Here is a 72,089-nt window from a genome sequence, read left to right as displayed (position 1 = left end):
ATTGATGTTTTAGGAAGACTGAAAGCCATGTTCTCCTCTGGGTAATTCAGATAGGCCATGGGTTGGTAAACTTTCTGTTAGAGGGCCAGATAGTAAATATTTTAGGCTTTGAAGACCACATGGCCTCTGTTGCAACTACTTATTTCTGCCATTATAGCGTGAAGGCATCCATAGGCAATACTTAAATGAGCACGGCGGGGCTCCATAAAACTTTATTTACAAAGCAGGCTGAGAGTTTACCCATCCCCGACTTAGATTATTAGTTTGGCCCCTTTTCAGACATTGCTTTTACTGAGGCTTTATTCTTATGCCATAAGCCATCTGCTTATGCTTTAAATGCTTCCTCTCCAGCTCTTGTTGATATTCTGAGCCAATATCAAAAGGTCCTCCAGATGCCAGTCGCTTAGATTTGTATTCTCTAATCTTGTCCAGGAAGAGTTTCTGCACAAGAACGAGATCCTTGTTAAATTCAACTGCTGTTAACACCAACCTTCCTCCGCAAATGGACTGAAATTGCGGATGCTAAGGGCAGAAGAAAACCTGAAGACCCATAGTAGGGGCCAGAGAGGCCACAGTTCTACTTCCGGCCCTTGCTCCACCCCGGCCACCTGCCCGTCTTTGCAATGCATTGTGGGTCATCCTGCCCTCGATGGAGTCCCACTAGACAGGAAGCGTCCTCGAGGAGTTGTGCGACTGCACCTGAATGTGCTTTGAAGACATTCTCTCCTTAAATTGAAATTGGGGAATGCATAGGAGTTTTTGTGCTCATCACCTTGTGTGATCTCAAAGATTTGTGAATAAAAGTTATGCCATTTCATGGGAAGGGGGTCATTGCATTTACTCTTCTTTCTACTAACAGTGGAAATTCAGGACTTAAATGCCCAGTGTCAGCCATGCCCTTTCAGTCTTGCAGTCCGTTTCTCCTGGAAGCCCTTAGCAACGGGCACGAGTTAGCAAAGGGGTTAGTGCTCTGTGCTGAGTGGCAGAGGGTAGACCTTCTGGCTCCATGGGAAGTCTGCCAGCCCACAGCTCTTGGCCATATTTGCAGTGTCTCCTAGAGTTGTGAGCAGAAGCAGAGAAGACGCCGTTCACCAAACGCTTGTAGATCAGGCTTGTCTGGAGCGGTCAGGCCATGACTTACACGTTCAGGTGGTGGAGGGCAGCCCTCCCTGCTGTTGGAGCCAGGCTAAGCAAGTATGTTAATCTTTGTCACTAGGTGGCACAATATAATTAAGATGTCAGAATTTCTTCCGTAACATTGGGAGGCATTTCTAGTTCCTTCTTAATGACCTCTTTCATTATGTTGCAGTATTTGCTAATGCCATTTAGGCCTGAGGCAATGAAATAAAATTTTCTTCTGCAAACACTTCCTGTGTTTATCCAGGATTTTACTTTTTTCATTTAACCAGCTTGCCTTTTGGGGGAAGCATCCTTAATGTGAAACACATTCTCTCCCTAATGGCTACTGTTTGGACAATCCAAGCTTTTTATTTTTACATATTATTTTGTTACTGTTTGTGGGATAGAAATAAATACTCTCCTGTCAACTATAAAATTTTAAATAATTTTATTATAATGCATACTGCGATACTCCATTTTATAAAATAAAAATCCATGAGTCCGCATTGATAAATAATAAATAGCTTTATTGATTTTCCTAATTATAAATAAAATAGATATTCAAAAAATTCTGAAAATGCAGAAAAGTATAAAAAAGAAAAAAAAAATAACCATTAATCCCACTAATTCAAAGAGACCAATTAAAAGGAGGATATGGTGCCCCAGAATAATTGATCTTATCAAGTTGATGATGCAAAATTCTAAAATAATCACATGGATAAATATGCACCCCATAAAATATAATCTTTGGCTATTGGAAGCCCTGGGTCAGCACTTCAAACAATGTATGCTTTTTAAATTAATATTCTATTATGGAAAATTCAAGCATATACAAAAAAGTAGAACTTCATAACAAACTTGACATATCTACACCTAGCTTCAAAAATGATCAATACATGACCAAACTTTTTTCATCAATACATGCTGACCTTTGTCCCCTCTGGTCTAGATTATTTTGAAGCACATCCCAGACATTGTTTCCCTTAATTTGTACCTATTCTAGTGTGTAGCTCTAAAATAAGGTCTGTGGAATCTGTGCAGCTTTGATGATTAACACATCAGATAATGAAATATATTCCTGTAAATACTAGTAACGATATGCACAGTTACCCACAGAAATGCAGCTTTGTAGGGGGTGGGGGTGATCTGCTTGGAGTGGGCAAGATCCTTTGCCTATTGAATCTGGGATTTATTCTGCTGGGGAAAATGCATCTCTGACCCAGTGTGGATCTCCCTTCAGCTGTCAGATGAACATAGGCAAAGAGTTTCAATGAACATAAAGCAAGAGCCCATGTGTGGACGGCATAAACCACCTGAGAGTCTCCCCCAATGCCACTTTTTCACATGCTCTCTGCCCTGTTTTCAGTCATCAGAGGAGTGGAAAGTCTTTAGCTGAATCTCCTGTGCTGAGAGCCCTCTCTTCTGGGGTCTTAGTTTCTCATGCTCCGTTTCTTGTCCTTCCAGGGCCAGGCTCTCTCTGACCATTTCCTCAGCTGGGCGTTTGCCTTCTCATTTCCCCCTGCTTAGCCCTGGCCCACAGTACCCCTTTTTACCCTTTTGCCTGAGCTGGGTTGGGTACACCTTTTCTGCAAGGGTTGCTGTATTTTCCTCCCTCCTCACTTCCTCTCCAAACTCCTGCTGTTACATGAAGGTCTCAATCAATTCTCCTTTCCAGAGTGCTAATACCACAAAACTTGGCCAGTTGGTCCTACTTCTCTTCTTTGCTCACTTCCACTTCCCCATGTCCTGGATGTTTGCCACATGTCAGAGACTGCACTAGATGACAAGGATATAAGAAAGAAAGAAGCAGACACCTGCCTTTGAAGAGCAGACAGACTGCTGGGGGCCTAGGTAAGCAGGGGAAGGAACATACACGAGGGCAGCGCAACATGATATGTCCAGAAAAAATGTAGGCACAGGTCATACAGGAAATAGTAATATAAAAGGGGTGAGCTTATTCTGCTTGGGGGAGTCAGAAGGCTTACCTTGGACAATCATTTTCTTTCTGTTTTTGTATTTATTTTAATTGTGGACCAGGTTATATGTTTATGAGTTCAAATATAAGTATATTAAACAAATATGTGTGTGTGTGTGTATATATATATATATATATATATATATATATATCCCTCAACCCCCATTACCCTTTTATTTATCTCCACGTTCTCCAAAGGTAACTATTGCTATTAGTTTCTTATGTGTCCTTCTAGAATTTCTGTATGTGTACACAAGAAAACATAAATAAGTTTTTTTCTTTCTCTCCAAAGGAAGCATATTATACTTAATGGTGTTCACTTTGCCTTTTTTTTTAATTTTTTTAATTTTTTTTCAATTTAATTTTACAGAATCAAAGAGTCTAACAGTATATCTTGTTAGATACAGTATGTCCTCATAATGTATACATTATTTCTTGTACAATGATATGAAATAATATGGGAAATATTCATGATAAATTATTAAGTGAACAGTGCAAGTTAAAAACAATAGTTTCATATTTTTTTCCCACCCCCCCTTTCCCGAGTCAGCACCTTCAAGTGTTGCCTTTTTAAAACTTATTATCACTTAGTGGTTAATAAAATGGACTCTGGAATCAGAATGCCCACATTTAAATCCCAGTTGTGTAAATTACTAGCTATGTGAACTTGGCAAGTTACTTAAACTCTTTGTGCCTTAATTTCTACATCTATATCTGAAGCTTTCAAAATCTTGCAACTTTATTATATGCTAAACTTTATCATATACTTTATGTATATACATGTGCAACTTTATCATGTACTAAAATCTCTTCTATTCTGTTCCGTTGGTCTGTCTAGTCATGTACCTATACCACACTGTTTCTATTTTTGAGGTTTTATTAATACATTATGTTTGCTATCTGATATGGCCAGTCCCCACATGGGTTCTTGAAAGATGAATGCAATTCCCCAGGCAGAGATGACAACAGCAACAATGACGACTAATGTTATTAGTAAAAACTATTACCACCACCCTCAAACGTTTTATTGTGTGGCTACCATGTACAAGATACTGTAACCTACTCCTAGTTTACTCTGTTTTTTAATATCTTTGTTTTGAAAATTTTACCTGTTTAAATTTATTTACTTCATTGTAGGTAACTTTGTTTTTTTTTTTTTGAGACAGAGTCTCACTCTGTTGCCCCAGCTAGAGTACAGTGGTATCATCATAGCTCACTGCAACCTCCAACTCCTTGGCTCAAGTGATCTTCCTGCCTCAGCCTCCTGAGTAGCTGGGACTACAGGTATGTGCCACTATGCCCAGCTAAGGCTAATTTTTCTTTTTTTTGTAGAGACAGGGTCTCTTTCTTGCTCAGGCTAGTCTTGAACTCCTGACCTCAAGCAATCCTCCCCCTTGGCTTCCCAAAGTGCTAAGATTACAGGCGTGAGGCACACCTGGCCTGTAGGTAATTTTTTAAGCCACTTTAAATCCTTTTAGAAATGAGAAGAGGCATAAATATTAATAGAAAAAGTACCAGGAACTACATCAGATGCTTTGCATAATAAATCCTAATCCTTATAATAACCTTATATATATAATAATCTTAGTCTGTTTTGGCCGCTATACCAAAATGCCTTAGAGTGGGTAATATATAAACTATGGAAATTTATTGCTCACAGGTCTGAAGGCTGGGAAGTCTAAGATCTAGGCACCAGCTGATTCAATGTCTGGTGAGCGCCTGTTCCTTATAGATAGCACCTGCTATCATGTCCTCACATGGTGGAAAGGGTAACAAGCTCTCTCTGGCTGCTGCTTCTTTTCTTTTTTTTTTTTTCTGAGACAGAGTCTCAACTCTGTTGCCTGGGCTGGAGTGCTGTGGTATCAGCCTAGGTCACAGCAACCTCAAACTCCTGGGCTCAAGCAATCCTGCCTCAGCTTCCCGAGTAGCTGGGACTACAGGCATGCGCCACCATGCCCAGCTAATTTTTTCTATATATATTTTTAGTTGTCCAGCCGATTTCTTTCTATTTTTAGTAGAGATGGGGTCTCGCTCTTGCTCAGGCTGGTCTTGAACTCCTGAGCTCAAATGATCCTCCTGCCTCGGCCTCCCAGAGTGCTAGGATTACAGGCGTGAGCCACCGTGCCTGGCCTGGCTTCTTTTACAAAGGCACTAATTCATTCATGAGGGCTCTGTCTTCATGACCTAATCACCTCCAAAGGCCCCACCTCTTACTACCACACTGGGCATTAAGTTTTAACATATGAATTTTGGGGACACACAAACATTCAGACTATAGCAGGACCCTACCAAGTACACATTATCTTCTTTTTACAAATGAAGACACTGAAGTTCAGAGAGGTCAAGTAATTTTCTTAAGGCTATACAGCAAATAGTATAGAGTCAAGATTCAAACCAAGTCCATTGGTGTTATACTCTCTCTGGTTCCTGGTGCTTTTTAAAACAATACTGGTTGTGGTTCTTCATTTGAGTCCTTATAAAGATAGTTGAAGAAATAGCTGAAAAAGAAACTGAATCTTTTTCTTTAATAAGGAATAATGATATACAGTTTTCCTAATAGCTAATATACATATATAGTAATTATGGACTGTGTAAAAGGATCACTGCTATGTGATTTGGGTGTTAACTCATTAGTTCACTGAACGTGTGCAGAGCCTATCACATGTCAGGCACTGTGCTAGGTGTTGAGGATACAGTGATAAACGGGATCTGGTTCCTAGCCCTTAACACCTCCTCCAGGGGTTAGCTAGCACATCTTTTCTGTCTGGACTCTCTTCATCTGTTGCACCCTGAGGATAATCTAGTCTATTTCTTCATCCCATGCTGGTTTTTGCCAGCCTTTTTTTGTTTCTAACCTGATAATGCATTTATGACTAACCAGTAGAGTGGCTTCCTGAAGTGCTGTTTTAAAGATTATGAGGTTATATCTGGAGTCAGTGGCAAAAGGTGCAGTGATCTGTCATGCCTTCCACAGGGACAGGAGGGATACAGGAAGGCAAACATGCCATGTATTTATCATACCTGAACTAGTTGTCCAGAATGATCAGTTTCTCTCTGCAGCTGTTGCAAACGACATCAACTGTGTTTTATTGGTCTAACTCACCATTTCTTAAATTGCTGCACAAGCTGTTACCCTCTTGGGAAGTCCTAGGGTAAAGAAATCCATTGAACTTGGCTGACTCACAGTTGCTCAAACATACTTTTTGTCCAAGGAACCTTGTCTCTTCTTCATTGCTAATTGCACAACCCATGTCAGTGCTGGAGGTATCACTTTGCTCCAGTTCTGTAAATACATCTGCCATCGCTGCACAGGCATGCCCTTGATTTCCCAATGTTGTCATAGTGACTTTTTTTGGGGTGGGAAACCCCTGGGCTGAATGCTACTCTGTTCTATGGAGGCCTTCATTTGATCATTTCTTCCTCTATCTTCCATCTAAAAGTCCTCTTGTTGTCACAGCTGGAGTTAAAAATGGCTACTGATGCCTATGTAGAGTTTTACTTTTTCAAGGCTACACACAAATGAGTTGTTGCATTTCTGGGGTGTATTAGAGGTAGTTTTGTTTATTCTATTTGTTGGCTGAAAGCCATGCTCATTAATAAAATACTTCCTCTTAGAAGTTAATCCTCAAATGGCTGTTACTTTATGGGAAATGCATTTGAACTGCTGAGCAGATTTCTCTCTGTTCACTCATGGTTACCTGTCTGGCCATAGAAGGTAGGGGGGTGGTGGAGGTTGTGCTATAGCTTGGTATAGTCTCAGAGAGAGAGAGAGAGTATTGCATTTGAAGTCACTAGCGGTGGGTGCAAGTCCTGATATCGTTGCTTAGTTGCTGTGTAAACTTGAGCCAATCACTTAAACTCCAAACATCAGTTGACCCACTATAAAGTGAAGATTATAATAATTCTGTCCTCCCTATGTTAGGGAGTTGTTGAGAGGAATAAATAGGATGATATTTGGAAAGCACCTTTACAAAGGCATTGTTAAGTGTCTGCATTTGCATTTTCTCCTGCTGGCTTCCCTATTTCTCTTGTCTTAACCTGACGTGGTATGTGAAATATAGACTTTCCTGCAGCATCCAGATATGCTTTTTGTGAAAAGCTAGTAGACCAAACACTGGATACTAAATCCAACTTGCTTTAGTGGTAGAATGCCTCTTGTTTTTTCCTTCACTGCTCTTCTTGTTCATCATATAAGTCTTAAGCATAGTATTGACACTAATTTATAAATTACAACTTAATATTAATTTCTTTTAATATGTTTGTGAAGAGAAGGATAAAAGAGGTGCTTTCCTCCCCCACAAAACTTTAAAAAAAATTAAAATTTTTTTTAGGGTCTCCCTATGTTGCCCATGCTGGCCTCAAACTCCTGGGATCAAGCAATCCTCCTGCCTCAGCCCCCTGAGTTGCTAGAACTACAGACCTGCACCGCAAAACTTAAAAAAAGTTTAGTAGAGTGAATGTCACAGCCAGCTGAGGCTCTGGGAGAAATGAGACCCTGCAAGGAAAATGATAGAGTGTGAGAATAGAATTACTTATTCGACAAAATATTGAGGGTCTAGACCCCGTGCCTTAACTTAGGTGAAGATGAGGAGGTATGAGGTAGGAGGATCCCATTGCATAACACACAGCTTTCTGGCATCTCTCTGGTTCTATCTCATGCCTTTTTCTTCTGTCAACGTCTCTTACATTTCTGGAACAGCTGTCTCATTCCTTCCCTAGGGGCCTGCAGACCCCCTTCTAAGAAGGACTTGCTGCCCATGTCCTGGGAGTGGGTCAGCAGACAGCCTCCAGCTGTCAGCTCCTTCAGGGTCTGTTCCAGCAGCAGCAGAGAGCCACCTTGCCCGAGGCCACACCCTTCCCGGGCAGCCCACATGTAGTGACTGAGCAGGGACGAGGCTAAAGTCTATTTCGCCCAATGGGAGACACGCCACTGGGTGGTACTTGTTCCAGAGCTCCCGGCCTGGGTAGTTGCGGCTTTGTCAGGCCTGCATCACAGGCCAAATTCTTCTGCCCAGTGCTGCTTCTCCCTCCTTCCTTTCACAGATATTGATCCCTAACAAACACCTTAAAAATATCCCCCCATCCCATCTTTATTGAGATATAATTTATGTACCATAAAATTTGCTCTTTTAGAATGTACAACTCAATGGTTTTAGTATATTTACAAAGTTGTACAACCATCACCACTGTCTAATTCCAAAATATTTTCATGACTCCCCAAAGGAAGCTCCATACCTATTAGCAGTCATTCCCCATTCCCCCTTTCCTTGGCCCCTGGCAACCACTAATCTAGTTTTTGTCTCTACAGATTTACCTGTTCTGGATGATTCCATTTATATGGAATCATATAATATGTGGCCTTTTGTAACTGGTTTCTTTCACTTAACATAATGATTTCAAGATTTATCCATATTGTAGCATGTATCAGTACTTTATTCCTTTTTATGATGAAATAATATTCCAAAATGTGGTATATATTCAGATGTAACTTTTGTTTATCCATTCATCACTTGATGTATATTTGGGTTAATAATAAACACCCTGCACTCCTGACCTGCAAACTGCCCATACTTGGGACCCTTAGGGTCTCCCCTTCTGCAACTACGGGAGTTATCAAGAAATTTTCCCAATAAAGGTGGTTCTGCCCAAAGAGAAATCCTAGCATCAGAAGCCAAGATAATAAAAAGCTCTCCACATTATTTCAATAAGAACTATAGGCCAGCTACTTGGTCTTAGAGTAGGCTTGTTCAGGGAGGAGATTTTGTGTGGTTGACATCTGGTTAAAAAAAAAAAAAAAAAAAAAAGGAGAAGAAAGAAGGACCAGGTGAGAGGTGAGCCTAGAGGGACCAGTGGGCTGTGAATGGCATTTATGCCACGCTGAGCTCTTTGGACCCTTTCCTGAGGCAGTGGGGACTCACAGAAGGCTGGTGAGGTGTGAGCAGGGGTGCGCTCTCTTCATTTGTGGATGACAAGTGGCGGGCAGCTCTCCTGTCTTGGAAGACATTGTGAGTTGGTCAGCATCTGGGAGGAGGAAAGTTGATGGAGGTAAAGAAATGCACTGTAGGTTGAAGAGAGAGTCAGAATGAATATCAGGGGTGTGGGATACACACATGAGACTCAGGGAAGGGGAAAGGAAGCACAAAAAGACAAGTTGTGTGGCATGCCGGAAAGAGCTCGGGCTTCGGAGTCTGATGCACCTGGGTTTGATTCTTCTTTCATTCTTTAATGTTTTTGTTTTGTTTTGGTTTTCTTTTCTTTTTTTTTTCTTTTTTGAGATAGAGTCTTGCTTTGTTGCCCAGGCTAGAGTGCCGTGGCGTCAGCCTAGCTCACAGCAACCTCAAACTCCTGGGCTCAAGCAACCCTTCTGCCTCAGCCTCCCCAGTAGCTAGAAGTACAGCTCTGTGGCTTTAGGCAGACTACCTAACTTTTCTGATTTGCCACTCCCTCATCTTTAAAAGGAGGATGATAATCCTTACATCACAGCGCTTTGCTGTGAGGCTGAAGGGAGGTAGCCTATATACGGCACTCAGCTCCTCTTAGCTCATTTTCCCCATCCCCACCCTCAGGGCAGGCCCAAGGCGGGACCCAGGGTGAGGCCTACAGTTGGATCATCACGTAACCAAGGGCAAAGGGCAGGGAAGGTCAGGGGAACTTGGACAAGCACAGAAAGGGTGAGGGAGAGGATGGCCAGGACTCAGGGAACTGCAGGGCTGGGCCCAGGCAAAAACGTGTCTGCGTGTGTAAAATTTCTCTGGAGCTTTATCCTTTTGGAAGTTTCAGAACAACCTCTCCCCCATCCACCAACTGAGGCCTCTCTGTAATTGTGAATGGTGGCCACTGGGGTCCACGTGGATGACAGAGACTCATACTTACTTTTAGTCTTACACAGGGGGCCGGGCAGAGTGGAGCCAGAGGCTGTGTCTGGAAGGCGTACCTGCCTAGGGCTGAAGACTCTGCCACCAGCTACCTCCATCCTTTCTTTCTTTCTTTTTATTTTTTAAAACTCCCTTTCACTGACACATGTTTTGATTTTTAAAAAGTTATTTTGTATCTGCTAATTTTCAGTTCCAAGTGATAGATGGTTGAGATCCATGACCTCTGCGGCTCCTTGCCACCCTGCAATGCTGGGACGGGAAGTCAAGTGGAGTTTAGCAGCTGCTTCTGAGCCGTCCTGGCCACTTGCCATCCCAGACTCTAATCTCGTGCTTCATGGAGTCTGCCGCTGCGTGGAGATACCGCCAGCCTCCGAAAACACGAAAATGGTGCAGAAAACCATGCCTTTGACCTGCTGGAGAGCACTCATCTTCTGAGGGGACACACTGCCAGCCTCCAGAAACAGGGAAATGGTACAAAAGCGGTGCGGTGTGTTTGACCTGTGCGGATCACTCATGGCGCCGCCATGGTCAATAGGTCAAAGATAAATGAGACATGTGATAAGGAACCCTAGGCCACATGGAAACCTAACATGTTTCTTTCTTTGACGCTTAACCAGAATTTGTAGGTATTTGATTGTCCTATGTTCATTTATTTGGCAACATTTGCCCAGAGTTTCCTGTTACTCTGGAATTTATGAAATTGCCTTTTTTTTTGGATCAAAGGTGATGAAATAGCTCCAATTTGCCATGGTTTGACCTCATGTTTGACAGGCACCATGCCAGGAGCTGGAGATGCAAAGAGGTGAAACATAGATTCTGGCTTGAAGGAGCTTACAGAGCCCAGGGGGAGGTGTACACAAATAATTGGAATTCAAGTGACATGGGATCAATTACAGATATGTGCAAAGGGCTGTGTGTGATACAATTCCAAGAGGAAGGAACCAAGCAAAGGCTTCCCAGAGAGGCTTCCTGGGCTTCATTATATGGAAAAAGAGGTTTTGGTGAAGTTCTCTAAATTGATCAGCCACACCAGGGGTACAAAATGTGATAGTTTTGTACTATGCCAGTTTAGCTTAAAGTCTAAGCCCTATAATAAATCCTTTATTCTATATTATCCATCACAATTCTGCTTCTCAGGTCAACTCCTGATGAAGCGCATAGTCAGTCTCCGTTCACCCTGTGTCTGATTGATTAGCACTCCATATTTGATGGCAACTTTAAGTAGTAAAGAATAATGTATTTGCAAATGCCAGCATCTGTGAAGGTGGCCCCGGGAAGCTTTCTAGGGGGAAGTTCTATCATTGCTTTCCCAAAGGTGTTACAACTTTAGTTACTCTCCTCTTCTCCTGAGGTATCTGATCTAGATGCCAGGATGTACAGTAGGAGGTTCTGGGAAGCCAGAGCTTGAAGGGTTTAGAGAACATGCATCTGAGGAACGTGAATGACAGACAAGCCTTATTGGGGAAGGGGTCCTCTCCCTGCAGTCCTCCTTGAACATGTGATGACTCCTAGGGCTCTGCTGGGCTATCAAGGACATTGGTGCCCATAGTAGTACTGATCTCAGAGTGTTGCTGTGAGGATTAAATGAGATAATGCTTATCTATTCCTTAGCATGCTGTCTAGTACATTGTAAGCACTCAGTAAATATTAGCTTTCACTTTTTTATTGTGGGTAAAATGTACATAATACAAATTTACCATTTTAACCGTTAGGTGCACATAGAGTTCAGTGGCATGGAGTACGTTCACATTGCTGTGCAACCATCACCAGCATCTAACTCTAGACTTTTTCATCTTCCCAAACTGAAACTTTGTACCCATTCAACAGTAACTCCCAAACTCCCTCTCCCCTCAGCCTCTGGCGACTACCATTCTTTCTGTCTCTATGAATTTGTCTACTCTAGGAACCTCATTTAAATGAAATCAAACAATATTTGTCGTTTTGTGACTGGCTTATTTCACTTAGCATAATGTCTTCAACATGCATACATGCTGTAGCATGTGTTAGAATTTTCTTCATTTTTAAGGCTTCATAATATTCCATTGTGTATATACCACATTTTGTTTCTCTGTGCATCTGTTGATAAACAGATGCTTGAGTTGTTTCCACCTATTGTGAGTAACAGTGCTGTGAACATGGATGTACAAATATTCGTTCCAGTCTCTGCCTTGGACTCTTTTGGGTGTATGCTCTGAAGTAGAATTGCTGGATCATATGGTACAGTCATATGTTGCTTACCAATGGTGATACATTCTGAGAAATGTGTCATGGGGTGGTTTTGTGGTTGTGTGATCATAGGGTGTGTTTACACAAACCTAGGTGGTGTAGCCTACTACACACCTGGGCTACATAGTCTAGCCTATTCCTCCTATGCTACGAACCTGTATAGCATGTTACTATACTGAATACAGTTGTAACACAATGGTAAGTATTTGGGAATCTAAACATAGAAAGAATACAGTAAAAATACGGTTTTATAATCTCATGGGACCACTGTGGTGGTATATGCAATCCATCGTTGACTGAAGTGTCTGTCTGTATGTGGTGTGTGACTGTAATTCTATGTTTAATTTTTTGAGGAACTAATTTTCATTATTCTTACTAATAATAAAGTTGCTTCTCCAGGGAGCAAAGGGGACAGGGAGATTGGGCAAACAGGGAAGTGCCAAGGTCCTTTGCAACTTGAGGACGCCTATCCCAGTGGTGTGTGTGTCACAACTGAGCATTTACTATGGCATTGTGTGCCTCTTTCCCCTTCCTGCAGGCCGAGCAGGGTGTATAGGAGGTGAATGGAGAGAAGGGTGGTGGGGAGGATTAGGTTACACAAAGGAAGGGAGCTGTCCATACGCGTCATGGGGGTAGTCGGGCACCCGAGCCTTTGGCTGTTTTCCAGGCTGTTTGCTGCTGAGGGAAGCCCTGGTGGAGTGGAGAGAGAGGCCCTGGAACGTGGGGTGTCGTGGTACTTCATCCTGCAGGAGCCCAGGGAGTGCAGGCAGCCTGAGGTTGGCTGAACTGGCAGCCTTGAAGCCTGAAGACCTGGGCTGCTTAGGACTTAGGAAACCTCTGGGAATTTACTTCCAGGAAACCCGAGTCCTAATTTTTAAAAGTTACTTCCTCTGTCACAGGAGGCTGATAATGTATGCAGAAGTTCTGGAAGATTTAAAATAAAATTATCTGCAGCTATGTTCCTTCTTCACAAATGGCCAGTTATCCCCTAGGGTATCCCCGGGGGCTCAGCCACACATCTGGTCATGAGCCAACCTCTCTCATCAGTGTCAGGACTTAGAATTGGGTGACCCTCTCAGGTACATCAGCAGTTAGTTCTGTTTGAATACCTGGGCTTCTGTGTAGCCCCTGAATTTCCTTTCCTATAAATCAGACTCCAGCTTTTTCTCTCTGAGGACACTGTCCTTTACTCAATATCACATAGACCAGGAGTTACTAGATTTCTTTGCTAGCTTTCCTTCCCAGGGTGGGGGTGGGGCATCTCCTTCATAGAGGACCTCAAATTTAGACTCTTAGCGTTAGTTCTAAACATGGTTATACACACACAGATACAGGATGAGATGATACATTCATCATACAACCATAAACTTGTGACCAATTACTGGTTATTCTGGCAACCATGCACTATAAATTGTTTTAAAAATAAATCTTTAAAGTATCTTGTCAATAGAATAATTATATCAAGTTGTATTTTCTTTTGGTGTTAAAAGCATTAATTTGTTTAATGTCAGCACTTAAAATAGGCTATATAGTTGGTACCCATCCCTGGGGTGGCTCAGCCTGCAGAACTGACCTGGCGCTTGGTCCCTGTGCTTCGTGTTTCCGGCTTCAGGGCAGGAGAACTGGGCTGAGCCTGAGCGCAGAGGCCAGAGCCCCACTGCCGTGCACATTGGGCCAGACCGTTTTCTAGAACTAAAGCAGTTATCACAGAAGGTTTTCTTGGGCTGTCAGTGGTGACTTTTGTGGATTCTGAGTGGTGATACCAGGTTAGGGTAGCCATAGCTGACCACAGGCCACCTGGTTAGAACTACCCTCTTGGGCAAAATTCTCTGCTCTTTCAATTCTGCTCAAGACTGTTTTTCTCAGGCACAGACTCTACACTTCCTAGGTGCACCTGTGGAGCAAGCCCTGGGCACATTTGGGCCAGTTTCCATGGTTCCTGCCCCATGGTGGCACGCATATCTTTTAACGAGCCCAGTGATTTAATTATTGCTGCATAACAAATTCCCCCCAAAATTAGCAGCTGAGAACAGCAAGCATTTATAATATCATACACATTTCTATGGATCACGAGTCTGGGAGAGGTTCTGCCTCAGAGTCTCTCATGAGATTGCTGTCAAACTGTCAGTCAGGGCTGTGGTCATCGCAAGGCTGCTCTGGGGCTGGTGCATTTGTTTCCAAGCTTGGTTGTCGCCAGGCCTCAGTTTCTCGTTAGCTGTTAGCTGGGGTCTCCCCCAGTTCCACACCACCTGGGCCTCTCCATAGAGCAGCTTACATGGCAGCTGGCCTCCCCCAAAGTGAGTGATATGAGAAAGAGAGCCCCAGCTGAAAGTCACAGTCTTTTCTGAACTACTCTCTGCAGGGATGTATCATCACTTCTACTATATGCTATTGGACACGCAGACCAACCCTGGTACAGTGTGTAGTGGGGGACTACACAGAGCACGATTACCAGGAGAAGGAGATCACTGGGGTTCAGCTTGGAAGCTGCCTGCCCCACTCAGCAAGCCATGCCTCCAACATTATGATAGGGGAAATTGCTTAATTCGGGGCAGTGCTTTCTAGGGAGCTCTCAGTAGGATCTAGACACTGTTCTCAGAGCTTCGCATGCATCATCAAATCACTGAGTCCTAACAAACTATGAGGCTGGTACAAGGTTTATTCTCTTTTTGTGGCTTAGGAAACAGAGGCACATCCTCCTAGGGGAGGATCTTCCTGGGCCTGCTGCCCTCTTCTCTGCTGGCACTTTGGGAATTTAGCTGCTGCCTATTTGAGCCAGGGGAAGGATGGGGATCCTAGATTTCAGAAAATAAAACAGTTCGGTAGCTGGCTGAGCCTTGAGAGGACAGAGAGCAGGGAAAATACAAAGTTGCTACTGCAATCTGATGTTCAAAGGCTTCCAGTCTCTCTCGAACCTGCCTTCCCAGGTGACTTCCCGCCTCTCAGTCTCAGCAACAACACATGACTCATGGTTAATGAACCCATTGTTGTCTTCTTTGCCTTTGAGCCCTTGTTTTCCAGTTCCCTCTGCTCCCTCCTACCCTTCTTTGCCTACTGACTCCTCCTGACTTCAAGACCCAGCTAAAAATCACTCCGTGTTATCTCCCTTTAGGCTGGTGCACCTCAGACTTTACTGTGCTTGGAGCCCTAGTGTAAGGACTCAGATTGAGGCCTTATTAAATCGCCAGGCTTTAATTCAGTAGGTCTGAGGTTGGCCGGAGAGTCTACATTTCTTTTTCTTTTTTTTTTTTTTTTGAGACAGAGTCTCACTCTGTTGCCCAGGCTAGAGTGAGTGCCGTGGCGTCAGCCTAGCTCACAGCAACCTCAAACTCCTGAGCTCAAGCGATCCTCCTGTCTCAGCCTCCCGAGTAGCTGGGACTACAGGCATGCGCCACCATGCCCGGCTAATTTTTTCTATATATATTTTTAGCTGTCCATATAATTTCTTTCTATTTTTAGTAGAGGTGGGGTCTCGCTCTTGCTCAGGCTGGTCTCGAACTCCTGAGCTCAAACGATCCGCCCAACTCGGCCTCCCAGAGTGCTAGGATTACAGGCGTGAGCCACCGCGGCTGGCCAAGAGTCTACATTTCTAACAAGCTCCTGGGTGTTGTAGACACTGTTGATGTGTTAACCACACATTGAGGAGCAAGGCTCTATATCTCGTTTTTCCTTGAGTCCTTTTTGGAAATTTAAGACTATAGTAGCTATTTTAAGGGAAGTGAGATGTCTTGCACTGATTCAAGCTAATTTGGCATTCAGCAATTATTAAATTCTTTGGGTAGATCTGTAGGATGACCGGTATCCTGGTTTGCTTGGCATTGTGAGGTTTTCTGGGACATAGAACTTCCAGTACTACAACTGGGAAAGTCTTGGGCAAACAAGGATGAGTTGGTCACATTACCTCTGGTGGTTAGAGGTGAGTGGGGGCTATATATCCTCTTCCGTACAACCTTTTTACCAGGTGCAGTCTTGACACAATTCTGCTAAAGCTATGAGTGTTTCTTAGCTAGGAGGTACAAGAACAGTCCTACGACTGGGTCTTGAGTCTCTTGGAAAGACCTAGCCTCTGCTTAGGCACTACAGGCAACACAAGCATGGTAGGTTCTCTCTAAAAAGGACACAAGGAAATTATAATGACAGGACCAACCAACCTTGTAGTGACACAGCACGAAGGGAGCACTAGACCTCAGGCACTCCACCAAAAATATTAGACTGCTTATTGAATTTGTCTACTTCATTCAAGCACGAGCAATGGGCTTGGTTCTGTGGCCAGTGAGGAGCCAGGCGGGGTTGGCAGCAGAGTGCCCGTCTCAGGGGTGTGAGTTCAGCCAGGGCATCAGCTCTGTGCCTTCCTCAGATTCAAGTTTCGCTGGTCTTGGTGATATTTTGCCTGGAGAATGGGTGGAGGGTCACCTCAAGAAGTGACCACACACAAAGGTATTTCATTCCACATTGCACAGTATCCCAGATAAAAGAAAATCCCCTTTAGCTCCCCCTTGTTCCACATCAAGAAGAAAGAGGGGCACAGAATTGGTTTCCTTTGTTCTCTGAAGAACACACAAAACAAGACCCCTCCCGGGGTTCAGAGAAACCAATCACATGGGGCCCTGGAGCTGCATCAGAACAGCTGAAGGTTGTTTTCTTAGGGGAAATGAGGATCTCTTTCTGATTGAGACTCAGCCTTTTTTTAAAAAAATAATTTTTTAAACTTCCATTTGTTTTCCTGTGGGGGGGGGGGTGGAAAAAAAAACCTAGACTTTTCTTGCCTCTAGGCCTTTCAGAAGAAACCAGCTGGGGGGCGGGAGGGAGGCTGGGTGGGACGGGAGAAGTTCGGTGAACAGATTTTTCAGAGCAAGTGTTAGTATCAGTGGAGCTCCCTGCAGATTTATAAACCAACCTCTGACACCCATTCAGCAGAACAACTTCACCTTTCGCCTACTTTCTTTGTTTTCCAGCTGTTTGGTGCGTGCTCTGTGTGCACATATGAACAACTCTTGATGATTTTGTTTGTTTATATCATTCCTTCCTCAACAAAGAGACAGAACAGAGGCCCTCCAGGAGGCTGTGGAAGCCAGGGGACCAAGGGGGCATGAGTATGTCACTGCTGGACAGGACCCCAAGGGGATCTAGAGATTGTGGCCCAGCATCGGGTAACAGCCCTGGGCTCAGACAAAGATCCTTTATTTCACAGTTGAAGAAACTGAGACCTGGAAGAGGGGAAATGTCTTACTCCAGGCTGGCAAATGAGTAATTGGATCTGAATGAAGACTGTTTTAATGCTCTCAATTAAAATTCAGAGTCTCGAGGTTGTCAGGGACCTTAACAATTTACTTATCCAACCTTAAGCAGATGCTTGAATTCTGGTCTTTAGGTCCTTGTGAAGTGATCATATGGCCACTACTGGCCTCCTTGGGTGATGGGGAGATCAGCACTGTCCCAGCAAATGTGGCCTCCAGTAATTTCTATGGGTGTAGGATATTTGGACCAGCATGGTGTTTTGAACTCTCTGTTTCTGAATACATTAATTTCAGTTAGAATTATACAAATATCAATGAATTTTCATTGAAAAGGTATTTCCTGGAGCAAACTTCATTTAGCTTGGATCAATTAATTATAGAACACCTAGAAACCTTTAATTTCCACAAAGGATGCAGCCTTTTCTGAACATAACCCCCTTATTTGGGACAGAGTATCTTGTAACACTAACTTTACACAGAACAAATTAGGAACATGCTAATCTGAGCTGTGGAATAAATTTCTTAAAAAGGTACATGTAAACACTTGAAGGTGCTGACTCGGGAAAGGGGGGGTGGGGAAAAAATATGAAACTATTGTTTTAAAAAAAAAAAAGAACTTAATATAGAAAATTGAAAAAAAAAACAGTGTACTGCAGAAAAATTGTATGATAATGTCATTAAAATTAGCAAAATAATTTGATAAAAAAAAGGTACATGTAAATTCAATTTTTTTGTGAATCAAATGCTATTTTAAATGTAATGAGAAGTATTTACCACTCAAAAGAAGCTTATGGGAAAATATATTGCTAAGTATGAAGGACAGTATTTATATAACATAATAAAGTTGTCGGTGTATATATACTGTATTATAAACCATTCTGGAATGATGTCTATAAATATCTTAAAGCTTATTTTATATGTGAAATTTTGGGGCAACTTTCATTTTCTATTTAGCTTGTCTACATTTTCAAAATTTCTGTATTGAACACAATTAACTTTTAAAGCAGCACTACTACCAACAAAAGGACTCAAGACAGCCAATGAAAAATCCTTTAGGAAAGTGAAGAATGTTTTTGGTAGTAAGAATAAGCATTGTTCCTCCTTTTATCTTTTGTGTAAACCAGGGAGATATTCTGTCTCTCATCCTCTGTGAAAAATACATAGTGTTAGGTTTGTTCCAGGTGGGAACCCGAAAAGCACGTATAGGACAGAATGTGGTTAATGCAAAACTTAGGCTTGTAAAACAATAGCCGCAGGAGTCTGGAGAGTCCCGGACTTTGTAAATCTACAGACAGCTGCAGCCAGCATTCCTTCCCCCTCCCTCCCTGATAGAGACGAAGTTTATCCCTCCCTAGCTCTCCTGATAGGGACCACGCCAGAGCTGAAGGATGGATGTGACTGGGGCAGGGGTCCTAGGATTTGGTTGTTTGAGAAAGAATTTATTACAGGCAGCTGTTCTGGCCCACTTACTTGCTCCCCCCCCCCCAGAAAAACCCTCTATAAAGCCCAAGGCTCTTCCCTTTTCTCATGTGGACGCTTATTCGCCTCCACCCATCTGCACCCAGATGCTCAAAATAAACAGCATTTTGCTACACATGAGGCTTCGTGTGTCTCTCTCTTGGCTCCGGACCTAACACATAGCTAAAGTACCATTTTTCTGATCCAAACCTACCATGATACCTGCCTACATATCAAGTCTAACCTCTGTCTGATTGTTAAGAGCCTGTGTAATCTGACCCCATTGTATCTCTCAGATTTACCTAATGCTTGTTTCTTTCCACTCCAACCAGGCTTCCTTTCCCTTCCTTTGCTTTCTTCTCCTCTCCTCTCCTCTCCTCTCCTCTCCTCTCCTCTCCTCTTCTCCTTTCTTTTCTTTTCTTTTTAGAGGGTCTCACTATGTCACCCAGGCTAGAGTGCAGTGGCATCATCATAGCTCACTGCAACCTCAAATTCCTGGGCTCCAGCGATCCTCCTGCCTCAGCCTCCTGAGGAGCTCGGACTACAGGCAGGAGCCACCACGCCCAGCTAATTTTTACATTTGTAATAGAGATGGGGGTCTCAAGCTTGCTCAGGCTGGCCTCGAACTCCTGACCTCAGGCCATCCTCATACCTTGGTCTCCCAAGGTGCTAGGATTACAGCCATGAGCCACCGTGCCCCACCCAGGCTTATTTCTTATTTCCAGTCCTTTTGTCCTTATGCTCTTTCCTGCTTCAGTGTCTTTGTCTATTTTTTCCAGATTGGAAAGTCCTTTTATCTCCCCAAATTCAAGGCCATTTGTTCCCCACACTGACTCTTCTCTTTCCTGACCTCCTATGGCAGTTCCACTCAAATGAATTTAATGATTCATTGCGCTTACCTACGCTCAGCCCTTGATGCTAACTGGCAGAGGCAAACTTAGGTTGCTGTCTGGAGGGTCTGAGCACCTGGAGAACATGCTAAAAGGGATGAAGTAGCCAGGGATGAAGTAGTGAGTTGAAATGCAGAGAAACAGGCCAAGCAGGCATCGGATGGAGTGGCTGGGCAAGAGAGAAGCTAGAGAGATGCTAGAGCAAGCAGAGGTGCAGTGAGGTGTGGATAAGGATAAAGAAGGTGGTGGCTGTCTGGCTCCTCTCATGTTGGGTTTGGTGTGGCTGCGTGGGCTGGGGACAGACTGCCACTGCACACTGGCACCTTCTTTAAGCCTACTCCGACAATGAGAGCAAAGCTGCGCATTCTCATGGGGGCGTTCTGGAGCACTGGTCTTTTTTCATACCACCACATAGAAGTGCAGATTGATTCAGACGCTGTTTATATCTAAGTAAAAAAAATTTCAGGCTGGAAACAGCTTAGGCAAAGAATTCAAATTTACTTGCTCATGGAGTCCAGTAAGCAATCTCTCGTGTCCAAACTGCAGGAAACATGGCTGCAGCTTGGCCTCAGGAACAAGTGGATCCCGAGACTCGGATGCTGCCGAGACTCTTTCTACCTCCCTAACCTCTGCTTTACTCTGCACTTTCATCTGCTCTAACCGCAGAAAGCCTTCCTCCATGTGGTTGTACAGGAGGCTACTAAAAGCTTCTGAAGTTTACATCTTTCAGCTTCCACCACCAAAGACAGACTGATATTTTCTTCCCAGTTGGGAGAATCCCAGGGAAGACTCTGATTGGCCACCTTGCATCAAATGCACAACCTGGACTAATCAAACATGGTGGCACAAGACAAGGCCACACAAGAACATGCCATGTGGATGGGGCAGGGTGAGTAGTCCCCATGGGGAGGGATAAATGTCCAATACAGTAGCACAGCGGCAACTGTGTCCACAGTAATGCTCCGTGCAGGCATGTCAATTGGTATGCTGGAAATCAGGAAGGAAATACTATAGTCTAGCACACCACCCTTCCTGATGTCAGAACAAAGTCAGCAAGTCTTTAATAAGAGTTGCTCCTGGGGACTTGATAATTGTTGGAATAACCTACAACTTTACACAGTCATTCCTTTTTTTTTTTTTTTGGTGAGACAGAGTCTCACTCTGTTTCCCAGGCTAAAGTGCTGTGGCGTCAGCCCAGCTCACAACAACCTTAAACTCCTGGGCTCAAGCAATCCTTCTGCCTCAGCCTCCCGAGTAGCTGGGCCTATAGGCATGTGCCACCATGCCAAGCTAATTTTTTCTATATATATTTTTAGCTGTCCAAATCATTTATTTCTATTTTTTAGTAGAGACGGGGGTCTCACTCTTGCTCAGGCTGGTCTCGAACTCCTGACCTCGAGCGATCCTCCCGCCTCAGCCTCCCAGAGTGCTAGAATTACAGGCATGAGCCACCATGCCCGGCCTACAGAGTCATTGTTTTCTGCTACGTTAACCCCAAGACCTGTGGCTTCATTCAGACACCCAATAACCCTGACATTTCTCTGCTCTGCAAAGAACCACTGATGACTCCCGCTGTTATCTTTGCCTTGGTGACTGCTGAGTTACTTCATTTCCCAGAGGGAGAATGGTGAAGTCACCAACACCACCAGGTTATGGGCAGCCTTAAGCCCTGGATGAAACATTGCTGGGGAGAAATGTGACTAAGCAAAGGAGCCTGACACCCTTCCTTTTAGAGGAAGGTCATTGGCTCAGCCCGGGTCAGCTGGCTGGCAGGCGAGGGGAGGCAGGTGGAGGACTGACATATAATGCTGAGCTCTGGACGGGTCTTTCCCAGTTCTAGGGGCACCAGTGTCAGCAGGTTCCTGGTGCATAAGGCTGGCGGATAAGATGGAGCATGAGGCCATGAGGTAGGGAAGGCGGTGTGGCATAAAGACCCAGACAGACATGTCTTGGTGCCCTTGTTCCACTTCTGCTTGCTCTGTTCTGGCTTCGCTGGTTGACCTGGGCTTCTCAGCTGCCCACTGCAGCATTTCTAACAGCTGCTTGGCCTTGTCTCTGACTTTAGACTCACCACTTTCTTCAGGATTTATGCCTTTGCTTTTCTCTTCTGCATGTTGGTGTTTGTTGGGCTCTCCGATGGTCCCTTAGCTTGTCCTTCAAGCCTTTTCTTTTGGTCACCTGTTCTGGAGGGTGATCCTTCCAAGCGGTGCTGGGCATCCCACGCTGCACCGCCCTCCCTGGCACCTGGCTCCAAGCTCACAGGTGCAGCTTCCTCAGGGGTCGAGCTGCTCTCTCCACCGAGCCCTCAATCCAGACTGGATTCGGCATCACCTGTTTACCCTCGAGGCCGAGTCTGGCTCACTGCTGTACCCGAAGCATCCAGCACAGAGGCTGGCACAGGGAAGGCTTGGTCATGTTTGTCACGGGATTCGGGGAATGTTCCCTGTCACCTGACTGTGGACTGGACCCTGCTTTCCTCTGCTCATCCTTTGGGTTTGGATGCAGCTTATCATCATACTCTTTCCTGTTCTCCTTCTCCATCTGCCGCCCTTCCTTCCCCCACCAGTCTGTCCGAGAGAGAGTGCAGCGCAGTGAGTAACAACCTGGATCCTAAAATCAGACTATCTGGTTTTAAATCCTGGCTGCATTACTTGCCAGCTGTGTGACTATTGGCATGTTACTCCACTGCTCTGTGCCTCAGTTTCCTCACCTGCCAAATGGGAATAATAATAGGACCGACCTCACGGGGCTATTGGGAAGATTAAAGGTGTTAATATGTGTAACGTGCTTGGAGCAGCACGTGGTTCGTAGCAGGCATTCTGGAAGCATCAGCCGTTGTTGTTCTCCACCTTTGCGACTTGCTCTAGTGAGGAGCCTCTGACTCTATTGCCTGCTGTGTCCCTGAGCTAACCGCTGGCCTGCCCTCTCCTGGCGCTCAACTTTTAGGCCTCAGTCTCAACCTCTGGGCCACCTAGCCAAATATGTGCAAATACATATTTCTGTTTGATAACTGAGCTGTCCCCCAGGCGACGTCCAGCCTCATTCCTTGTAATTGTTAGTGTCACCTTGCCGACTCCTGGTTCTGTCCTCAGGCCAACTCCTGGCTCAAACATTGCCCAATTAATGGCCAATTAGGGTGGCTGTACAGGAGTAGGGTTTGTCTAGTTTGCTAGACAAAGGGTTGACAAACATTTTTTGTAAAGGCCCAGATAGTAAATATTTTAGGCTTTGCAGGCTACACGTGGTCTCCGTCATTCCTTTTTCTTTTCATGTTTTTTTTTTTGGAGACAGAGTGTCACTCTGTTGCCCAGGCTACAGTGCTGTGGTATCAGCCTAGCTCACAGCAACCTCAAACTCCTGGGCTCAAGCAATCCTGCTGCCTCAGCCTCCCAAGTAGCTGGGACTATCGATGTATGCCACCAGGCCTGGCTATTTTTTTTATATTTTTAGTTGCCCAGCTAATTTTTTCCATTTTTTAGTAGAGATGGGGTCTCACTCTTGCTTAGGCTGGTCTGGAACTCCTGACCTCAAGCAATCCTCCTGCTTCAGCCTCCCAGAGTGCTAGGATTAGAGACATGAGCCATGGTGCCTGGCCCATTCCTTTTTCTTCTCCTTCTCTTCCCCCTTCCTTCTCCTTCTCCTCCTCTTCCTCCTCCATATTCTTCTTCACAACCTTTTAAAAGTATAGAACCCATCCTTAACTTAAGGGCTATTTGCTAAAAGAGGTCACAGCGCATTTGGCCCTCAGGCCGTAATTAGTAGATTCCTGTACTAGCTAACAAGATCCATGAGGGCAGGAGCAAGTCTGTCCTGTCACCTCTATGGCCTAGCTGCTAGCCTGGTACATGGTAGATCCTCTATTAGCACTTGTCAAATGAATGAACAAATGAAAAAATGGATTCAAATGAGTCTCTGGCTTCCAAACAAGAGAAAATGTCCCTGTGTAAGTTCTTCAGTGAATGGAGGAACCCCAGGGAAGGGTTCTATTAAGTGTAGCTCTGCTTGATCTGCAGTTATCCAAGGGCTCAGGTGTCTGTCCATGGAGTATTCCTCAGCCTAAGTACCCACCTGCCATTCCAGCCTCTTCTTTTTTCAGCCCCAAACCGAATCTTCCAGCAGCCTCAGTTCTATAATAAACTATGTTGGTGTTGTGCTGGTGAGTGTTTAACAACCAGCTATCCAACCAACAAGCAAACAATCTCTGATTTATAGCATTTGCCAATTTCTATGGTGTAAACGCTTCTGCCACGGCCAATTTCAAGCTACAATTGTGAAGTCGCTAAACATGAAGCTAGGAAGAGGTATGCACACGCCTCTAAACCATACTGTCTTCCCTGCTCACTCCTGTGGCTCTAAGGACCACATACCTCCTGGGAGAAAACTTGAAAGAAACCTTAGTTCCTGCTAGTCCTCTTCTCAGGATTAGGCTCTTTTCCGTGTTTTGGTGGGCAGGTACTATTATCTTGTTCTCTCAGACTTCCTGGATTTCAGCCTTTGCCTGCTTTGATTCCCAACCCCTGACTGTTCATGTGACCCCCAGACTCCCTGCCTGGGCTTCTTGCAGAACACAGAAGGCCACACGCTTCCTGATCCACCCTGGCTTCCTGGCTCTCAAATACCTGACATGCTTCTGAGCACGGAGAAGAATAGACACTCTACCGCCTGCAGGGTCTTCTGTTTTCCAGGCTGTGACCTAGTTGGCCACCTCTTCTAGTTCTTGCAATATCCCTCTCTGGACTGTCGGGAGGTTAACTCCTAGCCTATGCACTGGGAACTTAGTTCCCAGCTCAGTTCTTCGTCTGTGTCCTTTACTGCTACCTAATTAGCACCACTGGTCCACTAACTCTGTACATAATTTTTACCTTCATTGATTTACACCAAAATTAATTACTGAGTACTTTCTGTGTGCCAGGCTCTCTCTAGGCACTGGGGATACATCAGTGAACAAAACAGGTAAGGATTCCCTGCCCTTGGGGTGACTTATATTACAGTATGAAGAATCACATACTAAATGATGGATGTAATAAACAAATAATGTAATATAAAATAATGTTACAAGTACGATGACAAAAGTGAGCAGAGAAAGATGGGTTGACCATGCTGATAGGAGACACGTGGTTAGAGTAGCCTTACTGAGAAAGTGACACTTGAGTAAAGTCTTAAAAAAGGTTCCATGTGTCCAGTTCACAGCATCTCCTCCAACATCAACATCTGGTCACACAGGTATGCAGCTGGACTTCAGCCTGAGGACTTCCAAGACTTCGTGTTTCTTCCAGGGGGACAATTACCAGTAAGAGAGAGGCAGACAGTGTCATGGTTATGGGTTTGGGCTTTGGTGCAGAAAACATGAATTTGAATCCTGACTCTATAGGCAAGCAGGTAGCTATAGTGGCTCAAGGTGGACCTAATCTACTAGACAATGGGTTTCTTGAGGGCAGGAACTAGGTCTGTCTTGTTCACTGATATAGCCTAGTGCCTGTGCCTAGCATAGTGGTGACTGGCACAGGGTAGGTACTCTGTTCATACTTGCTAAATGAATGAGTTCAAAGTCATGTCTTTGGTCTGCTTATTAGCCCTATTGTCCTGGGAACATTACTTAACCTTTCTGAGCCCTCAATTCCTCATGTGTAAAATGAGTGTGTTAATCATGACAATACCAATCACACCTCACAGAGTTCCTGTGTGGATTAAATTGTAATAATTTGTAATGCATGTAGAGTGCCGGTACAGCACCTAGAATACAGTGAGTGCTCACCAAACAAATGTTAGGAATGGTCATCATTGTCAAGAATTAAGTGTTCTCTGGCTGGGCACAGTGGCTCACACCTTAATCCTAGCACTCTGGGAGCCCAAGGCGGGTGTATTGTTTGAGCTCAGGAGTTTGAAACCAGCCTGAGCAAGAGCGAGACCCCGTCTCTACTAAAAATACAAAGAAATTATATGGACAGCTAAAAACTATATATAGAGAAAAATTAGCCAGGCATGGTGGCGCATGCCTGCAGTCCCAGCTCCTCGGGAGGCTGAGGCAGGAGGATCGCTTGAGCCCAGGAGTTCAAGGTTGCTGTGAACTAGGCTGATGCCATGGCACTCTAGCCCGGGCAACAGAGTGAGACTCAGTCTCAAAAAAAAAAAATAATAATAAAAAATAAAGTGTTCTCCACCTTAAGAAACACTATGAGGGGTAGATTCCTTGCTTCCTTAATAACTTGGACCTGTCAGCTCAGCCTCACCGTGGCTGTTGTAACCTCGGGGGAAGAGAGAGGGTGTGTGGGGCTGTGTGGCGTGCATGGCTGGGAGCTGGGGGCAGAGGAGCGAGCCCGGATAGCAGAACTGAGGAGGTCTCTGGAGCACCTTAGCTAGGGCAGAGGCAGTTGCATAAACAGCCAGGATGGGGAAGTAGAATTGCAGAGCCCAGATAATATCACGGAGCAAAGGGATTAATGAAACATTAACTGACATCAAAGAGAGTAGCTGTGATTAGGGGATGGGCATTGCTGGTGGGGTCTGGACACAAGGCCTGGACTCGGGGTCTTTCTCCATTATAAGGTGTCCATGTTTTCCCATGATTCACTTCTGGGCTGAGGCCCTCCTCTCTCTGGCTGCTGAGCAGGATATTTCTTTGCCTCTTGAATGCTGAGGCGAGCTGAGCTACCTTCCTGAATTCCCTGGACTCCTTAGAAATCGGTTTTTGCCTGAATCTGCCATTGTAACCTGGGCTCAGCCCAGCGGCCTCTCAGCGTGTTCCCCGGCTATCCTGGCAATCCTCAGGGTCTACTGAACTGGCTCTCTTGCTGCCTTGATTGTCTTTCACGTGGTCTTGTGGGTTTGTCTCTCATGAAACAGTCAGTCTGTCTTTATGGGCGTGGCAAGAGGTGTCACTCGCTAACTCAATGGGCACACACCCATCACTTTAGTTGTTCGCAGGGAATGGAGACAGTCACTGAATGCTGTTACACAGACCCAAACAGGCCCAGGAGGTAGAAGGCTTCTTTTCCTACCAGGCTCCTGGCTGGAGGCAGATGTTTTATAAGAATCAGTTAGTTGGCAACATTTGTTTAGGACCCACTGCACGTCTATCCCTGTGACGCAGGAGACAGCATTTTGATGCAGAAAAGATAATGATCCTCATCAGAATCTCTGACTATTTCATGAGGATTGATTCCTACAAGTGGCTTTATTTTTCCAAGGAACAAGAGCACTTAAGGCTTTTGATACATATTGCCATATTGCCTTTCAAAAAGGCTGTACCAATTCACATGCCCACTCATTGCATCTGATTGTGCCCACTTCATCATACTTTTGCCAATACAGGGTATTATTAAACTTTTTTTTAGATATATAGTGGCAAAGCAAAATGGCATTTCTTTCATTAAATTATCATGTTTTTGTTAATAGGGAGGTTGAATATTTAACAATACTTGTTTGCTATGGGGATAATACTTGGTATCCTCTCCAGGGTGGAACTGGAGGAGTATTGACTAGATTTTTTAAAAAATTTATTTTTATTTTTAATATTTTTTTAGAGATAAGGTCTTGCTTTTTTGCCCAGGCTGGAGTGCAGTGGCCCGCTCATAGCTCACTGTAACCTTGAACTCCTGGGCTTAGGTGATCCTCCTGCTTCAGCCTCCTGAGTAGCTGGGACTATAGGTGTACACCACCATGCTTGGCTAATTTTTTATAGAGATGGGGTCTTGCTATGTTGTCCAGGCTGGTCTTAAACTCCTGGCCTCAAGTGATCCTCCTGCTTTGACCTCCTAAAGTGCTAGGTTTACAGGTGTGAGCCACTGTGCCTGGCCTCCTTTGCCTTTTTTTAGAATCAGGTTGTAAATATCTATAAAACTTGCTCCCTTGATTAGGATAATGTTTGGATTTCCATAAATCGACAGATCAATTTGGGGAAAATTGAGGTATTAACAATATTAAGTCTTTCAATCTATGAACATGGTATATCTTTCCATTTATTTAATTCTTCAAAGTGTCTTTCTTCAGTGTTTTGTAGTTGTTAGCTTATACCTAAGTATTTCATGTTTTGGAACTGTTAATGGTACTATTTTTAAAATTTCAGTTCCAAAGTGCTCATTGCTAGTATAAAGAAATGCAGTTGACTCTTTGTGTATTGACCTGATTCTGATTTTGCCCTCTTGGAAGCCACCTGCCACGTAAAGATGTCCAGGCTATCCTGGTGGAAAGACCATGTGGAGAGAGGCCCTGGAGGATGAGAGACCAGGTGGCAGAGAACTGAGGTGTCCCAGCTGATAGCCAGCACCAACTGCCAGACATGTGGGTGAAGTCATCTTCGATGCCCTAGCCCCAGCAGAGCTCCTAGCCAAATGTAGCCACACAAGTGAACCCAGCTGGCATTACACAGAGCCGAAGAATTGCCCATCTGAGCCCAGCCAACCCATAAAATTGTAAGAAGTAATGTATCTCTCATGTTTAAAACCACTAAGTTTTAAGGTGGTTTGTCATAGAACAATAGACAACTGATACAGGGCTTAGCAACAGCTCAACATACCCAGCCCTGGGCTCCATGGCCTGGCCGTGAGTGCTGGACTTTGGTATTTCTCCCTGAGTTTCCTTGTTGCCAGTCAGACTCAGGCCTTGTGTTCCCGGGGATAGCAGCTGGCTGTCAAGTCACAGCTCTCCCTCTTCCCTGCTTACTCCACTGGGCTGTAAGCAAGTGGACTCCAACTCTGCATGAACCCATGTGTTTTGCTGAGAGGGCTTGCTTGCACCGGCCCCTAGCTGCAGACTGCTTACTCATCGGCTGACAACTCCTCACTTGCCTGGATCTCTGGGTCCCCACCCTGGTGTTCTCCCTGTGCCCTTGTTGATAGCCCCAGGAATGATCAATGGCAGTGTTTTTCTTTTTTCACCTCCTGATAGAAGAGTCTCTCCTTCATGGGGCCCGTTTCACACTGCTAACGTGGATCAGTATTCCTCAGGCCTGAAACCTCGGTTATAGTTTCAAGAATTGGCAGCTATTTAAACCTGACCTGGAATGTGCAGAGTGGTTTGATTCTATTACCTGTTCAGTAAAAAGACTTGGAACCCTGGGGCTACATTAATTAGTTAAAAAAAAAAAAAAAAAAAAAAGTCAGGACAAACATCTTCTGACCTGTCCTCACTAGCTGTGCAATCTGGGACAAGTTCCTGAGCCCCAGAAAACCTCATCTTCTTCACTTGTAAACTAGGGATGATAATACCTGATCAGACAATGCATGTGCTTTGCTGAGCAACATGCCTGGCCCATAGCAACTGCCTCGTGGTATTAATGAATTAATATTATGATATTAATTGAAAGTCAGAGACAGAAGGAACCCTTAGAGATTATTTCATTCAAGACCCGTATTTTTCAGTGGGGGAAAGTGAAGCCCAGAAAGACTGAGTGAATTGCCCAAGGTCACACAGCTCATTAATAGTTGAACCAGGACAAGAACATTAGTTTTCCAACCTCTAATCTTGTGTCCTTCCTACTGCGCCACAATTCTTTGGCTTAGGAGGCCCTGGAGAAAAAAAAAGGGAAAGGAAGAAGCTACCAACTACCAGGGGTCTACTTTATTGGTGCTTTACATATATCATGTCATTTTCTCCCTATGGCAATCGATTCATTGTTATATCCACTTTATACGTGAAGACACTGGGACTCAGAGAAGTTAAAATCTTGCCCATAGGCCCCATGGGCAGTAGAATGGGGGCTCCAACCCAGGCCTGCCTGACTGCACAGCCAGCCCATACTCCTCCACCTCTCATGCTCTTTCTGGGTCAGCCTGGGGAGCCTGAGAACCACAGGAAGAAGCATTTCTGCAGGGGCCGGCACCACCCTGGCCGCATTTCTTCCTAGTCCTCAGATGCAGTAGCTGGTCTGCACGCAAGAGCCTTTTATCCTTCCTTCCACACAATCCTTTTAACTGGAACCAAGTGGCCAAAGCTTGACTGTAATTCTGCAAAACTGACGGCAAGAGGCCTAGCTGGGGCTTGGGCTGCTCACCCCAAACGTGATGTGCACAGAGAGTGTGGCTGACATTGTTTAGCTCCCTGCTCGGCGGTGCCCAGCCAAGCCTCCTGATCTAAATTGAGCCCTTAATCGTTTTCCTGGCATTTGCTCAGACAGGATTTTATTTTCTAGTAATAAAAGCTCCTACATTGTAGAAAAAACCAATGTGCTTTTTCCCTAGCTTTTATGAATGCTTTGCCACCTGTCCTTTCCCCCCTCCTTGTCTTTGTGCTTGGGGCAGAGCCAGGTGGTTTTGTGCCCGCTGTTAAGTTTTGGGGCGCTCTGAGTGGGCAGAGAAATGCACTCACATTGTGCCTCTCTGCTCATTATTGGCAGCTTCGATCTCCCGGACTAGAGGTTTAATCCCACAGGCTTGACTTCTGGGTCTGCAGGTGGCACAAGCAAGACAGCCCCAGGAAGCAGGAGCGAAGTGAATCGCCGAAGGCCTCCCACATAAGCAGCTCTGGATAGCTCATACCTGCTACCCCATTCTTCTGCTTAAGAATTTTCAGTGGCTCCCCAGTGCCTGAGAATCAAACACACACTTTCCAAGATGGTATTCAGACCCACCTACCTCCTCAGCCTCTTTTCTTTTTGTTAGGGGGCGGGGAGGAAGAAAACATAGATACAGAAAGAATAAAAAGGAAACTCTCCAGAATCTTTACCACTATAACCAATGCTGACATATTGACATATAGCTATCTTTCCAGATCTATGCACATATATATTAATATATATATTTTTTAAAATTTTGAGGCCTTTTTTCAGTTCTGATTTTCCTTTCTTGCCTTATCTTTTGACAACTCCCACAGGACAGGAAAGATTACCTGCACAGAATTTGCCTGTGTATAGGCCGATGTCTGGAATTCGTCCATACACATATCAGGCACTTTCACGTTCCTGACCTTGTACCCGCTGTTCTCTCTCCCCGAAGTGCCCTTTACACACTGCCTGGCACATTCTAAGCACCAACAAAGCTCTAGCTAGTCCTCTTCCCTTCCTTTTCCCGCCTGATGAGCTCTTACTTACTGTTTAAACTCTGCTGAAATAACTCCACCTCTACAAAATGTCACTCTCTCCCCAAACCCACACCTGCCTGCTCACCAGTTAGCCACTCGCTACCCATTTTGGGACCCGTGGATCTATTGGCCTCCCACCCCACCCCGTCCTGAGGCCGAGCTCTTCCGTGGCAGTCAGGGGCCAAGTCTCTTGCACTCAGACCTGTGATTGACACTCAGGACGGGCTGGGGAAAGGGGCTGTTGGAGGCAGGAATTTGTGGATGAAGCTCGGCTGAGGTGTACTGCAGGGGCCCAGGGCACGGCTGGACTGGTCAGAGAGGCCTGTGAGCTGGCATTTGGACAGAAATTCCAAATTGCTAAGGAGACTCCTGTTGTTTTCTGGGTTCCGCCCTGTCTGGCAAGAGCCAACCTTCAACCTCAGAGAGCACTATGGTGCCAGAGTGCTGTCTTGGCAGACCTTGGATGAATTATTTACTCTTTCTTTGTTGAGTGAATGCAGGCGTCTGTGTGGCATGTCCAATGCTGGGCACGTCCGAGGCTCGTCTCAAGATGCTTGAGCCAGAATTCTAGACTTAATGGCGGTGGGCTGCAGGGAGAGAGGAAAAACCCAATGTCCCTACCCTTGGCCAGACCTCCTGCCATATCTTTAGAGGAGGGGGCATTTTGTTCTCTCTGGCTCACCGTTGCCACCAGCTCCCTGAATGCCCCCTGCCTCCATCTCCACTGACAAGGGACATTTTATATTTCCTTATTGGGGTACAATTGTTCTCTCTCCTTTCCCACCTCACCATGCAGCTACCGTGTCACAATCTTACACATCCTTCCATCTGCACTCCCGCCTTGGAAAACACCAAGATGAGAGCCAAGAGAAATGCTTTACCAGACACCGCAACAGCTTTGAGTGGCATTTGCTGAAAGCACATATCGGGTGCTTTCCTACGCCTTGGCTCACTTCTGGGTGGTCTTTGTTAAGAGAAGGGGCCTCCAGCCTTACTGGGTAACACACATCCCTTCTCAGGCTCCCTGAGCGAATGAAGAAATTAAAGCAACTGGAAATAGCAGCTAATGGTACCTGAACTCACATGCCATCTAACATTTGTCCTGCCTGAATGATACCATGACCTGAGTTTCTCCGGGCCTTACCCACCTGTGAGCCCTGCTGTTGGGGTCATATTAGGGGCAATGGCCTATCATTGCTGACTCTTGCCCCTGAGACTTCATTCCCAGGAGCATTTCACAGCCACTCACAAGTACCCCTCTTGTTCTTCTTCCCCCACCCCATAATGGCAATGTGTCTAGGTCACCCGGCAGCTTGAGGGGGAGATGTGGCAGATACCTTACGTGCTCGTGCCGGCACCAGGAACACTTTCCCTTGATGAGGAAACTCTTTAGGTGACTAAATAGCATCACATGCCCTGGAGTTCTCCCTGTGTAGGGAAGAGCATTCCCCTTCCTGATCCCCCGACCCCCGCCACTGGCAATGGAAATGTCCCCTTGTGAAAGCAGCTCTCTCGGCCTCTGCAACTGAGGAAGCCCCTCTCTCTGCTGAGCTGTGACTCCTGGTCATGGGTGGGCTAGGCATAGATATCTGAAGCTTCCCATGTGCTGCCCACCTGTCACTGTCACTTTCTGGCATGTGAGCAAAACCACCTCCCCGTCCTCATACAAGGTGACTCCCGGATTCCCCCCACACCAGTTCATTAAACACACCCGAGCATGGCGGCAACCCAGTTTAGGCTCAAGTTGGGACACCATTAAATTAATACATGTTTTTTCCAGTCTTTAAAATTTACAAAACACATTCATATACATGATTTCATTTAATCCTTGAAACAGCCCTTTGAACTGTGTGTTGTCTTTATTCTTATTTTAGGGGGAGTAAAATTGAAGTTCAGGCAAGTTAGGGAATGAGGACTTGGCTACTTAGTCAGGGACAGAGCTAGGGATTGTCTGTCCTGTCATATGGAATCCTAGGCTCCCTCTGTTAGATTATAACACTCAAGACTTAGATATAGGGGAGATGTGGATTAAGTGACAGTGGCTCTGACTTCAAACCTGGAGTTGGAGGCAGCTGGCATCACCCAGAGGTGATTGAAATCTCTGATGCAGCAATGGCTAGAATTGTGCTGACCAGACACAAATGGCCACAGTCTCTTCCCACGAAGCTTGTGAGACTTTGCTGTTCTTCCAGCTGTTCTTCACTTTCCCTTGTGCTCCACAGCATTTGGCTAGGACTTCTCTCATAGTTATTTTTGTGAGTCTCCTATCATGCTTGTTCTACTGTAGGATACTTGAAGGCAGAGATTATGATGACTTTGGCATTTTTACATGTCCCAAAGAAAGACCTGTAAACACAGTAGGTGCTCAATACATGTTGGTGGAATGAAGGGCTACTTCTTAATGTCTCCCCCTTAGACTTCCAAGTAGGTAATTTAACTGTAGCCATTTCTTTCCCATGAGTACGTCCATCTGAGGGTGGGCACGGTACACAGCTCAGCAGAATAACTCAAACCTGTTGGCCTCCTGCCTCAATTTCCATGCCTTTATGTTGCTCCCTTGCTCCCCTTTAGGACGACTGATGCATCTCACTTTCAGTTGCCAACCCCAGCCCCCACTCCCGTTCCTGAATCCAAACCAATTCAGGCAGGAAGTAGCTTAACCACCTCTGTGCCACTGGTGGGACTTGGTGGCCAGACATCCACCTGAACTTGGGGTTTGATAGTTCAGTGACAGGCTCTGACAGTTGTGTTTCCCTAAGTGCCATCTGTCCTCTCTGTGGCCACTGGCAGCCCAGCCCACAGATCTGGCTTCTGCCTGATCTCTAGCTCACCTACCCAAAGGCACAGTCGCCTTTCAGGACTAGACATTGGCCCTGAGCTCAGCCTGGGGCTGGGTCCTGACATGCTATGTGGCACTTGCCAGTCCTTGTGCCCAGGACAGGAACCTGGATTTTTATACCAGTCCATTTCCGTCCATGGACAATTTGTCCACAAATAACCTCCCACCTGCCTATCTGCTGGCCTGCCTGGGGAAGGCAGACAGGATGCTTGGATTCCTCTGCATTGTGCTCCACCTGCTTGATTGGGCCAGTTGCTTCACTTGCACCTGGGCTTGCTGTGTCCTTCGGCCTTTGTGGCTCACCCATCTGGCTACCAGTCTGATATTTGCCTTTGCAGTGAGGCTTATTCTTCCTTCCAAAGATTCAGCTGTGTACATGCAGGGCCAGTATTTTGTTTCATCTTCTCTGCCTGCCTACTCTGCACGGCTGTAAATGCCCATGGTGCCTTGTGTATGCCTGAGCTAAAAATCCATTTGGTTTCATCTTAATGTGCTTTTTAAGAGGTTTGGTGTGGAAGGAAGTTTGAAACTAATTAGATAAACTAAGGATTAATGGTTGGGGTGGTTTTTATTGATTTTATCTCTATTATTACTAATTTTCCTGCCCACATTCAGTCATATTCCAAATATTGCCTCTTTAATACTCCTAAAATCTGTTTACCTCTCTGCATTTTCATTGCCGCTACTGTAGCATAGGCTACCATTACCTCTCACCTGGGCTGTTCCCACAGCCTTTCATCTGTTCTCTACACTCAGCCCTCTCTGATCCACATTCCAAAATGCAACTTGAGTGATCTGATCATGTTACTCTCCAATTAAAAACCTTTCAATAATGTCCCATTGCCTAAAGATGTGGTTCTCTGCCTTTTTGATATATGGCACATACCTGAAGAAGGACATTCACATTCAGAACAAATTATGGGCACACAACATTATACACAATTTCCTGCATGACAGTTGTAACTCCACCTCCCTTTCTCCATAATTTTTAAGCAAGAGAGGGAAAACGATGTAAATTAGGCATATCACAGAATCTGATTTCATTTATATAAGAAATCAACTACTTGTAAATGTTGGTGCTTTACAACCAGAGTGACAAATGACCACTGTCATGGAACAGAGTAATGCGACATTCTTTGTCTGGAGACCTCACTGGAGGACTGGAGGACAAAGTTCTGTCCTTAACATGCCTACAAAGTCTGTCCTTCATGATCCATCCCCTATCATTTCTTTTTCTTTTTTTTTACTTATAATATTCTCTTAAGAATGTATTATAAACCAGTTTCATAGGCCACAAGGAAATAAAAGGACTATATACAGCCTTACAGGAAACATGCAGGGAGCTGAGGGGGGCCAAGATGAGTCTAGGGCCTTGGTGGGCGAATTCCTGGGGGCAGGGGGCCCTTGAGTCTGTGGGGAGGAGGCCACATCCCTGGAGGGGGCATGCCCATTGGAGTCCCTCATCCCGGGGGGCGGGGGGGGGAAGCCCCATTGACAGGCCTCATACCAGGAGGTGGGCCCCTCATGCCTGGAAGGAGTGCTCCACGGCCCATAGGTGGGGGAGGACCCCCACGGCCAGGTGGGTACTGGGTCCAGGCCCCTGCAGTACTGGCTGGGGCAGCAGCTGCAGCCGCTGCCACAGTGCCTCTTCCTTGTGGGGTCATCACTTGTTGGGATGGCCCATCAACGCCACGGACTGGCCCAGCAAGTCGCACAGGGGCCTTGGGCATGGGAACGCCAGCTGGGATTCCTCTGCCAGCAGCTGGTGATCTCTGGGTCCCCAGCAGCGCCAGCAAGTGGCACTGGGGCAATACCACCATCTTTAGGAGGAGGTGCCCTTACTGTCATTGAGATCAGGTTCTCCCCTCATAGCAACACCAAACTGAGGACTCACTTCTTTTCCTTTTCTGCTTGTTTGGAGTTCTTTGGCTTGATCTTTCTGAACTCATTATAGTCACAACAGATCAAATTCATTTGCTTGTGGGAAGCCTTGAGAGCGCCAATGAAGATCCGGCCGTCTCTCGGGAGGCACCTCATCCTGTCGTCCATGCGCTGCAGCAGCTTGCCGCCCTTGCCCTCGGTCACGGTGGCGGCTCTGATGCCCGCCGGCTTGCCTCGCAGAGGCCCAGTCACCCACCAGCCGCGGAATTCCCACCCCCGCTGCCACAAATGCAGCCGCGGGTAAAATGCCGTCGGCTGGAAAGCTACTTCCGGTCCCAGCACAGAGCCCTTCCGCCGTCATTTCTTGTCACGACTGCTGGCATCGCTTGGATACCACAGTGGTCTCCACATAGCAGCATGATTTCTTTGACATCTGGACTTCAACAAATGTGGTCCCTCGGCTTGGAATCCTTTTCCCGGTGCCTCCCACGCCACCATCTAGGTCTTAGTTTGGATACCGCTTACTCCAGAAGGCATTTCTCTGATCGTGCAGGCTGAGTGAAGTGCCCGTTGTGTGAATTCCCGTGTGACCCTGGTCTTCTCTCTTACCACATTGAACTGCAAGTGTCTGCCTGCCACACTAAATCATAAGCTCTCTGAGGGCAAGGACTATGCTATCTTGTTTGTTCTTGTATACCCAGTATTTACAAGTGTGCCAAGCACAGGTAAGGTTCTTGGTGAATAAACGAATGATTAACTGAGATTTGGTGTTATTATAGGTTGAACTGTAGACGTGTTGAAGTCTTGACCCTTAGTACCTGTGGATGTGACCTCATTTGGAAATAGGGTTTTTGCGAATGCAATGAGCTTAAGATAAGGTCATACTAGATTAGAGTGGGCTCTAAATCCGATGACCGGTATCTTTGTACGATGAAGGAAATTTGGACACAGACACACTAAGAAGAGAACAGATACCTGGGGGAGAAGGACAAAGGATCATCTCCCAGCACCTTCAGAGATAGCATGCCCCTGCTCTGAAACCTTGATTTTGGACTTCTGGTTTCCAGGACTATAAGAGAATAAATTCCTGTCATTTTAAGCCACCAAGCTTGTGGTATTTTGTTACAGCAGCCAGAGGAAACTAATCTGGGTGGTATGATGTGCCATGAATATTGCAGTCATAAGGGTGCAGGTTTCTTTAGGGAGGTGTCACACTTCACTTGGCTAGATCTCCTGCACAGTCTTGAGAAATACACCTTGACAGTCATCACTCGTGGGCTCTTTTAACATAATTGTTGGAAGATATGTAGCCATAGCTTTCTTAAAATAGCAGTAAATTGCAGTAGCATCTTTTTTCTTTAAAAAGTGATACACATTGGCTGAGATAAATTTATATTCTCATCTAGAAAAGTAGGTGAGGGGATGCAAAGTGAAGTATGGAAGAATTATGTTACAATTTGACAACAGAGCAGGGTGAGGACCTCAGTCTTTAGAGAAAAAGAAAACATTGGGTTTGACAGATATCACCATAATTAAATATTATTGGTTTGTAAGGAGGCCGAGGGACTGGATAGCTCAATACTTCCAAAAATCACCTCAATTCTATGAGCTATCTCCACTTGGCTTTCTAACAGACATTTCAAATCAAACTTGTGCCAAACTGAACTTCTGATCGTCACTGCAGCCCCCTCCCCTCCCACCTGCATCCCTCCTTCAAACCTGCTTCACTCAAAGCCGTCTTCATTTCAGTGCATGGCAGCTCCTTCCAGCTGCTCAAGGCCCAGACCTTGAACTCATCCTTGACTCTCTTTCACACCTCGCATCCAATCTGTCAGACATTCTGTGAGCTCCATGTTCAAAATACTTTTAGAATCTAACCGTTTTGCACTCTGTTGTTATTTCACTGGTCATAGCTATCATTGTCTTTCACCTGGGGTACAGAAATAGTCTCCTAATAGGTCTCCTCCATTGCCCTCCTCCTTTTTCCTTCTTCCACTTTATTCTCAACACAATCTTCTGCTTCAGCCATGGCTCCTAAAGTCTGCTAAGGGCTCCCCAATTTACTCAGAGCAACATCTAGGGCCCTCATCACAGCCTTCAAGGCCGTTACTCCTTCAGTTACCTCTCTGATCTTATCTCTTATCACTTTCCTTTTTGGTTACTCCATTCTAGCCATGCTGGCCTTGCCACTCCTTGAACATGTCAGACATGTCTCTGCCTCAAGGCCTTTGCACTGGCTGTTCCCTTTTCCTCCTTCTTCCAGATTTCTTCCCCCAGAAACCTGATATCAGCTTGATCATCCTCTCATCCTTTGAATCTTTTCTTAAATGTTACTGTCTCAGTGAGGCCTACCAGGACCACTATTTTTAATTCTGCTCCCTACCCTGCTGTCTTTGCTAATCCTTTTTGCCCTGTTCTATTTCTTTCCTGATAGTACCTCTCACCTTCTAACATACTATAATTTATTTATTGTATCTACTTTTATTAGAAAGCTTTTAGCAAAGGGTCTTGCCCAGAGTAGATTTTTAAGAAAGGTTAATTCTTGTTTTTGTCAGAGATCATGACTTAAAAAAATCTTTTAATTATATTTGCTTTGCAAAAGGTAGAATGTACTTAAATACCATGTTTTAAAAATTACATTTATTGAGGTGAGATTCACACTTTAAAGTGAACAGCTCAGTAGCATTTAGTACATTCACAGTGTTATGCAGCATCTATTCTGGGTCATATGTTTATACATTGTGTAGATACTTCCAAAATATATTTGAATCAGTTGTATTATTTAAATATGGTCTTCCAACTATTTCTTTTGTTCCTCAAGTTTAAAGACAAAAAATGAAACCACAGGGACAAAATAGATTGTCTGACCTCTAACTATTTTGCGGAAGTGAAATCTCAAACCAGGCAGCATAGATATGGAGTTAAAAATAAATCCCTCTATGTTTATAGGTCTTAAAAAAACAAACCAACTCTCTGTGAATTCAATGGTTTTGTTAATTGTTTCAAGATGTTCGGTGTTTTAAAGTGTGTTGTAAAAACCCAACATGATGACAAAACAAAACTCATTAGCTAGTACTTCCCTGTTGGGATTTTGCTTAATAATATAAAATGTAAAAAGTTCATGGTAAGGCAATCTTACAGCTGCAAATTTAAACTCAGTATAATCAGAAAAGGGGAGAAAACAGACATAATATTGATACATCCTTGCTTTGCTGAGCTAGATCTGGGAACAATATATCTCACTAGCTTCATTCTGTCCTTGTCCCTTCAGAGTGCTATAAAGTTAATTCAAGAAAATTTCTGGAAGGATACAAAAAAAATTGTTAACAGGTTTTTTTCCCCCTCTAGAGAGTGGCTCTAGGAGGAAGACATTTTATAATTACACAACATACCTCTTTGTACTGTTAGAATATGGCAGCTCCAGGTTCTCACTGTTAGAAGGAAACTTACCAAAGGGAAATACTGGCTAAGGGTCTAGGGGTCAAACTTCTCAGTCCCTTGAGTCCCTCTCAGATACCCCCATTCCAATAACTAGAACCCCAGTCCTTTTCCCTAAAAGCATTTGTGTTGGGGGACTTAACACACTGTCTATAGGTAGAAAGGGCTTTATAATAAGGTTGCATATTTTTATGTTTAATTTGTATTAAGCATAAATTTGTATTAAAATAAAAACTCAGACTGTCTTATCTTTACTATTTTGAACTAGAAGAAATCATTCAGCTCATTTTAGAGCAGTGGACATGTTGCCCCAGATAGAATCTATATACCTATTCTATGGTTTAAATGTATCCCCTCCAAAATTCAGGTGTTGAAACATAAAGGCCAATGTGATGGTATGAAGAGGTAGGACATTTTAGAGGTGATTAAGTCATAAGGGCTACTCCGTTCATGAATGGGATTAAGACCCTTATAAAAGAGGTTTCACACAGCATTGGGCTTGCTTGCCCTTCCACCTTCTGCCATGTGAGGACTCAGTGTTCTTCCCCTTGGACTATGAAGCAATAAGGTGCCATCTTGAAAGCAGAGAGCAGTCCTCACCAGACAGCCTAACCTGCCAGTGCCTTGATCTTGGACTTCCCAGCCTCCAGAACTGTAAGAAAATAAATTTCTGTTCTTTATAAATTACCCAGTGTTAGGCATTTTGTTATAGCAGCACAAAACAGACTAAGATAATCTATCTTTATCTATATCTGTTTCTATTTCAGTTTCTATATCTTTATCTATGCCTCTATTTCTCTATATCTCTCTGTCATCTATCTAATCTCCCTCTCCTTCTAGGAAGTAGAGATTTAGACAAGAGTGTTTTGAAGACTATGGTTTCAAATGTGGCTTCCTGCTCCTGAGGGAGGGATGCCATTTGTTGTTGTTTGCAGGCCTTTTTTACCCTGCTTTGATTTTTTCGTTGCCCATAAAAGATTTTTCTGATGGTACTCAGTCCAATCATTAAGGACTTTGGTGGGGAAGGGAAGAAAGAATAAACCTTCAGGTGTGAAACGATGGAAGGGATATAGGGAGAAAGAAAGAAGAGCCATTGGCCCACAGTCAGAAAAGTGAGTCAAGAGTGGGGCCATTGCCTGAATAATCTGGACAAGTGAGTTGAGAGGATGTCTGTGATGAGCCTTGTCTTTGTGCCCTGGAGTCATATTGGATCGGAAACTCTGCCAGCTGACTGTGCAGCTTTCACAGGATTGAAAACCTTCTGATTGGGCTTCTGAAGATCAAGTGCCAAAAAGTGAAAACTTTCCATGATAATGACCAATCTATTCAAGCCAACTGAAGTTGGACAGATGGTTTGCTATGTCTGAAGTAGAAGTCACCATTCCACTAAGCCTCAGTGCCTGGTCCTATCCCTGGAACTGGAAGGCACCTGTTGTTTGCTGAGTGGATGAATATGTTAGTGAATGGCTGGAGTTGAAGGCAGGATCCAAGTCTGATTTATTTTGATTCATCTTTGTAACACTCATAGCACCTGATATACTGTTTTGGTTTTTTTTTGTATATAGTAGGTGCTCAGTAAGTGTTAACAGAATAACCCTTGTTCCAAGCATTGTGATTTTTTTAATGGCAGAATTAATAAATAGCACAGTGGTTTCCAAAGTAGAATGCACAAGACAATCCACTGGGGTATGAAAAAAATATTATGACCTCTATATGTGTTTATCTAAAAACTAAGAAAAATTGTGTTATGAATATATAACACATAGGTCCAATGTCAAGTGTAGTTCACACGTACTCTGAGGGAATAGTGAGGCATCCACAACACAGAGGGCTCCGTCAAGTTGTCTTTTTCTGGGTGTTGGCTGTCAGCATACCGTGATTTATAGCAGTTTACGTGGGTCTGTGTGGATTCTGAGAACAGTATATTATCTAGTTTGAACCAAAGCAACCCTCACAAAATGAACAAAAAGCTTAAAAAGATATCTATAAAGAAATTGTGAATTTAAGACAATACCTGAAATAGAAGCACAAGGAAACAAAGAGAAAATGGCAAAACAAACACTGCTACTCCTGTGATGAGCTATTTGTCAGCCACATTAAGAAATAAAACAATGATGGTCTAGTCAGATCTGACAAGAAGTGGCCCAAAAAGTGAGATATTTTCCTGGAGCCTGTTTGAACTATGGATTTAAGTCTAAAAGCATTGACAGTGACCATTTCCCCAAAGTGTATCTCGTGCTAGATTTTTATGCATGAAATTATCATGATCATCATGACATTTAGAAGCAAAGCATCAGAGTATGAAGGCAAATCGCTACAGCTTTTTAACAGTGATGTTTTAGTCAGGCAATGCTCAATTTCACTGAACATAATTTCACTAATTTATGGTTTGTGCTTAGGAATAGAGATTAAAAAGCTACATACTATTAGGGAAACACTTGTTCTTCTGTCATGGTAAAAAAAACTGGCTGAAATAATAAGCAAAAATGTGTTCCTTTGTCAGCAAGTATAATTGGAAGATGCATAGAAAATATTGCTGAATATCTGGAGAAATAAACATTAGGATAGATTTGACATTGTGGGAGGTTTCTGATATGATTGGGTTGGATGAAAGTATAGATGTTTCTAACTTTTCTCAGGTTATGATATTTGCTAGATTCTTTTTATTTATTTAATTTTTAGAGACAGAGTCTCACTTTGTCTCCCCAGGCTGAAGTACAGTGGCCTGATCATAGCCCATTGTAACTTTGAACTCCTAGGCTCAAGGAATCCTCTCACCACAGCCTCCTGAGTAGTCTGCACCACCATGCCCAGCTGATTTTTAATTTTTATTTTTTTTGTAGAGATGGGGTGTCACTGTGTTGCTCAGGCTGGTCTTGAACTTGCGGCCTCATTCGATCCTCCTTCTTTGGCCTCCCAAAGTTCTGGGATTATAATCATGAGCCATTGAGCCACCACACACGGCCCCCAAACTTTATGATGATCTATAGCAGGAGTTGGCAAACTTTTTTTGTAAAGAGGAAGATACTTAATATTTTAGGCTTTTCAGGCCATATGGTCTCTATTACAATTCAATTCCCCATTGTGGGGTGAAAGCAACCAAAGACAATATATAAATCAATGAGTGTGATTGTGTCTCAATAAAACTTTATTTATAAAACAGGGGTGGAATGAATGTGATGCAAGGGCCATAGTTTGCTGACCCCTGCTTTATAATAAGATGGGGTAGCCATGAACACAGAGGTTCATTGTTTATCTTGTGTCAAAGCACGTAAAAAAGTTGTTGAAGTTAAAGACAAATCTGCAATTTATTGATCTTGTATGTGATGACAAGTGGTTGTCAATAGTATGTTACCTAGCAGATAAATTAAAAGAAAAATAGTGCAGATTATAAAGCTTGTTTCTTCAAGGTAAAAGTGACATTTTGTAGTGAGAAACAAATTGCTTTTTAAAAGAAACCCAGAGGGCACTTTTGAAAATGGCTCTTGGGGAATGTCTTTATTGTAATATTGTTTAGTTGTGAAAATCATATATGTTTGTCTCTTCCATGCTTAAATCACTTGGAAAAAGAATTTTCTAATATGTTTAATAATCTCCCAAAGAATTTTAGTGAGTTCTGAATCTAATTGTTAAAAATATAAATATGCAATCCTGTCTAATTTGTTTGCAGGAATAATTTTTTGGCATCAGGAATGATGGAAATTTATTGGCCACACTTCAGCAAAAACCTTTGTATAAATGGTGGATAGGATTAACGAATGGGCATTATGATTTAGTAAGTGCAGCCAAGTGACACACTTCTTTTCATTTGGCTTCATTTGGAACTTCCATGTGAATTTCTTTTTCCAGCTATGGCAACCATTTGAATTAAGTGCTGGTATAAACTGAGCTTACATGCAGGCCTTCAAATTGCTATGGCACAAAATATTAAACCAAGATTTAAAAAATAATAATGAAGCATATTCAGACACATTGCTTAAAGGTTTTTCTTTTGTTCTATAAATTGATAAAATAAATATTATTTAAAGATTTTATTTCTTACTTTTCTTGCTTTTAAATGTCTCTCTTATGTAAGTTTTAACATGTAAAGTAGCACTTGTACATTACATAAATAAATAAATAAATATGCACACATTGGAGTCTGTATGCTAAACTTTTTTTTAAATTCATGGTGATATATTATCCAAAGAGTTCAGAAACTATTGTTTGGGATAGGGAGTCAGTGTGCATAGCAGTAACTTGGTGGGCTTTGGAGCCACACAGATCAGCTGCAATTAATAATAGTAATTACCATTTAATGTCATTCCAAGGGTTAGGCATCATGTCAGATATGTTTCAGAAATTATCTCATTTTATCCTGTCCAAAACCATACGTGGGAAGGATGACATGGCTAGATTTCTTTTTTTCTCTGCACCCAGCATATTTCCCAAGATGCATTGTGGCAGACTAGGTCTTCGGCTTGTGTGAGCCCCTTGGCCCTCAAATTCTCTTCCACTCTAAAACTGCTACTCTAAAATTGGGCTTTAGTCTCCTAGGCTCTAAAAGGCATTTAAGGGGATTTTGTGTCACCCATTGAACAAAAGGAAAAACCCATAAAATCACCTCTTAACGTATCATTTTAGTCAACTCTCAATTCAGTGGGGGTATTGGCAAGTAAGGATGAAATGGCAGGTCAGAAAAATTTAAAGCCACAGTTAAAACAATATCATAGTCAACTCTCCATTATTTGGAGATGGTTAATATAATTATAGTGTTGGCTAGACCTGGGAGGGGTTCATTTTTCCAGTGAGACTGGGCTTTTGGAGTGGGCCAGACCAAGTCCATACATCCAGGAAGGCTCAGAAGGCAGCTGGACCCTTCTCATCCTGCCCCTTGTTGGAGTAGAGAAGCTGGTAATCTGAAATCATTATTTGCTGCCTAATCACCAATGCTGCAGGCTGGGGAGCCCTGCCCCTCTTAGACCTCTGCTGTACCTTGACCACCATGATGCACCCTGAATAATAGTGTGGACTGAATATTACCATTTTATAGATGAGAAAACTGAAGCTCAGAGAATTAGGTAACTTGTGTACTGACAGAAAGCTGGTGTCAAGAGTTGGGGTTGGGAGCCAGGTCTGGCTTATTCCAAAGCCTCCCCTACCATTTAACTTGTGAAGTCAGGTTCTTCGTATTGTGGCAGAGATATTTTTGGATGGAGGCTCTTCCTTCTTGACTCTCAAAACATATTATATCAGCAGATGCCAATTCTGCTTATTCCAAATCATACTCCTGTGCTTCTCCTTTTCTAAGAATTTGAGAGTCGTAAGGGACTTTGAAAATCATCCATTCCAATGCTCTAATTTGCAATGAATAAAATTAATACCCAGAAAGAGGAGCTTCCCCTAGATCCCCATGGTAATTAGTGATGGCCATAAACCCGCTCTATGTGAACTTTTGAACTCTTCACATATTGGGAAAATAGATTCCAGAATATAAATGTACGTGATTCAGCTTCAGTTTTCAAACATCCATAATTGAACACCAGAGTTATAATTTTCTTAAAAAAAATAGGCTGAAGCATGGTTTTCCACCAAACTTGGTTGAAACTTTAAGCTTGTTTGGAGCAGCAGTTATAATGTACTAATCCTGGGTTTGTTCTTGTTCTTGTTTGCCTTGACTTGAAAAGATGAGCCATGTGACTCCCAAGAGTTTGAAAGCTCTTCTGATGCTTTCAATAATACTGCATGTAGAGCATCTATTTTAGGAATTTTTCTGGTCACGAGGCAGTGAATAACCATCACTAAACCCTTTCCTATTTCTATCTGAGATTGAATTTCTAATAAACTCTGATTAGTTTGTTTTTTTTTTAGCTTGCACCTGAGCCTGTAGAGTTACACCAGGCCTCTAACTTGCCCCCTCCCCCCGTTTTTTTTTGAGACAGAGTCTCACTCTGTTGCCCAGGCTAGAGTGCTGTGGTGTCAGCCTAGCTCACAGCAACCTCAAACTCCTGGTCTCAAGTGATCCTCCTGCCTCAGCCTCCCGAGTAGCTGGGACTACAAGCATGCGTCACCATGCCTAGCTAATTTTTTCTATATATTTTTAGTTGTCCAGTTAATTTCTTTCTATTTTTTAGTAGAGACAGGGTCTCGCTCTTGCTCAGGCTGGTCTTGAACTCTTGACCTCTAGCCATCCTCCCGACTCGGCCTCCCAGAGTGCTAGGATTACAGGCATGAGCCGCCATGCCCAGCCTAACTTGCCCTTTCTTCTTGTTATATATAATGAGTAAATTTACTTAAGAGCAGCTAAAAGCAGAAATGTTTTTTGTTGCTTTCATTCATTTATTCCAACACAAATATATAGAGTACCTATCATATGCTATGTGCTGTGCTCATCCTTGCCCTTGAGATATTTGTAATCTAATAGAGGAAATAGATTTATAAAGACATATGGTAATTGAAAGGACCCATGATGACTGTTGTCATAGAAGTGTATGGGCACCGGGAAGCTTCTATTTGTCCAGAGGAGTGGGGAAGACACTGGAGGAAGTGACATTGATCTGGGTATTAAAGGATGAATAGGAATCCCTCAGGTAGGGAAGAGGGGAAGGTTTTTTCAGAGGAAAGAGCAGCACAAACAAAGGTAGAGGGGAGTGGATCTCCATTGGCTCATAAATTCTCTGGCTGGTAATGTAAATGTGAATGACTGTTATTTAAACAGATTGAGGCTCATGAAGACTGATTTCAAGCTTTTAAAATCCATTTTTAAAAATTAATTTTTAAAGCTAAGTTATAATTATTGTTTGGCTTTGCTGGCTATCATTTATTGCATGTCTATTACGTGCTCTTAACTGTGTTAGGTGCTTTAAATATTTAATCCTCATGACAATTCTATGATGTAGCTACTGAAGAGGCAACTGAACATTACTGAGCTTAAATGCTTTGCCAAGGTCTCAAAGCTCATAAGAGGCCAAGCAAGACTTTCGTTCATCAAACATACTTGCACTCATTGAAGTCATTTATTTTTTAACTGAAATAATTGTCTCTCCTATAAAGTATAAAACAGATCTTTAAGAATGATTTATTAAAGGAAATTTAAATTATTATATAGGAGTATCTAATAACAGCTCATCTAGCCTTGATGTATAGATCAAGAAAGTTGCCTAGAGAGGTTAGGTGACCTGCCCATCACACAGCCAGTTAGGGTAGCAGCTCATACTTGCTCCTCTGCTTCTGTTGACACTGGATGGCAATTATGCACCTGGGAGATATAAAAATGAATAAGAAATAGTCCTTGCAGAAAAGCTCAATAACTTTCCCAGGGTCACAAGCTCATGAGAAGTATAGCTGGCATGGTAGTCTTGTAGTCCGTGCTCTTAACTTTGCTCTTACAGAGGAGTGGAGATGGGGGTGGGATGGGCCGCCTCACTTTAATTCTGTCATTATTTCCTTAAAAACCTACTAAAGAAATTTCTTAAAAATATTTAGTGTCTTTATGTTCCCCATCTGTAGTCACATTTGCCTAACATGTGACCATTTATAAAGTACATGAATAAGCTTGACTGTCATGGCACTTCATAACCCAGGAGGTACAGGCAGGGCAGGTTTTGTCATGTTTATTTACAGATGAGGACCTAGGCTAAAGGAGTTGTTTAGCTTTATGTAGCTCTATGCAGAGATGAGATTAGAATCCATACGAAAGCTAGTAATCACTGTCCTCAAGATATTTATATTATAGACAGAGGCAAAATCATGTTCTCAAATGAAAGGCAAAACACGATGTGTTTTCTAGGAGGTACAGGGCAGGATGTTTGGAGGTATAGAGGAGCAGTAAATCATGTCCCACTGGCTTTCTGTTAGAGGGGAATATGAGTTGACTTATAAATATGGAAGAGATATGGTCAGGTGGGAATAGTGAGCCGGGCATTCCTTGGGAAGCGTGAGCAGACACCTGGGATGTGAGCTTCTGTTTCCTCCTCCACTCCTGGCAGCTGGTTCATTCATCACTGTATTTGCAGACTCTGCCTGTCCAGGCCAGTCTGAACAAGAGGCGGGCAGCTTGGCTTACCCTTTTTCAGATCTGAAAGTTTTCATAATGTTCCTGGGCTCCCATGAAACTTCTGAAGCCATGACCCTTTTGCTTTGGTTTGTGCTGTCCTGGTTATCTGACCACCCTGTATCTACAAGCCACTTGCATTGTTGTCTGATATCTGTGACCTTGCTGTTTCATGAACACATACATGGATGATGTTTCCTTGCACCACCAGCAGACATTGTCCACCGTCCATTCAGGTGACCCTATGTAGTTATTTACTCGGGTAGCTCTGAGCTGCAGCCCACCTTCCAGATCTGTCTGCTCAAAACACTTCAAGTGCTTGATTTCATCTGGCTGAGAGCATGGCAGGGAGAGGGAACTTCATAGTGGCTGTCGTACTAGACACACTTTCTGGACTGCAAGCTCTCAGAGTAGAGCTATGTCTTACTGCTTTCTGAGTTCTCCTATTAACCCAGTGTGAGGAATATAAAGGAACTCACTATGCACGAAATAGTGAAAGGAACAGTAGGACATAATGCTAGAAGAGTAGGTAAAGGGTACACAAGAATTGTTTCAGATGTGTCCCAGAGGACAATTTTCAGATAGCAGAGGCCTTCTTCACAACTGAGATTGGCAGATTCACTAATGGGAAAGAAGGAAACTAATAAAGAAGAGAAATGAATTAACTTTATTGATAGCCCTTTACTTGGTAAGGTTTTATCTGTTATTTATTTTGACCCTGGACATTATAGACCAAGAACTGAGACCCAAATATGTTAACTGGTTTCTTTAAAATTATGCAGTGAGCTAGTGGTAGTGCCAAGATTTGGACTGAGCCTGTCTGATTTTACAAGTTTTTGTTCCCATCAGCTAGAGTAAAAAAACACCATAATTTATGGGTTTCAAATAGAGTAGTCAGAATGGTTTTGCCTAAGTAGTGGGAAAAATGGTCCAGCTCAACAAAGATTTAGAAGCAAAACACAAAAGGGGTCAAACTATTTCCAAGTAATTTAATGGCATTCCTGAATAAAGCTCAAGAATATTTATAGAACTACAAAAATATCCATTGTTCAACAAGGTATAATTCACAATATCTGGCATCTAATCAAAATTTATCAAGCATGCAAAGAAGCAGGAAAATAAATATTACCCATAAGGAGGAGAAAAATTGGCCAATCAAAACTGACACAGAATGACACAGATGATAATAGTATTCATAGACAAGGATATTGAAAGGATATTACATTATAATTGCTTAAGAAGCTAGGTAAAAAAATTGATCATATTAAATGGAGACATTGAAGATGTAAAGAATACTCAAATGTAACTTCTAGAGATGAAAATTATGATAACTGAAATAAAAACACATTGTATGAAATTAATAGCAGATTAGACATTGCTTAAGAATAGATTAGTGTACTCAAAGGTAGAGCAGTACAAAATATCCAAAATGAAACACACAGAGGGAAAAAAAAGACTGTAAAAAATCTATTACCCACCCCCCTACCACAGAACATCAGTAAACTGTGAGACAAATTTAAACACATATAATTGAAGTCCCCAAAGGAGAGAAGTGCCAAAGTGTGTCTGGTATTTCAACATACTGAGTCCAAGGAGACTGAAGAAAAAATATTTAAAGAAATAATTGCTAGAATATTTCCAAAGTTGAGGAAATTTATGAACCAAGAATTACAAGAATCTCAAAGAACCTGAAGAAAACTATAGCAAGGCATAGCATAATTAAAATTACTTAAAACCGGTAACAAAGAGAAAAATCTTAAAAACAGCCAGAGAAAAAGATACATTATGTACAGAGGAACAAAGGTAAAAAGACAATAGACTTATAGTAGGAAATAATGCAGGCAAGAAAACAGAGGAGCAACATCTTTAAAGAGCTAAAAGGAAAAGTAAAACCATTAACCTAGAAAATACACTCAGTGAAAATATCTTGCAAAAGCAATATAAAGACCTTTAAAGATGTGCAAATGCTGAAAAAATTCATCATTAGCAGACCTGCACTACAATAAATGTTTTAAAAAGCCCTTCAGGCACTAAGTAAATGATAACCATATGGAAATCTGGATCTATACAAAGGAATGGAGAGCACTAGAAATGGGAAAATATAAAAGATATTTATTCTTATTATTTAAATCATTTAAAAAGATAATTTACTATGTAAAGAAAAAATCCATTGCATTTTAGGATTTAAAATATAACTAAAAGTATAATATATAACCATAGCAGCACAAAGTTCAGGAAGAGAGAAATGGAAGTATATTGTTTTAAGTTTCTTATATGCAAACCAATATAATATCACTTGAAGGTAGACTGTGATAAATTATAGGTGTGCACTATAAATTGTAAGATAACCATTAAAATAATGCAGCAAGATTTATAGCTAATAAGCCAACAAAAGAGATACAATGGAATCATTTTAAAAAAAATCAATGAATCCAAATGAAGGCAGAAAAAGGAAAAAGCAAGCAAAGCACTAATGAGACAAATAGAAAGCAAATAGCAAGATGGTAGTTTAAAACCCTACCATAGCAATAATAGCATTAAATGTAAAGGGCCTAAACACCCAAATTAGAAGACTGAGTTTGTCGGATTGGATAAAACAGCCAATCCCAACTATATGCTATCTATAAGAAGCCCACTTTCAATATGAAGGAATACATATTTTAAAAGTAAGAAGATGGAAAAAGATATGCCATTTTACACTATCAAAAAAGCTGAAGTGGCTAACTTAATGTCAAACAATGTAGGTTTTAGAGAAAAGAGTATTACCAGGGATAAGGAGGATCATTTCATAGTACAACAATAAAAAGGACATAGTAACCCTAAAAGTTTATACACCTTAACAGAGCTGCTCTGGGTACCCCTGGGAACCTCAGCCCTAGTTGGTGTCCTAGAGGGATTCCTGTCCTGGATCCCCAGGTCTCCTGGGAAGTCCCCGACCAAGGAAAATGAGGAGCATAACTGTTTCTGAACTCATTTTCATTAGGTGTTCCCTTCACCATAGTGCAGTGAGGGTCTCAGAAGGATCAGTTCTCTGCACTTCCCTCAGCTCCTGGATCCTATCTGAGTGTAAACCTTCTGGGCTCTCCTCAGGGCAAGACTGAAGGGGCCTTGGTGATTGATACCAGCTTTCCCAGGACACTAGCTTGGCCTTAATGAAAACATCTTAGTGTTACTCCATTGCATTTAGGATAAAGACAAAATTCCTTAACCTAATTTACAAGGCCGTTCATGATCTCCCATTAACAGGCACACGTAAAAAACTTAATAAATATTTGTTGAATAAACAAATATATGAAAACATTCAAATAGAAAGAAGAAATACAGGCTGGTCTTTGCTCACCTATCCCGTTCATCTCTCACTGGGTCCATCTCCCCCTGGCATGTTGTATTCTAGCCATACTCAACCTTTCCAATTTCTTAAAACCTCTATGCTTTCTTTAGTCTGGCCTCACACATGCCATTTTCTCTTCTTGAAACACTCTTTCTTGCTTCTTCACCCTTAACAAACACACATACTCCCTACCTTCCACTTCCTACCCACACATACTTGCTTGAATAATTCCCACTTATTCTTCAGGATTCAGCTTAAAAGACATATCCCTTAGATAGATTTTCCTACCCCCTTAGAGGAGCTGGTCCTCCTATGAGCTTCCATCATTCCCTGTACTTTCCATTTGTAACACTTATCATTTTGTGTTGTAGTCATTTAATTGTCTATCTTGCCTGTTCGATTGAAGCACAGAGGCTCAATAAATTGCTTTTTAAAAATTAACGAGGCCGGGCGTGGTAGCTCATGCCTGTAATCCTAGCACTCTGGGAGGCCAAGGCGGGTGGATTGTTTGGGCTCAGGAGTTCGAGACCAGCCTGAGCAAGAGCGAGACCCCGTCTCTACTAAAAATAGAAAGAAATTATCTGGCCAACTATAATATATATATAGAAAAAATTAGCCGGGCATGGTGGCACATGCCTGTAGTCCCAGCTACTCGGGAAGCTGAGGCAATAGGATGGCTTAAGCCCAGGAGTTTGAGGTTGCTGTGAGCTAGGCTGACGCCACGGCACTCACTCTAGCCCGGGCAACAAAGCGAGACTCTGTCTCAAAAAAAAAAAAAAAAAAAAAAAAATTAATGAAAGCTTCTACACACAGAAAGAAACCAAGGCTGCCCCACCCATATGGGCAGGATGCTCCATTTGGGCAGAGAGAAAGAAGGAGGAGCTGAGTCCTGACCTGGAGCCTGGTGTGAGGTTGCTGGGGAGGGGTATTTTTGTGTGTGGCCTCAGGTGGTTCCTTTCCAATGACTCAGCCTTTTCAGGGAATGTGAGGAGAGGGGCTGTCATACTAAAATGGGCCACCTGCCTTGGAGAGGACTAATAAAATGTCCCTTCAAGGTCTGGCTGTCCAAGGTCTGGCTGAAGGAGTTGGACCCCATGTCTCCCCACTGTGTGACAACTTTAGAGGGTCTGTGAGGGTAGGAAGGTGCACTATGAGCCAACTCCAGCAGTTTCAAAATGGCATTTGCCACACCATCAGAAAAGCATCCATGGCCACTAAAGTAGGTTCATGAAGAAAAAATAGTTTCCAATACAGTAACAGGCAAAGGAAACTTCTAGAAGCCAAATTATTTATGCTCATTGCCTTTCCTTTCTAACTTAAAGGCATTCCATTGAAGAGAACTTCCAGAAGATGTGAGGAAAAATTTTGGAAAAAAGGGGTTAAGAAGGCAATTGTGGTTTGGAATTTTGCTGACCCAGGTGTCACGCTGACACCGTTTCAGTGGAGGCAGCATTTCCTTGACCCAGAAATTTCTCTCTGGCCATGATGGTCTGACCTCCTTGCTCTGCCCTTCTTCCAGCCCACAGGAATTCCAGAAGTGGTCTGCTTTCCCCTGATCAGCCCATCTCCCTGGCCTCTATGGTAAGCTAGGAAACCTTATTTTAAGCAAAATATGTATTCCTGAAAAATTATGGATAAGTCAAAATATTTTTGAAAAGCTATCAGAAAAACTTCTTTCTGCAAAGTGAAACTTGTTTGTACAGAATTATGCCCTAATTGATCTGTTTATGATTCTAACTTTTCTTATGCATGGCTTACTTAAAGCTAAAAAGATAATTTCCACAATTTTCAACATCACCCCCCTTAACACATGATAGATTTCCATTTAGAAATATCTTCACTAAGAGGTTGCAGGTTCTCTAATAGTAATAACATACTTTCCTGAATATCCTGTCTTTGGACCCTACCACAGCCCCATGAGGCAGGAAGGGAACAGAGACTCAGAGGGATAAAGTGATGTGCCCATGACTCAGAAATGCTACAAGAGGTTTTTGTGACTTTTTAAATTTAGAAGCAATATAAATTAAATAAATTTATTTTTTGCCTGGATTGAGGGGCTTGCTGTCTGCAGGTACGCAAAGGTCATATTTCTTCCTCCATTTATTAGAAGAAATGACTTTGTTCACATCATTAAAGGAAGTACGATATAATAGCAAGTGCATTGAACTTGGAATCCAGAACCCTAAAGTCAAATCTCAGCCCTTACTGTGATTTTGGGCAAGTCACTTAAAGATGAGGGGAGAAGAAGAAAAATACCATTAACTGTGTACTTGCCAGGTGCCCAGTGGTGAATTATCCATTATCTCATTTAATTCTCTTTTATGAACTAGGTATCATTATTCTCATTTTACTTTAATTATAAAAACTAAACGATAGTCCTGGAAATTTTTTTTTTCAAGCAGAACAGAAGTGAAAATTAGAAGGCTTTTATACCCCAAATGTGGTATGACCACAATAGTTTCTTGGATAATCTTCCAGGAGTGTTCCATGCTTAAAGTATTTTGGAGAGGGTCTCAGGGAGAGAGAAATGATTGAAGCTTGAAAATTGCTGGAGAGAAGTGGGCACATTTGTATAGGGAACCCAGGGACCTTTGGGGGAAACAAAGGATTCAGAACTTTCCTATCTAAGAATTAAAATTATAAAAGCTGTTGGGCTGCACCTGATAGGTAGAGAAGGGCATTGACACTCCTAGGATAAAATTCAGTAGTCAAAAGAGAAAGAGATGGACCACTGGGCTGAAGGTGGCAGGTAATGATGGGTTTGAGTCTATGAGCCAGATTCTTCCATTTGCCCCTTTCCCACCCTGATCTCAGCTCCAAGGGCCTGACCTGTATATAACACCTCAGTGGACTTCCTTGCCTTCTAGCTTCTGCTTGATTTTGGAAAATGAAAAGGTCCAGCAGGAAATCAGAGGAGGGGATGGGAGGGAAATCTGGATATTTATTTTTCTTTTTCACTCCCTGCAGTGTTACCTGTGGAGGGCTATATCTCTAGACTGAAGGACACTGTTCCTCTCAAAGTGGACTTCCCTACATGACTGTCTCTATTAAGATTCCTTCCTCTCATCTTTATGGTCATTCTGCTTAATAGTCTGTGGTTACTCCACTATCCCTTGTGGGTCCTCTACATCCATTTCTTGTAAATACTCACTTATTAAGAACTCAAGGCCAGGCGCGGTGGCTCATGCCTGTAATCCTAGCACTCTGGGAGGCCAAGGCGGGAGGATCGTTCAAGGTCAAGAGTTCAAGACCAGCCTGAGCAAGAGCGAGACCCTGTCTCTACTAAAAATAGAAAGAAATTAAAATATATATAGAAAAAATTAGCTGGGCATGGTGGCGCATGCCTGTAGTCCCAGCTACTCAGGAGGCTGAGGCAGAAGGATTGCTTGAGCCCAGGAGTTTGAGGTTGCTGTGAGCTAGGCTGACACCACGGCACTCTAGTCCGGGCAACAGAACGAGACTCTGTCTTAAAAAAAAAAAAAAAAAAAAAAGGAACTCAAATTATTCTAATTTGAAAGTACCATCTATTTTCTGTTGTGATCCTGATTGACACAGTCAGTTTGGCAGCAGACTCTAGAACCTGTCCCAACCTACCCATCTTGGATGCAGGTTTAAATCCTAGAGAAATGGCTGGAGGACTGTTTTGAAGGCCTTGTAACATTGGAAGCATAAGGCAATTTTGCCATGGAGCAACCTCCTCCAAATATGATGCAGAGAGAAGAATCATCCTCTCTTGCTTTTGAGGAACAGTGTCTTCTGGGCAAAAATTCCACCAGCCATGCTGGCAGCAATTGGAAGCAAAAGCTCAGGCCCAGCCACATGACTTCAGATTTGCCAGGCAACAAGAGTATGTGCAATCACATACCTACTATCTATTGATGCTTATTAAACATTTCCAAAACAAAGTAGCTTAAAACAGCCATTTTATTACCTCTCATTGTTCTGTGGAATTGTTCTGGGCTCAGCAGGAAGGTTCTTGCTTGTGATCCATCATGCAGTTGCAGTTAGGTGGTGGTCGGAGCTGGAGTTATCTGAAGGCTTGAGTGAGATGGATGTCCACCTGGCTTTTTCATTCTCATGTCCAGCAAATTGGTGCTGGCTATTGAATAGGAACAAAGCTGGAACTGTCAATCAGGGGGGCTTGATTTTCTTACACAGGGCATATTCACATGGGTAGCTTGGACTTCCTTATAGCATGGCAGTCGCAGAGTTGTTGAATTCTAACATGAAAGTTGGCTTCCCTCAAAATGCATTTTCCAAGGGAGCTAGATGAAGTTGCATCATTTCTTGCAACCTAGCCTTGGAAGACATGCAGTATCATTTCGGCCCTATCTATTGGTCAGAAGTTAGTTCTAGGCCTGCCCAGATTTAAGGGAGGAGAGTGAATATCCAGAGCCATGGATTATTGGGAGGCTATCTTTGGGGACTAACTACTGTAAGCTCCAGGAGTAGTTATTCTAGCACCTGTGGTGGAAGCAGCAAGGATTAGAGGAATCTGTATGGAATGTCATGGCTTCTCCTGTAAACAAGACTATATAGCCTTGAGAGCAAACAGAACTGGCTCTTCATTTCATCCACATACCTGCAGGCTAGGGTCCCCTTGGAAAATCAGGAAAGGGACTGGACTAGGAATCTTCCAAATCTGGGAGGTTAAGTGTCCTACTTTGTGACACATTGCATTAGGGAGGCAAATGTACCCAAGTTTCATATAAATGAGCAAACTAAGGCTTAGCGGGATTAAATAAGTGATGATATCAAGATTCAAACTAGGTCTGGCTGCTACCAAATACTCTTACCACTAAGCCAGGGGTAGATTACTTAAAATGTCTATGGGGGCCAGACAAGTTCAATAAACACATCAAGCTAGAGTAAGACAACTGTCAAGAAGCAGCTTATATTGCAGCCAAGCTGAACACCTGCCTTAAAAAAGCTGCCTTTTAACACACTTGTAGAAAACAACAAACTAAAACAAAATTCAGCCTGAAGGCAGTGATGTAGGTGGCATAAATGCTGCTTGCAGACGGTGGAGATGTGTTTGTGTCTTTTCTTCCTATGATTGGGGCCTAGAATTTACAAAGAGTGCTGTTTTTCGCCACTTTCTTATGGAGTAGTGGTGTAAGTTCTCTGCTCAAAGGCGGTCAATTTATAAACTCTGTACTAAAAGCTACTGCTACTTTCCAAAATATATTAGTTCATTTAATCTTCACATAGCCTTGTAAGTCAGGTATTACTGTCTCTACTTCACCCATAAGGAACTGATTGCAGAGAGGTTGTACAGTTTATGCACGATCACAATGTTAGAGCCAGAATTCAATGCCAGGTATACATGTTCCAAAGTCCTTTTTTTTTTCTATTCCAAACACTGTCTTCATTACTTAACCTCTCTTCTTTGTTTGCAAAATGAGGATAATAGTACTTGCTCTGCCTACCTGAAAAGGAGATTGTGAAGACTAAACAAAAATGGATACTAAACCATGTGTTGAAGACTCTTGTCATTTGTAAAGTGCTGAACACCAACATGCTGTTGTGTTATTTTAATTTATTTAACAAAAATATATTGAGAACTTACTAAGGGTCTTGTACTCTTCCATGTGCTGGAATACCACAGTGAATAAATCTGATGAAACATCCTGCATTGTACGGAGCTGACATTCTATTGAAGCATCCAGACAATAAACTAAATAAATATGTAAATCACATAACATTTTAGAAAGTGATAAATACCAAAGAGAAAAATCAAGCAAGAAGGAAGATTGAGAGCAGTGAGGGGAAGGCGGTCTCATAAATAAAGTGGTCAGGGAAGGCCTTTGTACAAGGAGGTGGCAAAGTATACTCCACGGGTCAAATCTGGCTGTGGCTTGTCTTCTTAAGGCCACAAACTAAGAACATTTTCCCCCCTATTTTAAAGGATTGTAAAATAAACAAAAAAGAATATATGACAGAAACCATATGTAGCCTGCAAATCTTAACACATTTACTATCTGACCCTTTACAGAGAAAGTTTGCAGCCTTGGCCCACCTTTCATGCCATTGCTTTGGCAACCAGCTTTACACAGGTGTAACCTGACAGCATCTGGCTTCATTGCACTGAACATCTCTTGCTTTCTTCCCCTTTCCTCCACACCGCCATGGAAGTCCGCCTGGTGCTCACATACACGCAACCTGGAGGTATGAAATATTTTAACACCCTATAGGGCAACTGTTGACAATGGAGAATTGGAGCTGATGGATAAGTGTCCCCTGCCCCCATTTCTTTCTCTTGGGCAGATAATTCTGTGTTACAATCTATGTGCCTCCTCAGAAGGTTCAGTTGCTCAAAATGGTGGCCAACTTGATAACATGTTGGCTTTTCCTCTTTCTTTGGTTCTTTTCCTCCAGTTCCTCACTCTTGTTCCCTGCGCTCATGTTACAGGCTCTGTTTTTGAGGAGGAGCCCAGGCTAAGACAATTGGTACCAGGAATGACCCTAGAAAGCTGACTTTGAGGCTGGACTCTGTTTCGTTTGCCAATCACCCCATTGCTAGTGGTAGGTATGGTGGTGGTGACCCTGGCATGCTGGGCATCACACTGCTAAGATTCTCACTGGTGGTGGATTAGGATGGGGTGCAGGTGGAGGGTGAAACATGGGGTTATGAGCTAGCTAAGGCACCCAAATGGTATAAGAATAATAGGATTTTTTTCCTATTATAAGCATTGTGAAGTTGGCTGACGTTTATTACCATCTTTGGAAACCATGGAGGAGGTAAATGACAGACTCTGGTCAGACAGCAATCATTTCAAGGTGTGTTAAGAAAGTCAAAAGGGACCGGGTGCGGTGGCTCATGCCTATAATCCTAGCACTCTGGGAGGCCAAGGTGGGAGGATTGCTTGAGCCCAGGAATTCAAGAACAGCCTGAGCAAGACTGAGACCCCGTCTCTACTAAAAACAGAAAGAAATTAGCCAAACAACTAAAAATAGAAAAAATCAACCGGGCATGGTGGCGCATGCCTGTAGTTCCAGCTACTTGGGAGGCTGAGGCAGGAGGATCGCTTGGCCTAGGAGTTTGAGGTTGCTGTGAGCTTGGCTGATGACACAGAACTCTAGCCCAGGCAAGAGAGTGAGACTCTGTCTAAAAAAAAAGAAAGTCAAAAGGACTCTGGCACCTTTAAGGAGAACCTCAACTCCTGCAGTCTCAGGGCAGACAGTGCTTAAAATAAGACCCAGGATTTAAGAGTGGCAGAGCTACACAGACGACAACATAAAGCCTCACCACGTTCACGCAAAGTCAAGGCCCTGTTAGGAAAGGAGTAGGAACCAACACCTGGATGGGGACGTTTCGGGGGGGCATGAGCCTAAGAATCTGCATCTCTAGATTCCTCTGAACCCTGAAGGTGGCAGAATCAGGCCCTTCATCTTTGTTAGAGGAGATCAATTGCCCCTTGACTGCAACCCTGCAAAAAATCTCTCCTTAGGCAAGTTCCTTCCGAGATGATATTTGTGCTCTTTAAGATCTGCTCTTGCCTGCCTTCATTGCCCTCACTCTGGTAACTAGGGACAAGTTGCACCAGAGCCTGAGTGAAAAAAATATAGTCCACCTCCATGAGGAAATAATGCACATACAAAAGAATTGTAGGAGCTGGTTAACTGGAGCTAGGACAACATGTATGGAATGGGTCTTGGGGAATGTTGAATTGGGAGAGGTGGAATATCAGGGTTTTGAGGGGTGGAATTTATGACTATGGGAGCGCTATCTCATGACTTGGCAGTTAGCTCTGGCAAGGATGCCTAGAGCTGGCCCTTCTACACCACTGGTATGGCTGCTTAATGAAGATGGGATATAGCAAAGGAGGTGGGGAAGCTGGAACTTCCTTGGCAAGGAATTGAGGAAGGGGACAGAAGTTTCAGGGAGGTGGGCAAGGTAGAATGGATTTATTATGTGAGAACTGCCTGTGACTATGTTCTCTAGCAGGACCCAGACGGACACCTGTATCACTAAGGTATTACAAGGGGGTCACTGGCATTGTTGAAAAGCTGAATGGCGGGGGTCTTTCATGGCCTGAGGTTAAAATGGGACATGCTGCCGTGGACTGGGATCCCTAGAATCAGCGGGGATGACGGGACTCCAGAATGTCAGAGGCCAGGTGGGTGTACTTAACTGCAAAGCAGATGTATTAATAGTAACCTTAATGCACAGCAAGGCAGGAGAAGCATCCAGGGGCCTTGGCCTGCAGGGATCTGTGGGTGTGGCCAGTAAACCATTATGTTGCTAGGGGAAAGACAGATAAACAGCGCCTATGGTGTTGTTTGATTTCCATAGCTAGAAAAAACAATTGAGAGCTGGGGAGCCGAAGACTCACACTAGTTGTCAACTGGAAAATGTTCTCTCTCACTCAGTTTCCAGATTAGGCCAGAACCCACTGAACAGGGAAGAACACTTCAATGCCACTGTAAGTATATATGATAAATGTTTCACCTGTCCATCCCAAAGGCACCATGGGACCATTTGCCGGAGTTGCTATGCACTGAAGGAAAGGTGAAGAGCCAGACCTTTCAAGAGTTTTTAGATGGAGGATTTGAGCTGGCTCTGGTACCAGGAGACCTGACTTGTCATCTAAGTCCCCTGGTTGGAGAGTCTGAGGTGAGAGGCCTGAAAAAGACCAGACAGGCTGATATCTGGGGGAGACCCTTCTGGGCGGAGGAAGCATCCCTTGCAGAGGGCCGAGCGGAGAGTGTATCTGGCATGTTTGAGCAGCAATCAGAAGGCCAGTGTGGCTGGGGCAGAGCGGGCTTGTCAGGGAGAAGCAGGAGATGAAGGGAGGAATGGAAAGGGACTTGAAAGTGACTGCAAGAACTTTAATTTGTCGTCTGTGTGAAATGAGAAGCCATTAAAATGTTTTGAGTAGCAAAGTAACCTGACCTGAGCAATATTTTTAAAGGATCACTTTCGCTGTCATATTGAAAATAGACTCTAGGGAAGATGTTGGTTCTGGCCAGTGTGGTAGCAGTGAAAGCGGTGGGGAGCGGTTGAATTCTAGGTAGAACCTGAGCCAGCTGGATTTGCTGATGGTTGGGTATGAATTGTTAGAGAAAGAGAGGCTGACTATATTCTCCACCTGAGAAGTGGAAGATTGAGGTGTTATTAATTGGGACAGGAAGGACTGTGGGAGGAGAAGGTTTAGAGAATCAACCCATGTGAGGAGTCATTATTTTTCATTTATTCATTCTTTCAAGTCATCAAATATCAAGTGAGTAGCTACTATATACCAGGCACTGTGCTTGGCTCTGCAAATTAAATGGTGAATAATAAAAATATAGCTCAGTCCCCCTAGGCACTCATAGTCTAGTAAATTAGATGTTCATAACTCAGTGTTATAAATGCTATGATGATTAGACGAAGGGCCCCTAAGATCAGAATGAAGAAGGAGGAGAAAGAGAAAAAGGAGGAAGAGAGGAGAAAGAAAAATTTCCTGATACTGAGCCTCTACTATGTAGCTGGATATTAGCTGCTATATCCCATTTAGTTTCATTTAGTCTTCTCTGTACCTCTGTGAGGTAGGTATTGTAAGGTGTAGTGGTGGAGTTTAATGGATCAAGGTGACATTGTCTGAAATTTTATAAGAATCACGTCTTACTTCTATAATTTAAAGAAAATATCTAGGCTTATGCCAAAAGCCTAGTGCAGATTCCTGTGATATAGGCAAAGCAAGGCCTCTGAAGTCTTTTTTTCCCTCTCCCTAAATTCAAACCCAAATTTTAGAATGTCATCACTCCCTGAGCAGATACGTGGCAGGAAATCAAAGAATGAGTGCAAGTCGGCTGTGCCTCCTTCCACGGCAGGGAATACCCGGCTCCTCTGACGACTCTCACCCCAGGAAAGGAGGAGCCGAGTGAAGAATCACAAATCCACACAGGCTTCAAACCCGGAGTCCCCACCACTAGCAAAAAGACACTGTCACTGTATACAATTCAGATTAGTATTCAGCCCTCCTGGGAGAGGAAGGAGGTAAATGGGCAGCAGAGCAGAGAATCTCTTCTTCCTCCAAAGGTAGGATTGTTAGAGCAGGAGACTAGGAGACAGGGCCGAGACCTGATGCAGGGGCCTGAAGATTGGGTGCAGCTGTTAAAGTAAACAACCCTCAAGCAGAAGCTAACCAGAGAGGCTGATAACTGCAGGCAAGAACTGGCTTTGGCTTGTCAGCTATCTCTGTCACCTAACATGAACGCTGGCTCATTATAATATCATTTACATTGTGGTGTTAAAATTTCTCTGCCCTTGAAATCACCCTGACAGTTCCAAGACAACCATATAAAGTATGAAAATGGGAAGGAACCCAATTCTTGGAATTACTACCCAAATTTTCAGTAAAAGCCAACCCATTAGCATTGACTATTTCTCCCCTCAATTAATAAGACTTCAAAAGACCAAAAGCCACTTCCTCCCAGGCCAGCTGCTCATTTGCCCTCTGAGAGTGTACTTTCACTTCTATAAAAAAAGCCGTTGCTTGTTTTGCTTAGGCAGTGCGACCTGAAATTCTTTTCCTGCCAATCACCAAAGACTTGGGGAAAAAAACCTCCATTCAGAGGCTGGTAACAGGATTACCTCCCTTTTCTAGATGAGAGGTTTAATAACTCATCCCAGCTCAGCTAGCTGGCAGAGCTGAACGCAGGTTTGACTGTTACTGCTCTGCAGAACCAATGTCTGTGGGCTTTGAAAAGGGAACCTATGACCAAATGGAGAGGAAAAAAAGTGTATGTTAGCTCTAAGTCTGCTTTTAAAGTTCTAGAGGGCACAGAAGTTCCCAGGAGAGCAAGGAGTGCCTGGGCAAATGTAGTATATGGTCATGTGGCTGAGCAGGGCATGAAAAGATTGGGCTTACAAGATTTCAGCTTATTCTGAGAAGAGCTCAGGTCAAGAAAACCACTTAGATTGGCTAAAGGTTACCCAGATTTCTGACTCTGCTAAAACGTCCCCCATGTGATTCTTCCTGGGTTTCAATTTGTTATTTTTTTTAATAACGATTTTAAAAAATAGTAAAATAACTTTATTTTTGACTATAAAAGGAATGCATGCTCATTATAACAAATCATAAAATAGTAAAAAATTATAGAGAATTTAAAAATCTGTAATTCCATCATTTAAAGATATCATAATAAATTAATTGGTACATATCCTTCCAGATTTTAAAAATATATCTATGTTTGCGAATGTGACATCATGCTCCCTCCCCTGCTTTCTGGTACATTCCAAGTTTCAGGGAACTTAGGAAGGTCTTGGGCAATGCAACTCCAGAAAGATCAAATCAGACCCACCACAAGGCCCTCTTTTTCCTTTTGCCTCCCTCACCTGTAGGGCCTGCGGTAGCCCCATGGCGAGTCTTGCAAGTTTAGAATGAAGGTTTTGAGCCTATTGAGAAGTTGGAGAACAATTGAGTTGAAAAGAGACACCAACTCTGGAATCCCTAGGCCTGTGAACTCTGTTTGGTTTAAAATACAGAACTTGGAACTCACAGTAAAGTTGTGATCATTCTTCTGGTTTCCATGTGTGCTCTCAGTGCACTAAAGCAGAAGTTAGCAAACTTTTTCTATAAAGGGTCAGATAGTAAATGTTTTAGGCTTTCTGGATTATACTGTCTCTGTTGCAACTACTCAACTGCCACTGTGGCACAAAAGCAGCCACAGACAATCCGTAAATGAACGGGCATGACAGTGTTCCAGTAAAACTTTATTTACAAAAACAGATGGGAAGCTGGATTTGGCTAGAAGACCACAGTTTGCTGAGCCTTGCACTAGCTGAAGATGAACATTTGGGAAGAAACTGCAGCATCTTCCCTTGGCTACCAAAGGCAGAACACTACCCCACCCCCACATACACACACACACACACACACACACACGTGTACATTTGAGACAGTACCATAGATTCAATTTTAAAAATTGTGTTAAAATATATACAAAATAAAATTTACCACTTTAACTATTTTTAAGTGCACAGTTCAGTGGTATTAAGTACGTTCACATTGTTATGCAACCATCACCACCATTAATCTCCAGAAACCTTATTCATCTTGCAAAACTGAAACTCTATACCCATTAAATAATAACTCCCAATTCCTCCCACCTCCAGCCCCTGGCAACCACCATTCTGCTTTCTGTCTCTATGAATTTGACTACTCTAGGTACCTCATATAAGTGGAATCACATAATATTTGCCCTTTTTTGATTGGCTTATTTTTTCATTTAGCATAATGTCTTCAAGGGTCATCTATATTACACCATGTGTCAGACTATAAATTCAGTTTTATAAAATTTTAAAACTTAACAATACTTCCTACAGATTTTGCCATATCTTCACAAACTTGTAGTAAATACCACTTTTAAAGGCTGCATACTATTCCATTGAATTAGACTGACTGGAGGGGGATACACTGGAGATGAGAGCAACCTTCCCTATGGGGTGGAGAGAGCTCACTGCTCCCCTGACCACAGCTGATTGGCCTGGGCAGCAATGCTCTGGCAGAGGCTGCCCAACTACACATGAGCTGGGCCCTGGCTGCCCAATGGAGATGCTCCCTACAGAATGGCCCCAAAAGGAGCCAACAATATCCACATGGGAAAGTATAAGTGCAGGACAAACAAAATGAAAGCAGGTCACACTGTGAGCCACAGGGCCAGGGAAGCTCCCAACTAACTTCATCACAATAAGAAATCTGGCTTTGCCTCTTCTTTTTACCCTAATGAACTTGGCAGGCAGAACCAACACATCCATCATGTGGATGATTTGTATTTATAAACATTCCCCTTTGCTGGACATTTAGGTTATTCCCAAGGTTTTGCTATTATAAACAATGCTTCAACAAGCATCTTTGTACATAACCCTTTCTGCATATCCAATCACTTCCTTAGGACAGCCAAGTGACTGTATCATCAGAGTAAATTTATCGTGACTGTGAATTGTTTGGGCCTTTGGCCACCAAGAAGCTTGAAGATCCAAGAGATTCCACTGCTAAAAACATTGACAGCTCTGAAGGAGAACTGACAAGAACTGAACAAGGCATGAAGCCTCTAGTCCTAGAGGCTTTTAGAGGCTTCTTCTAAGGGTAGAGCTCAAGCTTGGAAGTGGAGGCCAAAAAAATCAGGAAGGACAATAGAGCAAGATGGACCAGGAAGAAGGGCCATGGCATAAGCCCAGGATGGCTAACTGAGCATTGAGGCATTGAGGTTGAGAGAGAAGGGGGGATAGAGTCTTCTGATGAGTGGCTACACAGTCTACAGGGCCTTCCCCAGTTTAATGGATCTTTGGTCGGTTGAACCTGCAAGAACCTTGGAGGAAGAAAGTAACTACATAGTAGAATTATATACTGTGTGTCTGGCTGTAGTGAAATTATTCAGATTACTCAGTCCTGTCTAGTTCTCCCTGGTAATAGGGAAGGCTATGATTCCCAGGCCCCTGCAAGTTGGCAGGGCCATGTGATGAGTTCCAGCCAATGGACCACAAACAGGAATGCTGCCGTGTCATTTCTGGGATAAGATGCTAAAAGCTCAAACTTGACCCCTCTGCCCTCTTTCCCCTATCTTAGTATCCCTGGAGACCAGGTGCTGTGATGGTGACATGATAAGATGGAACCTCCTTCAGCCTGGGTCCTTATGTAACTAGACGGAGCACTGCTCTCCACTCACCTGTGTATGTTGAACAAGCGTTGTGCTGAGAAATTTCATTTAAGTTGCTGAGTTTTTAGCATTGTTGATTATTCTAACCTGTCCTAACCGATACACTGGCCCTGTGCGAGGTTAAGTGGCAGAGGCAGAATTTAACTCTAAGTCTCTCTAACTGCAGAGCCTGCATTATTATGCCTTACTCATTTAGGTTTCTGGTTGGTAGGATCTTGGGAGCCTGTTGGTTTTGAGGCTAGGACACCAGGTCTTGGATCTGGGAGTATGACTAATTCCTAAGATCATAAGATCAAGGGATGGGACACAAAGGCTACTGATATTGCCTCCTGCTCCGGTCAGAAGTGGGAACTGGTTTGGGAAGGAGGTTGAGCCTGTAGGCGGATAAGAAAATTCAATGTTAGGTAGCTGAGGATGGCAAAGAGAGGAAAAATCAGAGGGGGTGAAATTGGTGATATTCCTGTTACCACTGAAAATCAAGTCATTTTATCTCCATTAAGACAATGCAGATTTATTTGATTTTTTTCTTAAGTTTCATTCTTGCATCTACTGGTGATATGTGGGCAGGCAAGGCATCAGGTCACAATCATCTGAATGTCATAGTTATTCATTGGATGCAGAATGGAGTGACAACTCACTGAGAATTAGCATTCTGTTGAGTTGAGACACTTTGTATGATTTACCGTCTCGGCCTCAAATCGTTCCTCTCCGGCCTAGGCTTCAAGAGGGCCCTGGGTAATCATTTCCTGAACTCGCTAAAGTCTCTGGGGACCTTCTCAGCTCTGTTGGGTTTCATCAGGCCAAATTCACTGATAGTTGTTCTTTCCTGGGCCTCTAAAGACTAAAAGAGAGAAGAGGCCGGGCACGGTGGCTCACCCCTATAATCCTAGCACTCTGGGAGGCTGAGGCAGGAGGATAGTTTGAGCTCAGGAGTTTGAGACCAGCCTTAGCAAGAGCGAGACCCCGTCTCTACTAAAAAAATAGAAAGAAATTAGCTAGATAACGTCCATCTTTTCTCTACCTCATGCTTTTTGCTGACTTCCAACTTGGTTCACTTACTGCTAATCATGGCCTCTCCAGCCTCTCTCAAACTTGTGTCTTTTAAGCTTCTGTAAAGTGCTTGGTTCTATCTGTATTTCCTCTAAAAGCCCTGATTTGACCATTGTGTAATCTATGCATATATTGAAATTGCACTTGTATCCCATACATTATATTAAAATATAAATAAGTAAATAATAAATTCCTAGGAGGAGAATTGGGTTGGCCCAGTCTTCCCCACGAGGGCAGATCTCTCCCTAGGCCACGTCATAAGCTTCTGCCTGTCCTGGGGTCAAGTGCTTAATGTAGTTTCCAAATTTCCAATCGTGTATGGCGGGAGGAAGGAGCTGGGGGTTTGGAGGAAGTCAGCTGGCTGCACGGTGGAGTTCAGAGCATGGCTGCTGGGAGCTGGGGGCTGCAGAAAGATAGTTTCCCACAGAGCAGAGGTGGCTGTACATGTGGCAGATGTGCCACAGTTGGCATGTCCAGGAGACACACATAGAATGTTGAATTTTTCATTGTCTAATTTAGAGGTAGCTACTGTCTTGTGCCTCTGACACGTAGCTTCTCCACCCTCTGTGGTAAGTGGGGTTTTACAAAGTCTCTGAAAAAATGTCCTTTTCCAGGTTGGAGCCACCTGCGTTGGATACATGCTTTTCTTTTTCAGTAAGCGTCTAGGTCTCACATCCCCATATTCTCCACCCTCTGTGTTCTTGCTCACCTTACAGTGAGCCACCTTGGTGCTCGGGCCGTCAGTGAGCATTTGTGGAGTACGTACCTTGTGCTTACTTCTTTCCTGCTTGTGTTACTGGTGCCGGGTCCTGTGCTCTGATACCTATTGTCTTATCTGGACCTCAGAGTAATCCTACTAGATGAGTCTTATTATTTCAACATTACAGATGAGGAAACTGTGACCTGGAGAGGGGGAAGTGACTTGCCCACAGTCCAAGGTCACGTCTTTAGCAAAACATTGCCTTTGGTATGTGACGTGCAGGCAAACACCTGTCACCCCTTGGCTGGCTGCTGCTGCTTGTGGACTGGGTTTGCTCAACTTAGGGAGGAACTGGAGCTCCTTTCTGGGAGGATTCCACCACAGAGTCACAGCAGAGGGACATTTGCGTAGAAGGGCAGGGCTGGAGTTGGGGCCAGCTGTGAGCCTGTGGGCATCTGTGACTCTATCTCATTCTTGTAGAAGGCAGAGCTGGAGTAGGGGTCAGGTCTGCTTCCTGGGAATGTCTGTGACCCCATCTCATTCCTTTGCACCCCTCTGTGCCTGCTGGAGCCTTGCTCCTGGCTCCTAAAGGGAAAAGCCACCAGGAGGCGAGCACAGCCCTGCCCAGTGCAGGACCACCCAACAGCCGTATGCAGAGCAGGCACTTGCAGCCGGGCGGCAGAGGTGTCCCTTGCAGGAAAGCCAGTTTCAACTGTGGAGCAAATGCTGAGGGACGGGCCAGAGGAGGAGAGAGGAGAAGAAGGTGAGTGTTGCAGGATCACGGAGATCTGTCCCAGAAGACCTGGATTCAAGTCTAAGTGTTTTGAGGCCTTGGGCAAGTCATTAAACCTCTGAGCTGTTTCCTCCTCTGTAGAATGGGGAAAGGGGTGAATTATAATGATAGTGGCTACCATTTATTCAGGGCTCTCTATGAGTTAGGTACTGTACTTAGTACATATGCAATATTATCCACAAGGTAATTCCTGTAAAAGACTGAGCCCAGTGCCAGAAGCATGGTCAATGTGCAATCAATGCCCGCTGCTGTGATTTTGTTGGTCCTCATAACAGTCCCATGATTAATAATAACCACAGAAGTAACAATAGTTGCTAGCATTTACTGAGTACTTTCTATGTAGCCAGCCATTGTTCTGAGTGCTCTAGATGATTTAACTTATTTAATTTTCCCACCTATCCCATGAGGTTGGTTCTATTTTTAACCCCATTTCACCAGTAAGAAAATTGAAGCACAATTACATTAACTACATTGTCCAAAGACACACAGCTAGAGAGCTGAATATGTGCTCTTATTCTGCCCATTTTACAAAGTCAGTGACTAAGGCACAGAGCGGCTGAGCAGCGTGCCCAGGGGCAAGGTCGTCCCAACCCTCCTCGGGGTTGTTGGGCAGATGAAATGACATAATGGATGGGAACTGGCTTTGTGAGCTGGGGAGCGGGGCAGTGAGTAAGCTTCACATGCTCTGTTTTTTCTAGTCTAGATACACCAGCTGGCCTGAGACCCGGGGGCCTTTAGGAAGTCCTGCCTGGACTGAGCTCGTCTCTGGGTGGGTGTTTCGTGCGTAGGCTCTGGACTTACCATCCTCTCGGGACGGCCCAGGAGCCACAGCCTGTCTGCCTGCAGTGCTGCTGCCAGCTGGGAGGCTTTGGCAGGGAGCCACCTGGCAGCTGGCCACCATCATGTGCAGCTGGGGTTACTAGCGGTCACTCTCCGGCCTTCCTCCAGCCACACTCACTGTCTGCAGTGCCTGAAACCCAACCAGAACCCAGGATGGCAGGCAGCCAGGCAGGAGAGGGGCGACCCCGATGCTCCTACCAGGCCCTCCCCCACAGGGCTTTTCGGGAGTGACACCCTAGAAACCCTGGGAACATTCCCTCTTCCCAGGTACCCACTTTCCAGGATGGAGTGGGGAGGGCTATTGGGTCTGTGTGGAGGTCACTGTCACATGCCTCTAGGGCTGTCTCCTCAGCACACGAGGAGCCCCTCTGGCAGGGGCAGTGCGGGGTCTTCCCTCTCCTGAGCCAGCCCTGGGCAGGGCCAGGGAAGTTGCTTGGTATTGTCACATTTCCTGAGCTGAAGGCCACATTCAGCCATTGGGTTGGAACTTGGGTGTCATCAATGGCAGTTGTGGTGGCAGCAGCTTTTGTGTGTGTGTGTGTGTGTGTGTGTGTGTGTGCGTGTGTCTGGGGGCAGGGAAAGAGTCTCGGAGGGGCAGGGACAAGAGTCGGCCAGGCTGAAAGAGGCCAAGGCGCCAGGGCTCTCTCCTGCTGGTGTGGCAGGAGGGGCTGGGGCTCCACACTCAGACGGACGTGGTCGCGACTCCTGGTCTCTCATACACCGTCTGCATGAACTGTTGCTCATCTCAGAAAGACTCTCCCCCGAGCCTCTTTGCATGGTGGACGGTGAGAACCGGACTCCAGTTTGGTTTCTCTCTGCCAGAGATGACAGAGCCCTCTTTCTTCCTGATTAATCTTAAGACAAATGTCTGTATAAGAATTATTTTCTTATGAAGATCACACAGTCCAGTATTACATGAAATTCCTCTGATTAAAATGACTTTGACCTGCATGTTGTAAAATGTGAACCTTGACATTATTGTGCTAACAGTACATTCCCCTACTCTCAGGGCCTGTTTTCACTGCGAAGGGACTGAGTCAAGGAAGATGCACCAAAACTTTTCCAAATACCATCTCTATGACCTCTAATACTGGGAGCAGCTGGGCGAAGATCTATGACCCCCAGATCTTTCCTCAGCTCATCCAGCCAGAAATACTAGTTCCCTTCACTCTTCTTAAAGTATTTCACACTTTAAGAATCACTTCCATATGTATTATGTGAAACAGCTAAAACACATGTCTGAAGTAAGTGTTCTCCCTCATCAGCAAGCTGTAGCCAGAGAATCTGAGACTCAGAGACAGTAACTGAGTTGCCTGGGGTCACACAGCCATGGAGCAGCTCAGAGTTCCTCACAGCCTCCTGTGCCCTCCACGCTCTGCTCAGCTGCCTCCACGTCCGGCTGCAGTGCCAGCTGCTCCAGTCCCCCCTCTCTGTGGGAAGGCCACAAGCCACCAGCCACCAGCCAGGAAAGGAAGTGCTCAAAAGAAACCCAGCTGCAGCTGGCGCAGAGCTCAGGGGGTGGCAGTCCCTCCTGAAGCTGACAAGGATGGCGGAGGAGCCCATCAAGTCACCATGGGTGACAGGGGAGGACTAGAGGGAATCCCTCGGTCAGCTGCCCCAAACCCATCTGTGTTTCTCGCTGTGCCCTGCCTCCCAGCAGATGGCCACACCATCCACCAGCGAAAGTTGTTGCAATCCTGATTCTCGCATCCTCACTCTGACCCTGTGTCCTCTTGACTCACCTCCCTCCCTGCCCATCAATCCCCAGGTAGTGTCCAGTCTCCCTCTGACATAGCACCCTGATCAGTCCCCTCCTCTCTGTCTCCGCGACCAGCACTCTGGACGTGCATCTCCCTGCCCCAATCCACGGCACTCTGCCCTCTTCCCATCTATCTATCTGCAAGGGAGTCCTCGCAGTGATTTTTAGAAAGAGAAAAAAGTGCAAATCTATTTGTGTTACTCTTCAAAATCCTTCTCCGGCTCCGCATTGCTTCTGAATGCAGCGACCACCCTGGAGCTGTTGCACTGGACTTGCCTAGGGGGGCCCTGCAGTCTCTAGCCTCCCCTCCCCACCTGCACGCTCTGCTCTCTCAAGCACTAAACTTGCCAAGCTCTGTGCATTGTGCCATCTCCCTTCTTGTCCTGCTAACTCCTACTCCCCCTCCAGATGTCACCTCCCCTGCAAGGCCTTCTTCTCCACTGACTTCCTCCAAGACTGTCTTAGGGCCCTTCTCAGAGCTTCTCTGTTTATCCCTAGAGTAGAGCGGATATTATCATTCCCTCTTCCCAGATGTCACGAAGTGAAAAAATGGATCAGACAGCTGGCACCATGAGTTTGCTCCTGGATGACACTTTGGAACCAAGGAAGCAAAAGATGCTGGGCGTGCTGCTCTGAGTGGGACAGGGAGAAGAGAGGAAGGGGGCGGGGGAGGAGAAGCTGGGCAGACGGTGTGAAGGACCCTGTGGTGTGTAGGGCCAGGAGAGAATCCCCAGGGGTGGAGTGGCCAGGAGACATTTTAAATAGACAGGCCACATGTTCAGCGTTTGTTTGTTCATTTTTAAGCAAGACAAACCACTTCAACCTCCTCCCTAAGAGTCCCTCAATCTTCAGGAATGTCTGAACTATTCACAAATCATTATGTGAGCGGGTTTGTGCATTTGTGCCTTTAGGGTGGGGGAGTTTGTGGAAGGGACCTTGTTGTACACCTGGGTCAACTCGGAGACTGCAGGTGTGTGGACATAAGACACAGATCCAGGAGTGACCTGAAATACTGTGAGCCCCTGGAAAGCCATGGAGTCTCGGGAGGCCTTTGAACTGCCACAGGGCGTTAAGTAGGGATTTTGAGGCCAACTTACCTGGAGGAACATTGATCTCCCCTGATATCTGAATTATATTAGAAATTAAAGCAAACCTCCAAAGGGGTGCTGTGGAAGTGACAGTAAGACACATTTCTGTATCTTAATAATTCAGCTGCTAGGGTGGGGCCGTGCATGTGGGGGGAGAAGCCGCATACTCTTCCTCAGACACTCGTGCCTCCTCCCCCACGTTCACCATTCACGTCTGCCCAAGTGACTCCCCTCAGACAGGCCTTCCCCGACCAGCAGAACCACCGCAACAACCCTCATCCCTTTTCTTTAGTTCCTTCTAGCCCTGGAAATCCTATCCCTGGATTTCAGTGGATGTAAAGTTATGTTAAGTTCAACGAGACAGTCTCAGTCTTGAATGCCAGCCCTTTCTTTGTTCACTCATGCAACAAATCTTTACTGAGGACCTACTACGTCCCAGACACTAGTCTAAGCACTACAATACATCTGAGAACATAACGAACGAGCATCACTGCTCCTGTGGATCCCGAGTATCTAGTGTGTATCCAGTCTGGGTCCTGGGCACTAAGAGAGCAGCACCATTAAGGCAAACACCATCTTAATTCTAATCATTCTAACCCGACCCTCTGCCAGGGGAGGCTTTGACTCTCAGAACTCAAAGCCTCTACGGGGCTTCTTGGGTAGGCTGTGGCCCAGTAATGGGTGCATATCAAGCTGCTGACACAGGAAGTATTAAAAATATCAGTCAACACACTAGTTTTCCCAAAATGTTAAAGTTATGGTTTTTGTGTTTTTGCATAAAAGGAGTAGTTTGGGAAGTCAAATTTCAAAAGCCTCTGTCTTAAAATCAGAATAGTTTGTGAAAGGAGGTCAGACCAAATGCGGTTGCTACCTGCTCGGTTATCACTCCAGCCTTCAGCCAGACAGTAAGATCTCGTGAGCACTGAAATCAGATCCACACCCTAGGCTGCTTCTGACCCAGAGAGGAAACATCCACAGAATCGAGTCAGAAGCACTCAGCAAGATGGGTGTTACAGGATATGCAAAATGCTACAGCAACGTAGAAGGAAGGGACCCTCAACTGTCTCTGGAGAAATTTGATAAGCTTCCAAGAGGAGATGACACTCAAGCTGGCCATCAATGGGAGGAGAATTTCAGCAGCTAGAAATGGGGCAGGTACTCAGGAACAAAAAGAAAGCCATGTGAACACAAACCATCATGATGGATTCTGCCAGGTTCCTCATGACTGGGGTATGTGCCCTCTACACCGGGCTGTGTAGGGGTTGTGCCAGGAGATGAAGCTGGAAAGGCCAGCAGGGTCAGGTAACAAAGCACTTCACATACTGTCCTGTGAACAATGGGACCCACCAAGCCCCTTAAGTAGGGAGTGACATGACTAGACTTGGGTTTCACAAACATCATTCTTGGGGCAACGTGAGGAATCAAACTAGAAGCAGGTGGCCAGTTAGGTGACTATTTCAGCAGTCCAGGTGAGAACTGATAAGGACCTAAACCAGGGTGGAGGAGATGGAGAGAGGCATCAGACAACAGACAGGGTCAAGAGTCACATCGTAGGACTTAACGAGGAAAGGAAGAGAAGAGGACACAGTGGCAATGGGGTTTCTTACTCAGGTGACTAACAGTGGGGCTCCCAGATGACACCTCCCTGTCCCTTACTTCTTCCTGACAACGTTAAGATTATGATTAAATTAATTTTATTCTCTAAAAGATTAGGCATTCTTAAATTGCATACGTAACCCAGTTTGGAGAATTCTCTATTGTTTAGGCCCACGATTACCCAAGAGAAAGGCCAGAAACTTGACATCCCAGCCTTCCCTTGCAGCTGGGACCCAGACACAGGAATCCAACTCCATTAATCAGAGATACTAGGGTTACTGTGGAGGCTAGTGTCACAA

At 44.0% G+C, this 72,089-nt stretch overlaps 1 pseudogene; it reads right to left on the bottom strand.

Annotated features, from left to right (window-relative positions):
- Window positions 1–34,999: 34,999 nt before the first annotated feature.
- LOC138385989 (small nuclear ribonucleoprotein-associated protein B'-like) lies at window positions 35,000–61,664 on the bottom strand (annotated as a pseudogene).
- Window positions 61,665–72,089: the final 10,425 nt, after the last annotated feature.

The sequence above is a fragment of the Eulemur rufifrons genome, chromosome 7 (assembly GCF_041146395.1).
Source record: "Eulemur rufifrons isolate Redbay chromosome 7, OSU_ERuf_1, whole genome shotgun sequence".
In the NCBI taxonomy this organism is placed as follows: Eukaryota; Metazoa; Chordata; class Mammalia; order Primates; family Lemuridae; genus Eulemur; species Eulemur rufifrons.
The sequence above is the reverse complement of the archived record's forward strand: the minus strand, read 5'-3'. Positions and strand labels throughout refer to the sequence as shown.